The sequence below is a fragment of the Triticum urartu genome, chromosome 1 (assembly GCF_003073215.2).
Source record: "Triticum urartu cultivar G1812 chromosome 1, Tu2.1, whole genome shotgun sequence".
NCBI lineage: Eukaryota > Viridiplantae > Streptophyta > Magnoliopsida > Poales > Poaceae > Triticum > Triticum urartu.
In genome coordinates this window covers 541,771,333-541,842,225 of record NC_053022.1, presented here as the reverse complement: position 1 = coordinate 541,842,225, position 70,893 = coordinate 541,771,333, and the positions used below count along the sequence as shown (strand labels likewise).

The 70,893-nt window shown below is 47.5% G+C and overlaps 4 protein-coding genes and 1 long non-coding RNA gene across 8 annotated transcripts; 3 read left to right on the top strand and 2 right to left on the bottom strand.

The window, feature by feature from the left end:
• The first annotated feature begins 27,544 nt into the window (after window positions 1-27,544).
• Window positions 27,545-29,260, top strand: LOC125528091. The gene is made up of 4 exons (XR_007292320.1): window positions 27,545-27,714; window positions 28,589-28,792; window positions 28,878-29,032; window positions 29,121-29,260. It is a non-coding gene; the product is annotated as an uncharacterized LOC125528091 (long non-coding RNA).
• Window positions 28,431-33,010, bottom strand: LOC125528054 (oligopeptide transporter 7-like). Of its 2 annotated transcripts, none has more exons than XM_048692573.1 (7): window positions 32,857-33,010; window positions 32,288-32,763; window positions 32,109-32,206; window positions 29,997-30,566; window positions 29,652-29,907; window positions 29,358-29,540; window positions 28,431-29,233 (listed from the first exon to the last, which is right to left on the bottom strand). In XM_048692573.1, exons 1-7 carry the CDS (start codon window positions 32,957-32,959, stop codon window positions 28,616-28,618), a joined length of 2,304 nt encoding a protein of 767 aa, XP_048548530.1. In that variant the 5' UTR covers window positions 32,960-33,010; the 3' UTR covers window positions 28,431-28,615. The 2 variants fall into 2 exon arrangements, with proteins under 2 accessions (XP_048548530.1, XP_048548538.1); XM_048692581.1 differs by having other exon boundaries at window positions 32,288-32,758; window positions 32,857-32,976.
• A 4,834-nt stretch (window positions 33,011-37,844) lies between these two features.
• Window positions 37,845-39,213, top strand: LOC125528069 (putative cyclin-dependent kinase F-2). Its single transcript, XM_048692588.1, has one exon. The coding sequence runs from the start codon at window positions 37,904-37,906 to the stop codon at window positions 38,963-38,965; it is 1,062 nt and encodes a 353-aa protein (XP_048548545.1). The 5' UTR covers window positions 37,845-37,903; the 3' UTR covers window positions 38,966-39,213.
• A 15-nt stretch (window positions 39,214-39,228) lies between these two features.
• LOC125528081 (NADPH-dependent aldehyde reductase-like protein, chloroplastic) lies at window positions 39,229-40,244 on the bottom strand. Its single transcript, XM_048692597.1, has one exon. The coding sequence runs from the start codon at window positions 40,167-40,169 to the stop codon at window positions 39,354-39,356; it is 816 nt and encodes a 271-aa protein (XP_048548554.1). The 5' UTR covers window positions 40,170-40,244; the 3' UTR covers window positions 39,229-39,353.
• Window positions 40,245-46,959: 6,715 nt separating this feature from the next.
• On the top strand, window positions 46,960-52,336 carry LOC125528035 (putative F-box/LRR-repeat protein At5g02700). 3 transcript variants are annotated; one of them, XM_048692557.1, is made up of 6 exons: window positions 46,960-47,252; window positions 50,156-50,191; window positions 50,243-50,262; window positions 50,425-51,270; window positions 51,395-51,547; window positions 51,647-52,336. In XM_048692557.1, the coding sequence occupies exons 1-6, from the start codon at window positions 47,132-47,134 to the stop codon at window positions 52,046-52,048; spliced, it is 1,578 nt and encodes a 525-aa protein (XP_048548514.1). In that variant the 5' UTR covers window positions 46,960-47,131; the 3' UTR covers window positions 52,049-52,336. The 3 variants fall into 3 exon arrangements, with proteins under 3 accessions (XP_048548514.1, XP_048548513.1, XP_048548521.1); XM_048692556.1 differs by having other exon boundaries at window positions 46,964-47,252; window positions 50,156-50,262; XM_048692564.1 differs by lacking the exon at window positions 46,960-47,252 and having other exon boundaries at window positions 50,158-50,191; window positions 50,496-51,270.
• Window positions 52,337-70,893: the final 18,557 nt, after the last annotated feature.

The window sequence follows — 70,893 nt, the reverse complement described above, 5'->3', positions numbered from 1 at the left end:
CTCCCGGGGGGTTCCGGTAACCCTCCGGCTCTCCGGTTTTCTCCGAAATCATCCGGAACACTTCCGGTGTCCGAATATAGCCGTCCAATATATCAATCTTTATGTCTCGACCATTTCGAGACTCCTCGTCATGTCCGTGATCACATCCGGGACTCCGAACAACCTTCGGTACATCAAAATGTATAAACTCATAATATAACTATCATCGAAACCTTAAGCGTGCGGACCCTACGGGTTCGAGAACAATGTAGACATGACCGAGACATGTCTCCGGTCAATAACCAATAGCGGGACCTGGATGCCCATATTGGCTCCTACATATTCTACAAAGATCTTTATCGGTCAGACCGCATAACAACATACGTTGTTCCCTTTGTCATCGGTATGTTACTTGCCCGAGATTCGATCGTCGGTATCCAATACCTAGTTCAATCTCGTTACCGGCAAGTCTCTTTACTCATTCCGTAATACATCATCTCGTAACTAACTCTTTAGTTTCATTGCTTGCAAGGCTTAAGTGATGTGCATTACCGAGAGGGCCCAGAGATACCTCTCCAACGATCGGAGTGACAAATCCTAATCTCGAAATATGTCAACCCAACATGTACCTTTGGAGACACCTGTAGAGTACCTTTATAATCACCCAGTTACGTTGTGACGTTTGGTAGCACACAAAGTGTTCCTCCGACACACGGGAGTTACATAATCTCATAGTCATAGGAACATGTATAAGTCATGAAGAAAGCAATAACAACATACTAAACGATCGGGTGCTAAGCTAATGGAATAGGTCATGTCAATCAGATCATTCAACTAATGATGTGATCCCGTTAATCAAATAACAACTCTTTGTCAATGGTTAGGAAACATAACCATCTTTGATTAACGAGCTAGTCAAGTAGAGGCATACTAGTGACACTCTGTTTGTCTATGTATTCACACATGTATTATGTTTCCGATTAATACAATTCTAGCATGAATAATAAACATTTATCATGATATAAGGAAATAAATAATAACTTTATTATTGCCTCTAGGGCATATTTCCTTCAGTCTCCCACTTGCACTAGAGTCAATAATCTAGATTACACAGTAATGATTCTAACACCCATGGAGCTTTGGTGCTGATCATGTTTTGCTCGTGGAAGAGGCTTAGTCAACGGGTCTACTACATTCAGCTCCGTATGTATCTTGCAAATCTCTATGTCTCCCACCTGGACTAGATCCTGGATGGAATTGAAGCGTCTCTTGATGTGCTTGGTTCTCTTGTGAAATCTGGATTCCTTTGCCAAGGCGATTGCACCAGTATTGTCACAAAAGATTTTCATTGGACCCGATGCACTAGGTATGACACCTAGATCGGATATGAACTCCTTCATCCAGACTCCTTCGTTTGCTGCTTCCGAAGCAGCTATGTACTCTGCTTCACATGTAGATCCCGCCACGACGCTTTGTTTTGAACTGCACCAACTGACAGCTCAACCGTTTAATGTAAACACGTATCCGGTTTGCGATTTAGAATCGTCCGGATCAGTGTCAAAGCTTGCATCAACATAACCGTTTACAATGAGCTCTTTGTCACCTCCATATACGAGAAACATATCCTTAGTCCTTTTCAGGTACTTTAGGATGTTCTTGACCGCTGTCCAGTGATCCACTCCTGGATTACTTTGGTACCTCCCTGCTAAACTTATAGCAAGGCACACATCATGTCTGGTACACATCATTGCATACATGATAGAGCCTATGGCTGAAGCATAGGGAACATCTTTCATTTTCTCTCTATCTTCTGCAGTGGTCGGGCATTGAGTCTGACTCAACTTCACACCTTGTAACACAGGCAAGAACCCTTTCTTTGCTTGATCCATTTTGAACTTCTTCAAAATCTTGTCAAGGTATGTGCTTTGTGAAAGTCCAATTAAGCGTCTTGATCTATCTCTATAGATCTTTATGCCTAATATGTAAGCAGCTTCACCGAGGTCTTTCATTGAAAAACTCTTATTCAAGTATCCCTTTATGCTATCCAGAAATTCTATATCATTTCCAATCAGTAATATGTCATCTACATATAATATCAGAAATGCTACAGAGCTCCCACTCACTTTCTTGTAAATACAGGCTTCTCCGAAAGTCTGTATAAAACCAAATGCTTTGATCACACTATCAAAGCGTTTATGCCAACTCCGAGAGGCTTGCACCAGTCCATAAATGGATCGCTGGAGCTTGCACACTTTATTAGCTCCCTTTGGATCGACAAAACCTTCTGGTTGCATCATATACAACTCTTCTTCCAGAAATCCATTCAGGAATGCAGTTTTTACATCCATCTGCCAAATTTCATAATCATAAAATGCGGCAATTGCTAACATGATTCGGACAGACTTGAGCATCGCTACGGGTGAGAAGGTCTCATCGTAGTCAACCCCTTAAACTTGTCGAAAACCTTTTGCGACAAGTCGAGCTTTGTAGACAGTAATATTACCGTCAGCGTCAGTCTTCTTCTTGAAAATCCATTTATTCTCAATTGTTTGCCGATCATCGGGCAAGTGAACCAAAGTCCATACTTTGTTCTCATACATGGATCCCATCTCAGATTTTATGGCTTCAAGCCATTTTGCAGAATTTGGGCTCACCATCGCTTCTTCATAGTTCGTAGGTTCATCATGATCTAGCAGCATGATTTCCAGAACAGGATTACCGTACCACTCTGGCGTGGTTCTCACTCTGGTTGATCTACGAGGTTCAGTAGTATCTTGTTCTGAAGTTTCATGATCATTATCATTAGCTTCGTCACTAATTGGTGTAGGTGTCGCAGAAACAGTTTTCTGTGATGTACTACTTTCCAATAAGGGAGCAGGTACAGTTACCTCATCAAGTTCTACTTTCCTCCCACTCACATCTTTCGAGAGAAACTCCTTCTCCAGAAAGTTTTCGAATTTAGCAACAAAAATCTTGCCTTCGGATCTGTGATAGAAGGTGTATCCAATAGTTTCCTTTGGATATCCTATGAAGACACATTTCTCCGATTTGGGTTCGAGCTTATCAGGTTGAAGCTTTTTCATATAAGCATCGCAGCCCCAAACTTTCAGAAACGACAACTTTGGTTTCTTGCCAAACCATAGTTCATAAGGTGTCGTCTCAACGGATTTCGATGGTGCCCTATTTAATGTGAATGCGGCCGTCTCTAAAGCATAACCCCAAAACGATAGCGGTAAATCAGTAAGAGACATCATAGATCGCACCATATCTAGTAAAGTACGATTACGACGTTCGGACACACCATTACGCTGTGGTGTTCCGGGTGGCGTGAGTTGCGAAACTATTCCGCATTGCTTCAAATGTACACCAAACTCGTAACTCAAATATTCTCCTCCACGATCAGATCGTAGAAACTTTATTTTCTTGTTACGATGATTTTCAACTTCACTCTGAAATTCTTTGAACTTTTCAAATGTTTCAGACTTATGTTTCATTAAGTAGATATACTCATATCTGCTTAAGTCATCTGTGAAGGTGAGAAAATAATGATATCCGCCACGAGCCTCAATATTCATCGGACCACATACATCTGTATGTATGATTTCCAACAAATCTGTTGCTCTCTCCATAGTACCGGAGAACGGTGTTTTAGTCATCTTGCCCATGAGGCACGGTTCGCAAGTACCAAGTGATTCATAATCAAGTGGTTCCAAAAGTCCATCAGTATGGAGTTTCTTCATGCGCTTTACACCGATATGACCTAAACGGCAGTGCCACAAATAAGTTGCACCATCATTATCAACTCTGCATCTTTTGACTTCAATATTATGAATATGTGTATCACTACTATCGAGATTCAATAAGAATAGACCACTCTTCAAGGGTGCATGACCATAAAAGATATTACTCATATAAATAGAACAACCATTATTCTTTGATTTCAATGAATAAGCGTCTCGCATTAAACAAGATCCAGATATAATGTTCATGCTCAACGCTGGCACCAAATAACAATTATTTAGGTCTAATACTAATCCCGAAGGTAGATGTAGAGGTAGCGTGCCGACCGCGATCACATCGACTTTGGAATCGTTTCCCACGCGCATCGTCACCTCGTCCTTAGCCAATCTTCGCTTAATCCGTAGTCCCTGTTTCGAGTTGCAAATATTAGCAACAGAACAGTATCAAATAGTCAGGTGCTACTGCGAGCATTAGTAAGGTACACATCAATAACATGTATATCACATATACCTTTGTTCACCTTGCCATCCTTCTTATCCGCCAAATACTTGGGGCAGTTCCGCTTCCAGTGACCAGTCTGCTTGCAGTAGAAGCACTCAGTTTCAGGCTTAGGTCCAGACTTGGGTTTCTTCTCTTGAGCAGCAACTTGCTTGCCGTTCTTCTTGAAGTTCCCCTTCTTCTTCCCTTTGCCCTTTTTCTTGAAACTAGTGGTCTTGTTGACCATCAACACTTGATGCTCCTTTTTGATTTCTACCTCCGCAGCTTTCAGCATTGTGAAGAGCTCGGGAATAGTCATATTCATCCCTTGCATATTATAGTTCATCACGAAGCTCTTGTAGCTTGGTGGCAGTGATCGGAGAATTCTGTCAATGACGCAATCATCTGGAAGATTAACTCCCATCTGAATCAAGTGATTATTATACCCAGACATTTTGAGTATATGCTCACTGACAGAACTGTTCTCCTCCATCTTGCAGCTATAGAACTTATTGGAGACTTCATATCTCTCAATCCGGGCATTTGCTTGAAATATTAACTTCAACTCCTGGAACATCTCATATGCTCCATGACGTTCAAAACGTCGTTCAAGTCCCGATTCTAAGCCGTAAAGCATGGCACACTGAACTATCGAGTAGTCATCAGCTTTGCTCTGCCAGACATTCATAACATCCGGTGTTGCTCCAGCAGCAGGCCTGGCACCCGGCGGTGCTTCCAGGACGTAATTCTTCTGTGCAGCAATGAGGATAATCCTCAAGTTACGGACCCAGTCCGTGTAATTGCTACCATCATCTTTCAACTTTGCTTTCTCAAGGAACGCATTAAAATTCAACGGAACAACAACACGGGCCATCTATCTACAATCAAACATACATAAGCAAGATACTATCAGGTACTAAGTTCATGATAAATTTAAGTTCAATTAATCAAATTACTTAAGAACTCCCACTTAGATAGACATCCCTCTAATCCTCTAAGTGATCACGTGATCCAAATCAACTAAACCATGTCCGATCATCACGTGAGATGGAGTAGTTTCTTTGGTGAACATCACTAAGTTGATCATATCTACTATATGATTCACGCTCGACCTTTCGGTCTCCGTGTTCCGAGGCCATATCTGTATATGCTTGGCTCGTCAAGTATAACCTGAGTATTCCGCGTGTGCAACTGTTTTGCACCCGTTGTATTTGAACGTAGAGCCTATCACACCCGATCATCACGTGGTGTCTCAGCACGAAGAACTTTCGCAACGGTGCATACTCAGGGAGAACACTTCTTGATAATTTTAGTGAGAGATCATCTTATAATGCTACCGTCAATCAAAGCAAGATAAGATGCATAAAGGATAAACATCACATGCAATTAATATAAGTGATATGATATGGCCATCATCATCTTGTGCCTGTGATCTCCATCTCCGAAGCACCTTCATGATCACCATCGTCACCGGCGCGACACCTTGATCTCCATCGTAGCATCATTGTCGTCTCGCCAATCTTATGCTTCCACGACTATCGCTACCGTTTAGTGATAAAGTAAAGCATTACTGCGCGATTGCATTGCATACAATAAAGCGACAACCATATGGCTCCTGCCAGTTCCCGATAACTCGATTACAAAACATGATAATCTCATACAATAAAATCAGCATCATGTCTTGACCATATCACATCACAACATGCCCTGCAAAAACAAGTTAGACGTCCTCTACTTTGTTGTTGCAAGTTTTACATGGCTGCTACGGGCTTAAGCAAGAACCAATCTTACCTACGCATCAAAACCACAACGATAGTTTGTCAAGTTGGTGTTGTTTTAACCTTCGCAAGGACCGGGCGTAGCCACACTCGGTTCAACTAAAGTTGGAGAAACTGTCACCCGCAAGCCACCTATGTGCAAGGCACGTCGGGAGAACCGGTCTCGCGTAAGCGTACGCGTAATGTCGGTCCGGACCGCTTCGTCCAACAATACCGCCGAACCAAAGTATGACATGCTGGTAAGCAGTATGACTTATATCGCCCACAACTCACTTGTGTTCTACTCGTGCATATAACATCAACACATAAAACCTAGGCTCGGATGCCACTGTTGGGGAACGTAGTAATTTCAAAATTTTCCTACGCACACGCAAGATCATGGTGATGCATAGCAACGAGAGGGGAGAGTGTGATCTACGTACCCTTGTAGATCGACAACGGAAGCGTTAGCACAACGCGATTGATGTAGTCGTACGTCTTCACGGCCCAACCGATCAAGCACCGAAACTACGGCACCTCCGAGTTCTAGCACACATTCAGCTCGATGACGATCCCCGGACTCCGATCCAGCAAAGTGTCGGGGAAGAGTTCCGTCAGCACGACGGCGTGGTGACGATCTTGATGTACTACTGTCGCAGGGCTTCGCCTAAGCACCGCTACAATATTATCGAGGACTATGGTGGCAGGGGGCGCCGCACACGGCTAAGAATATGATCACAAGGATCAACTTGTGTGTCTCTGGGGTGCCCCTGCCTCCGTATATAAAGGTTCAAGAGAGGAGGAGGCCGGCCGGCCCCTATGGCGCGCCAAGGAGGAGTCCTCCTCCTAGTAGGAGTAGGACTCCTACTAGGAGGGGGAAAGAAGTGGGGAAGGAGAAGGAAAGGGGGGCGCCGCCCCCCTCTCCTAGTCCAATTCGGACCAAGGGGAAGAGGCGCGCGGCCCACCTTTGGCTGCCCCTCTCTCTCTCCACTAAGGCCCATATGGCCCATTACTTCTCCCGGGGGGTTCCGGTAACCCTCCGGCTCTCCGGTTTTCTCCGAAATCATCCGGAACACTTCCGGTGTCCGAATATAGCCGTCCAATATATCAATCTTTATGTCTCGACCATTTCGAGACTCCTCGTCATGTCCGTGATCACATCCGGGACTCCGAACAACCTTCGGTACATCAAAAACGTATAAACTCATAATATAACTGTCATCGAAACCTTAAGCGTGCGGACCCTACGGGTTCGAGAACAATGTAGACATGACCGAGACATGTCTCCGGTCAATAACCAATAGCGGGACCTGGATGCCCATATTGGCTCCTACATATTCTACGAAGATCTTTATCTGTCAGACCGCATAACAACATACGTTGTTCCCTTTGTCATCGGTATGTTACTTGCCCGAGATTCGATCGTCGGTATCCAATACCTAGTTCAATCTCGTTACCGGCAAGTCTCTTTACTCGTTCCGTAATACATCATCTCGTAACTAACTCTTTAGTTGCATTGCTTGCAAGGCTTAAGTGATGTGCATTACCGAGAGGGCCCAGAGATACCTCTCCGACGATCGGAGTGACAAATCCTAATCTCGAAATACGTCAACCCAACATGTACCTTTGGTGACACCTGTAGAGTACCTTTATAATCACCCAGTTACGTTGTGACGTTTGGTAGCACACAAAGTGTTCCTCCGGCACACGGGAGTTACATAATCTCATAGTCATAGGAACATGTATAAGTCATGAAGAAAGCAATAGCAACATACTAAACGATCGGGTGCTAAACTAATGGAATGGGTCATGTCAATCAGATCATTCAACTAATGATGTGATCCCGTTAATCAAATAACAACTCTTTGTCAATGGTTAGGAAACATAACCATCTTTGATTAACGAGCTAGTCAAGTAGAGGCATACTAGTGACACTCTGTTTGTCTATGTATTCACACATGTATTATGTTTCCGGTTAATACAATTCTAGCATGAATAATAAACTTTTATCATGATATAAGGAAATAAATAATAACTTTATTATTGCCTCTAGGGCATATTTCCTTCAGCTTGCTGATCTCTATGAACCCAATTCGCGTGAGGAGGTCGTACCAGGCCGAGGCAGGCTTCCGGTCAATGAGGAATATGTGCATCGTGTTATGGGCGTGCCGCGTGGAGGGAAGGATGTCCCTTACAACCTCCCTACTGAAGCTGATATTGAGTTAGGGCTTGAGTTGTTTGGCGAGCTTGGATATGCCCCTAAAATGACTGATCTTGTTGATCTCATAAAGGGTTCTAAAAATTCTGATGATACTTTCAAGCGTATGTGGCTTCTGCTTGCGGGGAATACAGTCATTGCCCCTACCACCTCCAACAAAATTAGCCCCCGATGGTATGCTGTGCTGGTAAGTTTTTTTGTAATCATGTCATTTTGTTTCTTGTGTGCCTGATAACTTTACTATATGTCATTGTGGTAACTTTCATATTTTTTGTGGTGCATTCGGTAAACTTCAGTTTCTTTTTGTTTTTTAACTTGCAGCGGGACATCGATGGTATTAAAAACCTCAATTGGTCCAAATTTATTGCTAATGAACTACACAAGGCGCTGCTGAAACGCAAGCCTACCAGGGGTTGCCTTCTCTTCTACAATGTAAGTGACGATGCTTTCCTCTTACCTTCTCTTTTGTCATTTGTCATTTCTTTGTCATATTGTGTCTTATTTTTGTTTGTGTTTACCATGACGCTTGTATTTTTCTTGTCAGCTACTGTACATTCATGCGATTGATCTTTCTGGACTTGGCATCGAATTACCTGATGGTCCTTTTCCCATCAATGTCTGGACAAAGAAGCTGATAACTCTTGTCCTCAACAAGGATGCTCAGGCTGACCAAGTTTCTTTCGGGAAACTACCGGTAATCTATATCTATGTTTTTCAGTTCACACACTGCTTTGCAACTGCATTTTCTTTTCATTGTTTTTTTTGTTACTTATCTGACATGTCGCTACATTTTTTTCCAGTTGAAGCCTGAGTTTGGCATGAATTTCTGTCTGTTTGGTGGTCTGGAAGGTCTTGACAAGTTTATGCGTGTTCATACTGCCCCGAGCTACAGTCAGGAGGTGAGCATGTAACCTAGTTTCTTGAATTTTTTTCTGTTGTTTTATGTTGTTTCATTGGCTGATAACTTATTTGTTGCACTAAATGTGGTGACCCTCTTTTGATGCCAACTTGACACTCTTTACTAATTTGTTTGTTTCCAATGTGTCATATCCTCTATAAAGGATAATAATTATGATGCAACCATGTGATAATTCTTAGTGTAATGCCTTGATAACTTTGTTGCATTCCTGTGATAACTCTATATCATGATAACTTTGGTTGCATTTCTTGTTATGATTCTTAGATAACTTAATTTCTTTTGCTGATATCTAACTGTACTGTTTTAGCTTTCTCGTATATTGATCTTCATTTTCATGGTGACTCAATTTTTGCTAAATCATGAATACATTCATTTGTTTACTGCAACGACACCACACATTTGTTTTTGATATTGTTCTTTTGTGTGTGCTTTTTTATTAACTCACTATAACTTTTGTTGCATTTTGGTGATAACTTACTAGTTATTTCTATTTTTTTTGTATTTTTATGCTGAACATAAATTTGCCAAATCAACTCAAATAGTTGCTCGGTTCACGTCCGCCATGGCTGGCATCATAGGCAATCTTGTGCAATCATTCACCGCTTTAGATGATGAGGGCCATCCAGATGCATCCCGTTAGCTAGACGCTGGATTGAACGTTCTCTCTTCTGCCGCCCGTACGACGTCAAGGACTACGCGCTCATCGCAAGGCAGGCGGCCAGAAAGCCCTGGAAAGAATGTTGCTGAAGATTCTGACAGTGATGACGAGTATCACGGAGGCAATGATTCTGATTCTGACGCTGACTCCGATGATGATGATATGGACTATCGAGTTGTTCATCATCGCAGTAAAGATCCTTTTGTTGCTTCGGGAAGTGGTACCGTGGATGTAGATACGGGCAGCGGTCCAGATGATGATGACACCACACATCTAGATGGTGCAACTGTCAAAGCTCATGATGGCACAGGAGCAGATGTTGAAGACACGCCTGTCCGCTTTGTCGATGATAACCTCAATGAGTCTCAGATCATACTCACTGGCACATCTCATGCAGCATCCGTCGAATCAGGTGATGGAGGGCTTAGCCAGCAAGGTTTGACAGATACACAAGCTGAGGCGGCCACTGAATCTTCTGTCAAGCGGTGTGGTACTCAGCTTGTGAAAAATTTGGCTTATCAAAGGCGCAAGAAACTGAGGCTGCCATTACCCTCCTGTTCAGCTTCACCAACTGTGCCATCACCCCCCCCCCGTCCAACTTCACCAGTTGTGCCTCCCAACCCATCGCAAAGGCCGTCTTCACCAATTGCACTGTCAGCATCTGAGATTCATTTAGATGTGAAGAAAGTTGTGGTCCAGGAGCTTGGTATACCTGTGGCTGAAAAGGGAACCGGTGTATCCATCCCACTATCCACCGTGCGGAAGGAGGCCCCACGCAGGTGAATGATTATTTCCATGGTCTTTTTTATCAATTATGTGCCTGAAACAACATGGTAAATATAGTTGTTTGAGTAAGGTAGTTTGGGTAATTTCATGCTGGTAATTAACTTACTTTTTTTCCTTTGCAGGGCACCCGGCAAACAATATGTTGTTGCTAAGGATTCAGGGATTGAACCAGTGAAAATGTATTCACATTCTTACTTTCGTTTATGTTCAGTAGTTCTTTTCTGATTTTCTATACTGTTCTCATGTGCATTGAAACTATATTTTTGTTTTACACATACCAGCAAGATGGTTATTTTGTTATTGTTGTCTGATAACTTATTTTGATGAACATTGATAACTCAACTTTGCCCCCCTGATAATTTAGAGTTACTAATCTTTATAGGTGTATGTGCTTGTAACATTTGGTTATTTTTTTCATTCAATGCACCTATGTAACAAGTTGCTGCTGCAAAGGGTTCACCAAGTGTATCAGGAAAAAGGTGTTCACATACCTTTCTAGTTTGCAGTTATTCAAAACTAATTGCTGGTTTTTTTGTTCATATCATTTGATAACTTTATATTTATAGTCCTTGATAACTCTGTAATTTTTTCCCTGGATGCTACTTATACATGAAGTATGTGACATCTTTTTTTGTTTGAAACATGTGGTAACTTAGGTTTGACAACATGTGTAATCTGACTACTACCCTTGTGTACCCATTTTTTCAGTCGTTCAAAAGATAAAACTGTTGTGAAAAAGGTGAAATTCGCCAAGACCAGATCCTCTCCACGACTAAGGGCAACATTGTCGCAGACAACGTCATCGGAGACAACAGAATTTATCCATCTTGATGAATCACCCACGGCGACATCTCCGTCTGAAAAAGCAGCAGGATCTAGCAAGGGCGCATCTGATGTTGTTGCGGCGACATCGGCTGGTGTTTCTGATGATGCTGTTTTTCAGCTTGCTGCAGCGGCAACTGTTATTGTTGTTGTTGAAGATATCGCCAGCGTGGCTGTGGCTGTTGAATGTGAAAATGAAGTCGTCCCAAATATAGTGCATGATGGAGGTGAAGGTATTTCTGTTAGCCATCGCCTTTGTTTTTTTTGTTTCTTGTATTTTATGATGTTTTATGTTGACGATGTGTTGAATCTTTTTCCGCTGTAGCCGTTCGTGACACTGAGAAAGTTGTGGGAGGTACCCCAGTCAATATGCCTATTGATACGGCTACAGCTGGAGGTCAAGAGAATGATGCCCATAATCCTGTTGGCACAGGTTGGTAACTTAACTTTCTTATGTTGATAACTTGTCTGTTTAATCCTTGATAACTCAAGTTAATGTTCTGGCACTAACAAATACAATGTTCTCTACATGTTTTCCTGATGCATTTTTTCCTTATTTGTGTGTTACTTGTGGTGTTTGTAGCAGTAGCTGGCCCTACGTTGGAGTCGAGCACCCCTGGAGCTGGAGAATACGATGGTAATTTTACGCCACCCAGCTGCTCTATTGGGCTTGATGCCATCTTTGGTGCGAGTCCACAAGTGCCACCATCTATTGAAGCAACTCCAACAGCTCAAGCTGCACCAGCATTGGCTCAAGTACCACCTGCAGCACCGCAAGCATCGGCGGCGGTGCCATCTGTTCAAGTACCATCTGCAGCACCAGAAGCACCTGCGGCGGCGCCATCGGCTCAAGTACCATCTGCAGCGTCAGAAGCACCTCCGGCGGCGCCATTGGCTCAAGTACCACCTGCAGCACCAGCTACTGGCCCTGTCGCCGTTCTAGGGCTCGCATCTCCTATTGATGCTGGCTCGAAGGGCAAGGCAGTGGTGAAAGTTACCAAGGCGCAACCGGTTGCTTGGGCTCCGCCACCCAACTCTGGTAAGTGAAGACCTTGTGTCTTCGCTTTTATGCAGCGAGAGTGATGGATTGAGATATGTCAGCGTACATCGTATTGTTTGTGCCTTGGTGTGCTCTTTTTATTTATGTGTTTGGAACTTGCTATCATTCCGTGTGTATGGATGAATGTAATACTACTTTCTATGCTTTTGTGTGATGTAATTGAACACCTGTGCTTTCAGTACCCGGAATATATAATTCTGTTGTGCCCACTACAATTTTTTGTGCGATGCTAGCATAGACGATAACCACATCCTCTTTCCCCCTGGTGACTTTGTCAGTTCCGAAAGCCGATGTTATCCATTACTGACTTTTAGTAGGCGCGTGATACGTACATCTCCTATCATTGCCTATTTATTTTCCTTAATCGATTGTCATGCTTACAAAACAATACTGCACTTTTAGTAGCAGGTGTGTACTCTTATTCTGATAAGTCTATATGACACTATTTTGGTAACTCAAATGTTCAAATCCTGACAATTTACGAACCGTTGACACCATAACTCCAACCACATATGCATTCTTTACCAATTATGGGCTATACAATTCTTTTTGGTCTTCTTTTTACATGTTATGATGATTTGTTGATATCACAGTTGTTCCTCGTTGTGCACCAGTGATATCTAATTTGTTCCTTAAAAGGCCCATACATGTGTGCTGGTAATCCACATTGAAATTACCTGGTACCTTCTATATTGTGTTCCTGATAACTTTGTGTATCTTGTCTCAATTTTCAATACTTGTTTTTTTGCAACAATTTATCTTGTTTATCACTACTGTTCATGTCCTCATCGCTCTTTTTTTATTTAAGTAACACCGGAAGCTGGTCGTGTGCAAGTGTATGATATTGAGAATTACGATGATGAGGTTCTCATGTGGTGGGAAGAATTTGAGCATGACAATCCAGCATTAAAAGGGAAATCTAATGTTCAAATAGGTGATTTCTTTTTCTGCTCCATGAACATTGCAACCCTTGCACAAACCCCTTTATTTGTATTTCAACTATGGACCACCACTTGATAATCAAAACATGTGGCAGTTGATAAGCTTTGACCCATCACTTGATAATTCCTTGCCCCATCTGCTGATAACTCATGCTTTTCATTTGTTTTTTTTTTGACTTTTTGTTTTAGTCATGTGCTTGTTACATTATACAGCTTAGTTATGTTTTTTCTGTTTTTACCAGACAACCCTCAAAGTCCAACATTTGTTACACCAGAGTTACCACCTCACACAGAGCATTTAGTACGCAGTTCAACCCCTAAATCCTTTATTCGGAAAATTAGGGTCACCCACCCGTCCAAGTACCTGCTCCCGCCTTTTGGCACCCTCACACCGATCGAGGAGGAAGAGTATGTTTACAATGAAGTTATCAAGCATACTACTGATTCCAACTCTAAGATTAAAGAGTATGTTTTCATCCTTTTTCTCATTTTTTAAACATAAATCATTACTTGTGTGCCATTTTTTGAAATGTATTTTTTTAAATATTTTTTTGTTTTTTGTAGTGTTAGGGTTATCGACATTGATGGTAGGTGGGTCACCCTCGGTGAGCTTGCCGATTGTGTGAAGGGAGTTGGCAACTATCAACCAGCATTGCCGAGTTACATGTTCGCATTCTCCAGTATAAGGAAACGCTAAACAGGCTCATCTTCCCTTGGCTGCTATCTGTGTATCTGTCGATAGGAGACTTCAAATCCAAGTATGTATTGAAGTATTTTCGATGGGACAAGTCTTACATTCTTAGTCACCAGGATCAGGTATGTTATGTTTGCTGGATCTGGTAACTTTACAGTTAGTGTCTTGGTAACTTTCTGTTAATATCATGTAACTTATTGTTATCTAGGGATATTGTTTTGTTCTTCATGTCATGATAACCTCTTTCATGCACACTGGCAACTTTGACCTTTCTGCCCTAATAATTTCTTTTTCTAGTTGCCTCCCATGTAAATTTCATGACTATTTGTTATCTTGGTAATTTTGTTTCTTTTCCAACTCCTTCTATGCTTGCTGCCTTTTAATTTTTTGCAGCTGCTATTCCCTGCTTTGCAAAAGTTGGGCCTCAGTCCAGATGACGGGCATTGTTATGTGTTGTCACTAAATCTTAGGGCGAAGCGGTTTGAAGTTCTAGATTCATTGCGTGAACAAGATAGTCCTTCTCTTCTCGAGCATGCGACAAGATATATGAACGCTATAAAGAAGGCTTGGTTGATAAATTACAAGGACTCGCATAAGCAGATTCAGGACTATGAACTTGTGTACATTGATGTGTTCAAACAGGATAATGGGTTAGTTGTGGATTATTCACTCTCTTTTTAACACCCCACTATATGTTTCTCATCCCTGTTTATTGACCTGGTCGCAAAACTCCAATTAAACTGATTTTGTGTTGTTTTTTTCATCACAAATGTTTCAGCATAGATTGCGGATTTTTTGCCTGCACGTACCTTGAGGTGTGGGATGGCAAAAATGTTCCAGCCTTAACTCAGGAACAAATTCCAGCTCTCCGGAAAATTATGACATTCAGGTGGTTAGATCATTATTAAAACAAATGCAAACAGTGGCGTTATCATCTGTTCGGCAGCGGGTGATGAGGTGATATTTTTTTTACTACTGTGTGATAACTTCTACCAAAATGTGTTGATAACTTTTTTATATGAATCTGTCATCGACAATGCCATGGAGCAAAGGGTGATGAGGTGATAATTTTTTTACTATTGTGTGATAACTTCTACCAAAATGTGTTGATAACTTTTTTATATGATCTGTCATCGACAATGCCATGGAGCAAAGTGTTGACATGCTGTTTTACTATAGTATACACAGTCCGAAGTCACTGACTATATGATAAATTCACTACTGTGATTATATTTTGTTAATAAGCAATTTTTAGAAGTGCAAGCAGGCCTAATTTTTTGTTCATAAGTAATACAATGCAGTGCTGTTAGCCTTCAAAAAATGTAGATATAAAAATATTGGATTTACAAATCCATGTAAATTTCATCATACATTGCTGGTAACTAGCATAATAGGGTACTGATAGCTTGCTTAAATTATAGATATACACTTTTTGCATTACAAAGCAATTATAAATGCATGATACAATGCTGATAACTGGAATGTTATTGGGGCTTGTAGCTTGCAAATTATGGTCCATGAAAAAATTGTAGCCACCATCTTTCCTTTTAATAGCACCTTCTTCATTTTTATCTTGCTAGGGGAGATTTGCATGTGCGTTTGTCATGTTCCAGACTCCCGCACACACCACATTTCCTTTTTGGCTTGGGTTTTGCAATCTCAAAACCTGACTGCTTTCTTTTTGACTTTGGCCGCCCCTTTGTTGTAGTCTTGGGAGGGTCTAGTATCAACTTTGTGTTTGAGGATGGAGCTGCATCAGGATGTGGGGGCTGGATGACAAAAGCATGATTGTTTTTGCTAGCATGTATCGTCACACGCACACTTTCTTGTTGTGTGGCAGGGTTACCCTCTCGCTGCACATTAGTAGCACTTTCTTGTTGTGTGGCGGTGTTCTCCTGTCGCTGCACATTAGTGGCACTTGTTTGCTGTGTGGCTGGATTCTCTGGATGTCTTGCATGGGGGGCGTTTTGGTGCTGTGTGACGGGGTTGTCTTCATTCATCCGCCCCACAGGTATCGAGCAAGGATCTGGCTGTCCTTGAAACGATCCTTTTGCTTCTTCCTTTTCCTTTCTTGCTTTTTTAAGTTGATTGTTCTTCAGGGTTTCAAGCTCCTCCTTGAAATTATACAGGTGTTTTCTTGCCAATCTGGTCCCATCATCTGTTAGGCAAGCGTCTTTGGCCGATGCCTTAAATTCTTTAAGAATTGACATGTATCGCATGACGCTTTTCCCCTCCTCTGGCATCGACTTCTTAACTGTTGGCTGTTCAAAATCAGGTTGAATAAGATCCTCCTCTGGATCCCAGGTCCACCTCTTTAGGATGTACTTTTCAGGTATCTCGTATACCCCAATTTGGTCCATAACTCGTAGTACGTGCGCGCATAGTAGACCGTCACGATCAAACTTGCAGCAACTACACGACTATGTCTCTTCAACCATGTTTGCTTGCACATGGTAGTCCCTGTCTCCATATTTTGGTATTATCCCCCGCACTGAGCTGACCTTGAAAGTACCATCATCCAATGCGTCGCATCTGTATGCTGATTTCACCTTCATCTCCACCTGGAACTTGCAAAACAAGTTATGTGTGTACATCCCCCGCACCTGCATCTCCAGCGGGTTCATCGAGTACATTTCGGTTTCTTTGTACACTGTTTCCAACTGCTCTTTTGACACGCTAGCCATCACCTTATCCTGTATCGTAGTGTACTGTTGTGCGAATTCGACCAGTGAGTTGTTTGGGTTGACATACTTCTTGAGCACAGAGTTAAAACCCTCGCTTCTTGCCGTGGTCTGCAAAAATGGGAAAAATCGTGCATATAGTATACCGGGACCCAACACTTCCTGTTCTCCCACAACCATTGGAAATGCTCGTTGTCGGTCTGGCCATACGCTTCCATCATCACCCACCACTTGTGCTCAAACTCCTCGACTGCATTCATAACATAAACATGGTAACATCAAGTATTTGAAGGATGGTAACATTGATTCAAACATATTTGGTAACTAGGGAACACCACTGCTGTTGATAATTCTGTCACACACACCTGGTTACTTTAGTTCAAGCATCATGGTAAGTACTTTGCACACAGGATAAGTTTTTTTCCAAAGCAATTACCACTCTGTGTGTAGTAGAAGCATCATTTTTAACTATCAACAAAAAGATACTCATATCAATCAGCACTAGCTGGTGATTGAAAAGTTTTTGTTGTAAGTAGTGGGGTGAACAACTGAAATGTGTACATCAAACATGAACATGATAAGGGTAGTACAGAAAGCAATTAATGTAGGTAATTTTGCTATAATCCTCTGGTAACTTGTCACCTTGTTAGATGGTAACTGTTGTTATCATGCATCTAAACCCATTTTCTATGTGCTCATTTTTCTGTGTTTTAAGTTAGTGAGGGGTGGGAAGTAAAATACCAGCCAGGCGGTTGTCAACACAATCGTTGAATGCATTGTTTAGTGGCTCATTGTCGGCCATTAGCTTCCCAAGCTTCTCTTGTGCTTTTTTCATTATATGCCAGCGGCAATTCCTGTGTACTATCCCGGTGAACACCTCATCAATAGCACTCCTCATTGCAAAACCTTGATCTGTTATTATGTTTTTTGGCGCAATTCCACCCATTGCATGCAAGAATGCATTAAACAACCACACAAAGTTACCAGATAGTTCGTTTCGAACAAATCCACAACCAAATTGGATTGACTGCCCATGGTTATTAATGCCAATGAAGGGCGCACATGGCATTTTGTACATGTTTGTCATGTATGTTGTGTCAAATGAGATGACATCATTGTATCTAGCATATGCCCTGCGCGACGCACCATCTATCCAGAATAAATTTTCCACTCTGTCCTCATCATCAAGCTTTATTCTCCAATAGAAATCTGGATCTTGTGCCTTCATATCTTGGAAGTACGAGATTGTGCTCCCCACATCAGCATTGCGGTACTCCATCCGGAATTTAGCTCGCTGGTTTGCGATGTCCTTTGTTGTGTATGGTACATCTTTAGGATTCCCGTAGAACCATTGCATTAGTTGCATCTGTCTTGCTGTCTCTATGTTGCATTCGTGACTTATCTTCAAGAAGTCCTGCTCATCTTTTGGAATGTTCCTATGTGTTGATAGGAACTTTGTCAAGCACGGCTTTCTTATTAGAGGGTGGTTGTGGTCGTCGTTGAAGTGTTTGACTCTCCACCACGCATCCGTGTGGGTGATGTAAAGGTGGGCCGAACATCCCGACCTCACAACCTTCCCTCTTTTCCTCTTCTTCACGATGCCTTTTGGGTCCTGCACATCCTCTGTCTCCTCCTTGTTTGTTTTTGGCTTGCCGTATTTCCCACAAACCAAGAGGACTCTGCTTACAGTATTGTCTTTAACTGTTTTTCTGTATTCCAGTCTCATTCCAAACCCATGTCTCAGTGCATATTGCCTGTAGTGTTCATAAGCTTCCTCAAAAGTATCAAACTTCATCGTTTCATCAAGAGGTTTCGGTGTGGAGTATGCCTTGGTATTTTTGTCTCCCTGTTCAGCATTCTCTCCTCCTGTTTCTAGACTCGCCGGCTCGCTGACTGAATGATCAAAGAAGCTTTCTCTCCCCCCTATGCTGCTAGTAGTCGGTTCTTTGCTTGTCTCTCGAACCACCGGGTTGCTTCTAGATGTAGCACCTATAATGTGATTGAAAGTTGTTTATTTGTGTTATATTTTCTGCATGCCAAAACTAATGGTATCTTGTACTCCAGTTGCTTGGTAAAGTTTGCATGCATTAAGATGTTTTTTGTAGCTGTAAAGTGAAAGCATGTAATTCCAATTGTAATACAGATTGCATGATAATTCGTATGCAGTAAGTGTGGTAATTGTACCTAAATTCATGGTAACCTGTGCGCATCAAGCTACGTGATTGAAAAACTGTTTCATGGTGAATGTGATAGTTGTAAATAACATAGGGTGGTAGTTGCAATTCAAGTACGATGGTAACAAGTTTGTGTACAAAAATGTGCTGGCATGGTAAATGTTTTACCTTCATCTGTTTTGGCAGAACCGAAGCTTGCCATGTGTGCATATTCACACTGTTGGTTTGTCTCCACACCACTCATAATGATATCCACATTATCCCCGTTGTCATGCGTCATTTTCTTGTGTTGCAGCACCTGCTAGCACATATGATTGCATCCATTAATTTTCCACACTTACAAGCAATTTGATTATTTTTTCACAACAACTATATGTTTTTCCTTTTACTGCACTCATTACTTCTTTTTTATAATAGGTATCGTTTTGGCAGTAACCAGCATATGGGAGTATGACAGCAATAGTTTCTATCAACCTCATTTCATGAACATCATTTCTTATCAAAAAAGTCTGGTGGCAACAATGTAAATCAATACATGGTATTCTTGTAGTGTTTTTAGCACCTTTGGTTCTGAGTTTTCCTGGTAATTTGTAATGAATTAGCATGACAACTTGTTCTGACATGGGTTTGTTCAATATAAAAAGGAAGAAAAGGATCTTTTTTTATGTTGAATAAATCTTAAAAGATGCTGATTACTCAATGCACACATTCTGGTAATCTATATTCATTCGAGATGGTATGTCAGTTATAATGAGAAAATTTATACATGTATTTCTAACATGCTCCAAAAAAGATAGCTTGACAGATTGATGATGATAACCTATATGTGTTTATGTTGGTAACTTAATGATGAGGTAAATCAATGATGTAATCTGTAGGTAGGAACATGGACCAATTTTACCAACTTTTTGGTTGTAAAAGAGGAAAATTTAGTCAATCTTTTTGTTGGTAACCTGACTGAATTTGAGTGGTAACTCAATTTACAACCGAGGAATTTGATTTTATTGGTATGAAATGCAAATGCAGCAGGTGTATAGAGGTTGAATCACTTACCTCCTTTCTTTTTTGCCTGATTATGACAAAATAGAGACGAACTGATGTAACCCTTGTGATGTTGTTGTGGTAACCGGGGCCCTCCCTCAAATCTTTTGTGTTTTGGTGATGTTTTTCGCGGTTTCCTTTTTTTGGTGGATCAGATCTGGGGCGGAGGTCGCCGGCGATGGAGGCGCGTCGGGGAGAGAGGAGAGAACTGATCGGGGCAGGTGGATGTTTCTTGCGATGGAGGTAAGAAACTAGGTTTTGGGGTGGTAAGTCACGTGCAGGAGGGGGGAAGGTGGGCCAAAGGGGCTGTGTTAACAGTCTTGGGTCTCAATGCGTTGCGCGCGGTGGGCCTCGTGAGAGAAGGCTGGGTCGTGGGTGGCGCTGCCGAAGTGGGTCACGCGCGGGGAGGGACGCAGGTTTTTGATCGTGCAGATTTGTCGCTAACCACCAGTTGGTTAGTCGCGTCCTTTAATTAAACACTCATGTGTCTGTTGTCATCTCTGTTAATAAAACTGATTGGGGTTGGAGACTTCGAGCTCATTGACAAAAGAGCCACATTGACTGTGTGGAAACTACGGGCATCGGTTTCAGAGAAGCGTCATTGGGTCCTTGTCATGACATCGAGGGTGACATTTCGGCAATGTACCGGCAAGAAAAAATATTTTTTGTTGACGCGCCGTGTTATATGTGGGCGTTTTCTTGCAATTTTCAGCCTTCTAATCAGTTTGTCATGATGATGAGTTTAGTATGCTACGACGGCGGCATGTCACGTCATGGAATACTTTAAGAGGCCTTTGGTGACTCGTCTACACAAGATTTACAACAGAAAAAACAAGAGATTTCCACATTGTCTTTATTTAATTAACCTAGCAGTGATAGTAAAATTTCTAGTCTACATTTTCTCATAAGTTGACGCAGTAATCTTTTAGTAGTATTTAAAGCTTCTTTCCACTCGACGATGTCAGTCCAAAAAAAAAGAAGTAACAAAGGTGCCAAGTCAATCCAAAAGTCTGTCCAAGTCGAGGCAAAACCATGAGTGACACGTTAGTTAAAATTAGTTGGTAGTTTGTATCAATTACTGGCACCAGTGCACCACACATGTATATGTCCAACAACAACATGCCAATTGCTAGTTAGCAAAAGCTAATGCCACCCTGGCTTTGTTCGATCGAGCAGCTGAAAATTCAGCGAGATAGTAATCAACGAACTTCCTTTGGGAATGTAGATATTTATAGCAGCTCTACGAAACAGCTCTCGCCGGTCTCTTTCTGCAAATGGCAAAACAGATTATCTACCTCGATCTTCAGGCCGGTATGGTACAAATTATCTACACGTTAGTTAAAATCAGACCACACGGATTATGTCGTAAGCAATCTCAAAACAAACAATGTCAACAAAAAATCTACGAAAATCAGTAAGCGATTATAAAAAGAATGTCAAGCCCCCTAGCTTTTACGGCTGTACCACCATCAGTGACGAGTTGCTGACGTCTACACTTTTGCCTGTTTTGGAGCTTACTTCCTTCGTTCCTAAATATAAGTCTTTATAAAAATTTCATTATGAACCACATACAGATATATATATAGATGCATTTTAAGTGTAGATTCATTTATTTTGTTTCATATGTAGTTCATCTAGTGAAATCTTTATAAAGACTTATATTTAGAAACAGAGAGAGTACATACGTCTGCATGATGTGCATGGACTTGATTAGAGATTCAGAGGTTGGTTGCAGCTTGCAGTCAGCTAGTTCAGGCAAATATATATGCTTCGTGAGCGATACGTTCTGCGCCGTGGACTTTTCGATGTGTGCTAGTTTTTGCAAATGTTTGTCTCCGATTTGACAGAGAAAAAGCGATTGATGAAAATGTCGCTGATCTATCATCGCCCACTTAGACAACTTAGTTAATGAAAAAGGATTTCCCCCGCTTTATATTATAAAGTACGAACCACAACAATAAAGCATCCGATACAAATGCACACCACACACCCAAGACAAGATACATGAATGCCGGGCACTGACACATAACCACAACGACTAGAAAGCACCTAAAAGATGAGCAAAACAAAACCGCTAAAAGCCGACGAAGAACACCACCACGAGGAGCGATCGTCCGGGAGGATGTGTAACGGACATGCCGGACCGAGGACTCCAAGACGGTGCCTCCAGGAAGGGTACAGCCATGAACGTCGCCACCGTCCGATCCGAGGATCGAGTTTTCATCCGGAGTAGAGATGGAAGGGGAAGAAGCACCACGACGGAGCCTGCAAGGAGGACACGACGTCCACGGACGCCGTCACCGTCAACCAGACACACTGGGTAGGTGATGAACCCCGGTGCTTCAACACTTCCGCCGCCCCGGTCCGACAACACCAGCAGCCACGCCGCCCAAGCGGCCATGGTTGCCTGCCCGCATCCGAGCCGCACAACCCGCCCACGACCAATGCACGACTCCTGCCGCCAGGGTCGCCGCCCCGCCATGAGACCACCCCGAAGCCACCAAAGGCCACAACTTTGCCCGGATCCACGATCCCAACCACCTCCAGAACCGCCGCCGGCCAAGCTGCCTCGAGGAGGGCTGCAACCACATCGACCGGTGGAAGGGGAAGGCGGAGAAGTGGCCCATGGCCACGATCGACACCCATGTCGGCTTCAACTTCCCCCCGGAATCGAGTTCCGCCCCCGTTTCGAAGGGCCAAAGCATCAGGAGGCATCGGCCGTCGCCAGAAGCCGGAGAAGGAGGATTGCGGAGCCGTCTCCGCCGCCGCCTGAATACGCCACCGGGGGATCCACCCGAGCCGAGCGCCGCCACCCAGCCACGAGGGCCCGACTGGGTGGGGGCAGCGCACCACCACCGCTGTCGCCCCCCTCCCCACACCAGCGCACCACGACGAGAGGGCTGCCCGCGGCGCCAGATGCTACGCCGAAGCGCTGCCGGGGGCACCGCCGCCGATGCCACCACCGGCCCGCACCACCACCATGTCGCCTGCCGTCCGTCGAACGCCACCATCGCCGGCCTGCTTCGGGGCGCCGCCGCGCCCGACATCGAGCGCCACGCCCAGCCGCTAGATCTGGCCCGCGCCAAACCCTACGAGCGGGGGACGAAGGAGCCCCGCCGCCGCCGGCGACGGCCGGGCTTCGCCCCGGCCGCGCCCCTTGGCAGCGGCGAGGGCGGAGAAGGGAGGAGGAGGGGGTGCGGCGGCCGGGATCGGGAACCCTCCCCGACGCCTCGCGGGTGGCGGCGGGGGAGGGAGGGATCGGGCTCAGACAACTTAGTTTAACTGGTTTCAGAACGAAAGTCGCCCACTGGGCTCATGCTAGTGTTACGCAGTGAAGTTTTCAGAAGCTGCACTCGGTTCCTTCGATGTTGCTCCATTAACTCCTCGGTAACAAAGGTGTTGGGATTGGATTGAATGGCCGGCGAGTGGCTCCTTCGTGAGAAGTTTGCGTAAAGTTTCCTTCCAGTTTTCCGTATAGTCACATATACTCCCTCCGTTTTTAAATATAAACCTTTGTAGATATATTTTAAAATGTAGATTCACTCATTTTACTCTGTACTATGTAGTTCATATTAAAATTTCTAAAACAACTTATACTCTCTTCATTCCAAGTGTCAAAAACGCTCTTATATTATATTACGACACGGAGGGGGTATTAGAAACGGAGGGAGTACGTGACCGACTCTCTTGTCATTTGTCAATTGCATAAACTCCCTTTCCTTTCAATGTTCAATAGAGACGAAGAGTATGGCGTGCTTGTGCATACATACAGTGTTCACACTCTGCTTGATGATCTATCTATTTCTCCATCACTAGGTTCCACGTCCTAACGATCGCTCGAACAAAAGGTGGCCGCCTCGATCTCGCAGCACTACCCGATGTTCGTTCTTTAGCTGTCAAGAAAAGGAAATAAACTTTGGAGTCTGGAGCTGAGAATAATCCACGGCTCTTCGCTCTCAGCATTAAAAGGAACTTGATCAGATCCAACATCAGCCACGCTGATAGTATCGTGGTATAATACTTGACAACGGCAATGGATGGTAACCTCTTGTGATCGGATGCTGCATCAACAACAACTAGCACATTGATGGGTCTCTCGCTGTCGTTTCCTCTTGTCTCGGCTCTTTGCCACACCAAGATTCTGCGTACAAAACCGTCTGTCTGTCTGTCTAATGAGTGCAGCCAACGAGGATAACCACCGTAACCATAACCAGTCCTACATAGTTGCAGACAGAATGTCACTCTCAAACAACCCATACGGGGTCAAAGGGATGCCCCACTCCCAGCTACCGCCCAACAAACCTCAAAGTCAAAATCAGAAGGTCCCTCCGCTGCCTAAAGTTTTTGCTACTAGTAGCACTACTCTTCGGGTCACTCGCACTGAAAGACTGAACGTGTAGATGCATGCATGCTACGAGCTCGCTGAGTCGCAGAAGATGGGACGGATCTACCACAGTAGGTGCGCCATTCACACGCCCGAGGGGCTCGCGCATCCCCGCCGCCGGCGTGTAGTCACAAATTTTCCGAGGAAGAATCAATTGAAGGCCGCCGACGAATAATGCCAGATGCTACTAACCCTCGATCCGACCATACAATTTAGAAGCTTCTACTTATTTTGTTTTGTTTATTATATCATACGCTTTTCTCTTTCCCATGTACCACGAAATGTTCAAGTACTAGTATGTAAGTGTTTTTTTTTGAAACAATTCAAATATTGATCCAGTTTTACAAACCTTTTGTGCGGCAAGAGGTAATGAAAAAAATAAGTCGAGAACATAGGGCACTGCCGTCACACGCCGAGCCACCGACTACGCACAAGACTGTGCCTTGGCCTTGCTGGTCGCGCTGGCATAAGCATGGCCCTCGCCGTGGTGGACATGGTTGTGGCCGTTGTCGTCGAGCACGCCTCGACCTGCACCGTTCTAACTCCAGCGGATGTACGCATGTGTACTATTTGATGAAATGTCTGCGATGAAAAAAGCTTGAGAGAGGAGTGTTGATGATGACATGTGGGCCCATCTTGTCATAACGCCCAACATACAGTCAAATAAACGCCGCTGACTTTTATGCCACGTTAGATCTAACGAGTGGACCCAATTTTTCATGATCATGATAAAGATAACCAACACAATAATCAGTGCAACATGGTTGATTATGGTAGGTTTTCTTTTAAAAAAAGGCAGTGTTTTGAAACCCTAATCCCAATTGTGATGGTTTTATACTCCCTCCGTCCCAAAATATAAGATGTTCTTTGACACTAAATAGTGTCAAAAAACATCTAATATAATAGTGTCAAAAAACATCTTATATTTTGGAACGGAGGGAGTACTATTTAGTCTACGCCTGCCGCTTGTTCCCGTGTGCCCTCCTCCATAGAACATGCAATGCCATGCATTTAGACCTTGAAATCCCTTCTCCTTGATATTTGAATGCTTTAAATATTTATTTTACGTTTGATGCTATGAAACAGTGAAATTTCTCATCCCTACAACCTTCATTCATCTTTTAATACTCTTTACGCTGTGTTTGGATGTCTGTAAGGATGCGCACCGAAACGTCGAATGGACATGGGCCCAAATACTATGTGCTAGCACAAAAGCAATGATGCAAGGCAATTAAACCCATTAAGCTACGCCGGAAAGGCGGCCAACCAGCTATACCACGTGGTGCAAGCTGGTTGGCCACGGCGAGAACTCTTTTGTAATTTTTTTAGATGAGTGTGTAGATTTTTATACGTATTTTATTCTTTTTAGATGGAGGTGAGAAGCTATGGTATTTTATAAATGAAGGGTCATACAAAATGGCACTCGCTGGTAAGCTACGGTGGTAATTTTTTTCTTCTTTAGTTTTTTTAGATGAAGGTGGGGATTTTTTTTCTGAGATATTTTTTTAGATGGAGGCGAGGACTCTATGTATTTAAGAAAAAATAAAAATGTGCGCACAACTTTCTCTTAAGCGGCGCCACAGGTGGATTTTCAAAATGAACAGCGTTCTATCACATGAGCACCTGGTGCGTATGGTGATCACGTTTTGGGCGATATGGGAAACGAGAAGAAAAGCAGTATACAAGGATATATTTCACAGTCCAATGTCAACTCACTCGTTTATCCAGTCCTATTGAAATGATCTCGTTTTGAAGAAACCAAACATCTAGCATACACATACCAGGCCGGCTAGAACGACCCAGTGGATCCAACCATCGGAGCACATGATGAAGTTGAACGTTGACGCTATTGTGGCGGGGCGTCGAGGTGTCGGATTAGTGGATGCGATCTGCAGAAACAGGGACAGTCTATATCTTGGTGCTTCAGCTATTGTATTCAAAGGTATAACCGATCCTACAACGTTGGAGGCTCTTGTCATGAGAGAGTCTATGGCACTAGTAGAGGACCTGAATTTACAATCCATCCATGTGGCTTCAGATTGTTTGGTGGTGATAGAAGACATAAGAGGAAGAGCGGGGGTGGATACGGTGCCATCATACATGAAATCTTAGAGTACTTTAGTAGCTTTACTTTATGTAATTTTGTCCATGAATTTAGGAGGTCGAATGTCGAAGCTCACAATCTAGCGAAGCACTCACTTAAACTGGGGCTTGGTCGCCATGTCCGGTTGGGCCACCCCGGGAACTTCATTTTGTTCCTGTAAACTGTGTGACGGATCAATAAAGCTTTGCTGATTGTCTCCAATTTTTTTTGGCTAACTACGCGTTAGAAGACAATGAAACGTGCAGGGTGGGGGAGTCTTGGGCTAGCCCAACTCCTGCTCATTCACTGCATTTTTTCCTGCTCGCGATAGTTTCTTTCTCTCTGGTTCGTACATTTCTATCACCTATGTTTCATTCTTTCCTCCAATATTGTTTCGTCGAAACAAACAAAGGATAAATGTTTATGATTTTGAAAAAAATTTTCAAGAAATCAAAAAATGTTAGTATTTTTTAAAAATGTTCGCAAATTCAAAAAATATTCACGACTTTGAAAAGCTGCTTGTGATTCTAAAAATGTGTTTATATATATATATTAAAAAAATAATTTTCATATAATGTTCACTAAAAAAATTCACTAAGATAAAAAATGTTCATGAATTACAAAAAAAATCATTGATTCAAAAAATGTCCGTTGACTTAAAAAACATGTTTGTCTAACAAAAAAAGTTCATGTTTTTCAAAAAAATTTACCAGATTTCAGAAATGTTGATTCAAAAAATGTTTGCCAATTCAAACAAATGTTGAATAATTTCAAACAATATTCCACAATTTCATGAAATGTTCGCGAATTCAAAAAATGTTCACGATTTCAAAAGCATATTCATGAATTTGGAATGATGTTTGCAATCATGAATTTGGAAAGATGTTTGAAAAATGAAAAAATAAAAATGAAAAAGAAAGAAAAATAAAAATGAAAATGAAAAAAGAACGAAAAATCAGAAAAAACTGAAAGACAAAACACAGAACGGATGAACAAAATTAGGATTGTGCCGTTACGGAGCTTTGCCCGGTCTGATTTCGATGGAATTGACTTCCATCTCCTCCTCTGGCCCTCCGAAAAAAAAAATATCTCCTCCTCTGGCCGCCGCGGCCCTCCCCGCCCCTGCACGCCCCGCCGCCGGATCCCATCTCCTCTGGCCGCCCCGACCCTCCCCGGCCCTGCACGCCCCGCCGCCGGATCCCATCTCCTCCGGCTGTGCAATGCCGCCGGATCCCCATCTGCCCAGCATTGGTTCAGGAGCAAAAGTTCAGAGCGGATGCATTGATGGATTTCTGCAGAGTAAGTAGCCATGCCACAGGTTATAGTGCCGTTGCTTCAGTTAATATTTTTACTTGTGACCGTGGGAACTACAGTACAATTTTCTGAAGTTCTGCACCCTTGGTGTTGAGTTCTGATTTTCCTTAAATACTCTCTCTGTACATATATTTGGTCACTCATACCTTACACTTTCTTTTGGCAGTCAGACATGAAGTTGAAGAAATTTTTGCATATATTGTGAACTCTCCAGTTTACCCAGTTATATATGATGGCAACAGGTAAACCAATTTCATGGTATTATGGTTTTGTTATAAAAGGCGAGACTCATACAGCAAGCTTGCAGAACTGTATCATCGTTACCTCCTATCATCAGTGGTGCACATTCTGCTATCACCCTGAACACAAGGAATGTGTTTACCAAATGCACTGCTACATAGTACCTCATATCTAGATAATAATTGAAAGAAGTGATAGATTTTAATATTTGCCGTAGAACAGTTGATTTTTCTGATGCAAATTGCAACCTTCTACTTGTATCCAATTTTGTTTTATTTGTTTAAATAATTGTGCAAGTCAATGTTGTCTGCTCGAATTATTCGAATTTGGGTGCCTGGCTTTTAGCAAGTGAAATTTGCAAGGCATTACCTTCATACTGATGTTACTACGCAATTAAAGATTTTGCCATCCAAACAAGATTTGACATTAAAGCCTTACTTGCTAAAAGCCAGGTACCCAAATTTAAACTGTCATGGGGGATTTCTTCTTTATTCTTTCTAAATGCAGACCTTTAGTGAATATTCTGAATCTTTATTTATATACAAAGAAGAATATCATGCAAACCCTCTCATCCCTGCAGCCCTCATTCATCTTTTTTTGCTCTCAGTTTTATTCCCAGGCCTGCCGTGGATGCATGAGAATATTCTCAATTATGCACCGGACAACCATCTACAATTATACCCTTTGCAGTGGGGCAAGAAGCCAGAGGACATCCATCTGAAACATTGCCCCACCAGTTCAAAGTGGTGTTATCTAGTTCCAGGCATAAATATATCAAGACAGCCATGAATGCCAAACCAGCATCAAGGGCACCTGAAAGAAGGTAATTGTGTCTCTTCCACCAGTTATGTCTGTACTTATAGACCACATGACCTGACAAAAATGCAACACATATCCACGCAGTGTAGTTGACTGCAGTGGCAGGAGGCATATGACTGATTCCACCAAGAAGCACAGGCATATTGACAAGTAAGATCCATTTTTGGCCTGGGAATGCCTTGTGTGCAAGCCAGGCAAGGAGGGGAGCAATGGCACCGCCCAAAAAGAACCAGTTCACAGCAGAGTAAGTTCCCAAATCACCGAATATTCTGCGTGGGCTAATAAGGCCCCATATGACTGATGCATCGTAGAATAAATGGTCGTAAGGACAGGTCCAAGGGCTGCCTGCTGGGAGGAGCTCGGTGTTGCATATATTGGGGATTGTGTCCATCATCCACCATGCTGTTCCAAGGTACACAAATGCTGATATCAAAGTGCCTACAACCTGTTATTTTCAATAACTTCACTTTTAGTTAGGGACACGTACAATTGATACAATGGGAAAAATTAAATGTGACTATCTTGGACAAGTAATGATCATTGTTCATGTGACTAGTGTAGTAGCTGACCTGAGCCATAAACATGGTCCTTGGGGGAATCTTCATGTAGTGGCCCAACTTAAAATCTTGCAGAAATGCTAGAGCTTGACGAGGGGCAACGTGGCCATATACCTTGAAACACATGTTTGCAACAGGTCGTCCAGGATACAAGTAACCCATGATGTACTCCGTGATGATATTCAAACCTGGAGTCTGTCAATATGATATAATAAATAGCTAAACTGCTAGCTGCTCCTAGCTGGAGCTGTAAGACATGCATATAGTATCCATCTGCGTTAATTCATGTTTGGAGTTCATATATACCTGGTTGGTTGTTGCTGTAATGATTCCAATTGGAAGGGTGTAGAAAATGGAGAGGGCACATGCAAGCAGTATCCCCCACCAGGGTAACTGAAGTTGCTCAATGTAGTACTCACAAGTGAACACGGCGATTGCAGCACTGGTGACAAGGATGCAAATGAACCACCATTCAGGAACCTGCCTGTATCTCCTCATAAGCTTTGTGTGTACATCCATCTTTCTATCCTGGAAAGCTGATTTGCTTAACTGCCAAATTTCACTGGACACAAGTATTATATTGCAAGTTTAGTCGCATATCTCGCTACTTTTGCTCAAAGGACAAAGGAAGCACATAGTGAAATTACATACCTTCCATGGAAAAGGAGAACATGGACAATCGTTGCGGTCAGGCAAGCAAAACCAAGGCCATAGCTGACAGCAAAGAAGGTGCTTATGTACAGTGGACCATTCTTCTCATAGGCATTTGCATCGAAGTGGAACTCGGAATCCACAATACTAGAGATGTTGTATTTCTGACCAGTCGCCGTAAAGAGACCATCTGAAAAGATAGGGAAGCTCCGCGCCTCGTAGACGTTAAACCAGTATGTGATGGGCGTGACAACATAAATGTAGATGAAGAAGCCCGCAGCGATATTGGCAGTGGCAAACAAGGGGCTAGCGAGAGGGCTTCCGAGGTACGAGGAGATGGATGACCAGTCAAGCCCAATTGCACCTATGCCAAGGCCGTGGAGGCCCGAGCCGAGCTGTTGAGCGACTACGGAGGTGGGAAAGATCCAACAGATCCAGGAAATGGAAGTGAGCATCTCGAACAGGTAGCCTGGGAAGATGTAGTAGGCAAAACTGCACGCGAATGCCACCATGAAGAATTGAGTGCGCGTCGTGCCACCTTTGCGCCTTCGTTCCTTCTCATGAAGTGCCCTGATCAGCATATGTATCATGATTCATGAATCTGTAAGTTACTTGTTCATAAACACATCAGTAGTACTCATTAGTTGGTAGAAGTTTCATTTCAACAAACTGTTAAAAAATTCCTGACAAAGTGCTGAATTTTTCCGAGGCGTTATTTATGAATATCTTGACAAACATGTAAGGTTTCTGTTTTGATGAGCGTACTTGCTAATTTCTGAAGTCACAATTTTTTATCCAATGCATTTAAAAATTGTGGGCCTCGGTTCAGGAGGAACTGGTAAAAGCACTGAGACTGCATTTTGGTCATAAAAATACAGTAGGTGATTGAATCTTTGGATTTACTGCAATCTAGTCCTGATGTTGCGTCCTGTTTTTGCCCCTTGTAAAATTATTGTCATGAGCTTCACAGAATCTTGGAAGTGGTAATAAATTATTCTGTTTTCTTGAGCTTTCTTTCTTTTACATGGAGGCTGATCGGCGCTCTTCTTATTTATTCAGGCTAACCGGGCACCCTTCTGGTTCTGTCTTGTGTAATTTGCACCTGCGCTGATTGATGTTAGAGTTGCCAGAATCCTCCAGCGCCGCAATGGTTTTATTCTTGACTCCATAATTGATTCCTGTCCATTTTTGGTAGCTCGATGCAGAAGTTTTGTAAGGCAATATGTATGGATGTTGACATCTACTTTTTGTGACAGCGTTGATTTCATGTCAGTGTCTAAGTGACTGCACAGGAAAGTGATAGGATCGAATGTTCACACAGTAATACCCCCTTCGTTCTAAAATAGATGACTCAGTTTTGTACTAACTTTAGTACAAATTTAGTACTCCCTCCATTCCACAATGTAGTGCTTCCTCTATCCACGTGCTTCAACTTTGACCGTAAATTTAACTATCAAGACTGATTGCGGCGGGGGCAAAAGTTATATCAGGGAATTCGTATTCGAAAAAAGTTTTTAATTATGTAACTTTTTCTTCCGCCGTAGTCGGTCTCGTTCGTTAAATTTATGGTTAAAGTTTGACATTAGGAAGCGCAGGCGCACTATATTTTGAAATGAAAAGAGTATAAAATTGGGTCATCTATTTTGGAACGGAGGAAGTATTATTCAGCGCAGCTTCCATGGCGACGTGCAACTTGGCCGCTTGCTACCTAACATTCAAGGCTGCGACGACTCCATCATGACCCGCTATCACACAATGATTAGCTAGCTAGAACAATTCGTCAGCCATGATGCTGCGACACTGTACAGTGGCTGATCTAGATATGTACTCCCTCCGTTTCAAAATAGATGACCCAATTTTGTATTAACTTTAGTATAAAGTTAGTATAAAGTTGTGTCATCTATTTTTGGAACGGAGGGAGTACCTACGTATAAGAAATTATATGCTTGCAAACTGCAATAATATGCTTCGACACTTTATTGAATAAGGATGCAACAGTATATGATGCTGCTCTGATAAGTGATAACATTGAAAACTGTGACACTCTGTTTGATGTTGCAGGAGTATTTGTTACTGGGTACTGTTAACTTATCGCAGATTCAGAGATAATACCTGAAGAGGGAGACCTGCACAAGGTTGGACGGCCACCACATCGCCGCCGGCTCCACAAGATACCGCCGGAATATGCCCGCCCATCCGAACCCCAGCACCTACATGCATGGCGGAGCAGAGTACCAGTTCATTCATGCTCCACTCCACCACTGAAGGCTATGAGCCTAGGAAGTACGAACCTGGCTGGTGAGGACGACGAGAAGGGAGACGAAGAAGGAGATGGGCTTGCCGTAGAAGACGCGGACGGCCGTGACGAGGTTGATGGCGAAGACGCTGCCGGCGCCGGCGTTGGCGAAGATGGTGATGAGCACGTGCTCCTTCACGTTGAAGGGCCCCGGGTTGAGCGTGAACTCCCACCGCCGGCCTCGGAAGAAGGCGCGCTCGGGCAGCGCCACGGCCATGAGGCGGCCGAGCGGCACGACGGCGACCTGCGCCGAGATGGCCGTGATCTCCAGCGGCTCCTTGCGGTACCCGAAGAAGGTGTTGAGGAAGGAGAGCGCCACGCAGGAGGTGGCGCCCAGCACCCACATCCGGAGCGTCAGCACCGGCGTCGACGGGTCGTCTCCCACCGGCACCGTCAGCGCCACCTGCTCCACCGGCGAGTCCTCTGCCTCCCCCCATTCCTCCCCTTCCTCCGGCGAACTTGATGGCTGCACTGCACGGGAAGTTAAGCAACGTCAGCCATCGTCTTCCAGTCCACGCCCAGAAAACGACTGAGCCGACGATTTTTGTGGCTCCGCCGGCATACGAAGTGGAGCGGTGATTTGGTCGCCATGCTGGTCGTGGTCTTCCCCTTCTTCGTCTTCCTGGCCTTGTTCATGGAGTTCTTCTTGGTGGGAGGAGGAGGCCATGGTTAGGAGAGTTGGGATTTGTAGTTAGGCTCTCTGTAAGCTTGTCACTTTTGTTCTTTTGGCTGGGAATCTTTGCAAAAAGAAAAGAGAGAAAATTATAAGATATTGTTATCTGAAAGCTCCTCAAGTCCCCATAGCTGATGGCGACACTTCTCACTATTACCAACAAGGATCATGTGGCACGCTTATCAAGGATCACATGGGCCACATAAGTGTAGTTGTTGGGAGAGGTAAAAAGTTTAAGAGCAACAAAGGTGATGTTAATTGTCTAAGAGCAACTCCATTTACATCACAAATATACATCATTTATTAGAGTTGCTCTTTTACATTTTTAATATACATTATCTGTTGGAGTTGCCTTCTTTTTAGATGTAAATTTTTACACCTCCTGTTTTACATCTTTAAATTTGCATCTTTTATTATTAGATGCTCTAAGCGGACATTATGTTTGAAGGCCCACAAAACCAGGGTCAAAGGTCTCGAGCAGTGAAAGGTGGCCACCCACGTGTGTGCAACCACTTAGTTTTGCGGGCTCTCTAACGATTTTTTTTAGCACACCTGTCTCAACTGACATTACTGAAGATCAAGACAGTGAGCGCGAAGGCGAAGATTCAGCTCGTGGGCCAAGCCTTAGGGCATCTCCAACCGCGTCCTCAACAAGCTCTTCTCAGACAATTTTGCCGTGTCGGCACTAAAAAAACGGCCCAGTCGCGTCTCTAGAAGCCCGTTTTTCGCTGACTCGGGTCAAAACTGCTGCCGGCGGACCCAGGCCAAACCCGGCGCCCTGGGAGGCGCTTGGGGAGCCGGCACAAGCGAAAAAGGCGCGTGAGCCCGCCCTGACGGCGACCCGAGGGCCTTTTTCCGCCGCTTCTTGGCGCTTTTCCCTCGCATCTCTCCTGCTCGCTCGTCTTCCTCCCGTCATTCCCTCCCTTTCTCCCGCCAAACCCCCTCCAGTTCGCTTTCCAGTCGCCGCCATGCTGCCGAAGAAGTACGCCATGCCGCGCGTGGCGGCAACCACGACTGGCACCGTGGCCCAGCCGAAGCAGAGAAAGCCCAGGGCGCCGCCATCGAAGCCACCGGGCATGTCGAGCGCTGAGTGGAGGGTGGAAGTTCAGCGACGCGACGCAGTCACCACCGACCGACGGAACAGGGCCATTGCCAAGAAGGCCCGCGACAACGCGGCGCGTGCGGCAGCGTCTTCCTCATCGGTCGATCACGCGGGGATGATGAATCCACCCGTCGTCAGCCACGCCCAGTACGCGCCCTGGGGACAGCAAGGCGTCGGATCTTCATGGGGATCGTCGTCGCCCGACTACGCCGACGGCGACGCGCACGGGGGGTTCAACCCAAACGTGACCTTCCCCATGGCCACCCCGCGACGCGCACACCCTCGCCCGCCTTCGTCGGCGTGCAGTACCCTCCATACAACTACTCGCCGCCCGCCGTCTACGCGTCCACACCGACGCCCCATCTCCGCCGTGGACCGCTGCCCTTCTCGCACCTCGACGACACAGGAGCCGACATGGACGACATCATCGCGACAGGATCGACCGCGGCCGCCGCGTCTCCCGGGTTCGCCACCCAGGACGAGCTAGTGGATCTCAGCGGCGACATGGAGGCCGAGCTCAGCTACGTCTATGGCGAGGACGCGCACGAAGCGCAGGAACCCGAGGAGGAGGAGCCGGCTCCTGTTCCGACGAAGGGGCGCCCGAAGAAGAAGAAGCGGGCGGCTAGGTCAGGCGAACCGCGCATCAAGTGGACGTCCAAAGAGGAGGAATGCCTCGCCGAAGCATGGAAAGTCGTCTGCCTCGACCCGACCACCGGCGCAAACCAGAGCTTGGAGACGTACTGGGACCGCATCAAGGCCGAGTTCGACGAGCGGAAGCTCGTCGACCCGTACTTCAAAGGCGTCTACATGCAGCGCGGCTCCAAGGCGATGGCGAACCATTGGGGGCGTATCCAGTTGGCGTGCAACAAATGGCATGGAATCGTCGAGGAGGTCGCGGCTCGCCCGGAGAGCGGCGCCAGCGTTGAGGATCGGGTACGCACGCCGTTCGTCCGCATCTCTTCGTCGTCTACGCCCGCCGCCCGCCAACTGTTTGTTCCTCCGCGCAGCTGCTGCGTATGTTCACCATGTATCGGCGCGACAACCAAGACGCCGACTTCAAGCACCTTCACGTCTACAAGCGCATTGACAAGTGCGAGAAGTGGGCGGAAGTCCGACGTGTTTTCGACAAGGCCAAGGAGACAGACAAGCCGGACGCGACGACTCCGGACGCGTCAGAGGGGCGGCCGGACGGCCACAAATTGGCAAAGAAGGGGAAAAACGCCGACGCGGCAACCGCGCGAGTGCAGGAGTCCATCGAGCATTGCCTCGCCGACGCCCAGGCCCGGGCCGTCCTACGTGAAGAGAAGACCGAGGCGCGGTGGTCGTCGCTGATGAAGAACAGCGCCATCAAGCTCGACCTGCTCCGGACGAACGTCGCCGCGAAAAAGAGGAACACCGACATGGCTTTTCTGATGGGCGGGGCGGACATGCTCCAGAGCAACGACGAGCAGCTCAGGGCGTGGTACATGGCGGAGCACGGCCTCATCCTGAACTAGATGCAGACGGCAACGCCGACGACACAAGCTCCCGCGCCCACGACCACACGGACGCCAAGCCCGAACGACGCCTCTACATCGCCGCCCAGCAGTGCCGAAACCGCGCCGACACAGCCCAGCACCGAAGCAGCTCCGACACCGCCGAGCCCGCGCACACCTACTCCGCCAACGCCTGGAGCCGACCCCGCCGAGTGAATCATTGCGCACGCGAACTTGCGGCGTGCGGCACTCTATTTTTTGTAACGCCAGACTACGTCTGATCGCCGGATTTGTGACATCTTTTAAGAGCGGGAACGACCAAGTTTAAATTTTCCGCATTCTGGAACCGGCGCTTGGGGGCGTGACTGGGAGCTAGGTCGCCCCAGGGGCTGAACTGGCGCTGGTACGCCCCCAGGCCGCTCTATTTAGGCGCCCTGGGAGACTGAACGGCTGGAGATGCCCTTAGGCCCACTCGTCGTCACAATCTTCCCCAATGGCTTGCAGGCCCAGACCGGCTCCGTTAATCGGGATGTAACAGTCTCATTCAAATACATGTGTATGTCGTGAGCTGTGACTTGGAACAGAAGTAGGTGGCCTCGGCCAAGACACTGTAGCTACCGAGATATGTGGGAGGATAGATCCAACACGATGAACTCGTTTGAATGATTAATAGAGAAAGTAGTTCACATTTGGCATCATAGCCATTTCGATCATGGAGATTCCACGTCGCCGGCACGCTTCAAGCAAGGTCCATTTTCGACGGTGGAAATGTCCTGCTCTGCTGCTTCGTCCTTGATTTCTATGAACCTAGTGTGGAGTGCTTGGCCTCTAGCAAGTACTTCCTCCGTTTCAAAATAGATGATTTAATTTTGTATTAAAGTTAGTGCAAAATTGAGTCATCTATTTTGAAATGAAGGGAGTAGTAATCTTTATTTTCATTTCATTAGCTGCAATATGGAGGATGTAGTTTTTATTTTCATTTCATTAGCTGCAATATGGAGGATGTAGTTCGGGTTTGCTCTTTAGTGTTCCTCGTTGTACCGGTTTGACCGTTGTAATTTGGGTGCTTGTTGTAACTCCTGATCGGTTGATGGCTTTTTTAATTCAAAGCCAGGCTCTTCGTGAGCCTTTATTCTAGACAAAGTAAGGGTGACGGCGGAGCTACGAGACGCTCGACGCGGAGAAGGAAGAAGAGGGAAGAGAGCAAATGGATCCGTTAAATCAAGGGGGTGAATTTGGTGCAATATATGGTAAGGTAGACCTATCAGGTGCGACGTTACGGACGCGTCCGAGCATCCCATCCTTATATCCATCCTACATTTAAATTGAATATAAGGGGTATTGATCAGCTCGGACGTTTGAAACATCCGTCTGGGTCGGATTTTACCGGGCGTCTGAGACGGGTTTGGGCAACCCGCTGGATGCTGTAAGGTAACTGAATCTGGTTAAGTGCTCCTTTTTTTTGCTAATGACGGAGTGCACCGGTCCATGCATGCATATGCCGCACGAGACGCGCACACACATTATGGCATGCATTGGCCGGCCGCTTTGAGTGTTTTTTTTTAAGTATCTTCAACAGACGCGCTATATAAAGCGCGTGCTGAAAAAGATTCTTATATAGTGCGTGGGTGATCAAAAATAACGCTCTAACAGAAGTTATAAAATAAAGCACGGACAAAAACGAAGTTGCAAATTTAGTGCACGCGGGCAGCGGAGCTGCAAATTTGAGGCGCCGGTTTGAGCGCGTGGGCAGCTGCACGTGGGTCTACTAGGTTAGACGCTGTGGTTTTGTGCGTCTGGTAAACCTCCCGCTTGTAAAAGCGCTATTTCGGCGCTGTATACTTTTTTTAGCGCATCGCGCTAGCCCGCGTCTGTTGGAGATGCTCTTAGTCGAGCTTGCGGTGTTGAAAAGGAGCAGTCTAGTTGAGGCCGTGCGTACGTCAAATTGTCATGGAGTAAACGTGATATGCGTCCGCTTAACAACTTGTGCGCATCCCTGTCTGTCCGAGTTTGAATAGAATTCGCACGTATAGAGTATAATGTGCACGCGCGCGCTACGTACGAGTAATGGCCGGCTGGCTGGGTGCATGACTGCATGAACCCAGCATGCACATGCATGAGCCTTCCAGTCCAGCCGTTCCCTTCTGTCCGAGTTTGAATAGAATTCCATCACCGAGTCGTACATGGAAATGCAGGCTAGCGTACATGCTCTCCGTCTACATATACATTGGCAATGGCATACGCATACGGCCTTGTGAGATCAGAAACCAAAACCAATCCCTCCCTCCCTCCCTCCGTCTAGCTAGCTTCTAGTTGCCGATCGATCAGGCCATCCATCTCCACGAGTTTCCTCGCCGCAACATGGGATGGTCCACCTCAACGCCGCCGGCCGTGGGCGTGGCTGCCCCAGACGACGCCGTCACGGCCACACCGGCGGCAGCGCGCAAGAGTCAAAAAGCAGCGGCCACCAGCAACGACTCCAACTCCCCAACAGCCAGCCGCTACCACCGGCTCGAGGTGCTCGGCGCGGGAACCTTCGGCGTCGTCTACCGCGCGAGGGACCGCCGCACGGGAGAGATCGTGGCGATGAAGTGCCTCCGGACCAACGGCGCTCACGGCCGCGACGTCGGCCGCTACCTCTCCGACTTCGCTAGCGAGGTCAGCGCCCTCGAGGCGTGCAGCGGCCACCCATCCATCGTGCAGCCGCGCGCCTCCGGCCACCTCGGCGGCGAGGCCTTCCTCGCCATGGAGTTTGTGGGGCCGACTCTCAGGCACGTCATGAAGCATGTCCGCTTCGGGAGGAGGCACACCGAGCTGGAGGTTCGCCTGCTCATGAGGCAGCTTCTCGCCGGCGAGAGGAGGATGAATCGTCTCGGGTTCATGCACCGCGACCTCAAGCCGGAGAACGTGCTTGTCGACGGCCGTGGGAACCTCAAGATCTGCGATCTGGGATTGTCGTGTAGTATGGCCGATGAGCCGCCCTACTCCAACCCGGTCGGGACGAAGGGATACCGCGCTCCGGAGCTCCTCCTTGGGTGCACGGATTATGACGAGCGTATCGACTCATGGGCTCTCGGCGTCATGATGGCTGAGCTCCTCGCCGGCAAGCACCCGTTCCATGGAAGGTCAGACACGGAGCACCTCAGTGAAATATTGGACCTTATTGGCATGGCTGACATCAAAGAGTGGTCGGGATACGATGGGCGTCGTCTGCCCGGCGGATGCCAGCCAGGAAGCTTTCTGCGCAACAAATTCCCCTGTCCCACTGAGACTAGGATCAAAGGCCCGCCGACATTATCAGAGGCTGGTTTCGAGGTCTTGAGCGGCCTCTTGCGATGCAACCCGGAGAAGAGGCTCACGGCGGAGCAAGCGCTCAAGCATCGGTGGTTCAAGGAAGCCAACCCGAGAGCTACAAGGAGCTGACTGGTGAAACAGCACAATCTACAACGGCATCTGATTCATGTGTATTAGAAATGCAAACATTGTATATGAATTGTATGAATGAATGAGGTTTGAGATAAGCAAGTAGTAGTAGTTTTCGTGTGTATCACTACCATACGAATTGTAAGGCCGATGGTCCATTTGTAGTGTGGTTTCTTGCTCTTTGTTGTTGAAGGTACTTTGATGATTCCAGGTATTGATGCTTGTCGTGTATGATAGATCAATAAACGGAATGTAAATCATGCTAAGCACAAATTCCCACAAGATTTATTTGTTCAGTTTTCCGCAACATCCATTCCAGACGCATTATTTGGCTCCCACCGTGATGGCTAATGGCTAATGGCATGGCACAGGGCCAGCCAACAGATCATCAGACGTACCCGCCGTTGACCCGGATGACCTGCCCGTTGACCCACTCGGCGGCGTCGGTGCAGAGGAACCCGACCACCGGTGCGATGTCGCCGGCCTCCCCGAGCCGCTCCATCGGGTTCGTCTCCGCGGTCCGCCTCACCGTCTCGTCGCTTTTCCCGGCGAAGAACATGTCCGTGGCCGTGGCCCCGGGAGCCACGCAGTTGGCCGTCACGCGCGTGCCCTTGAGCTCCTTGGCCATCGTCCGCACCATCGCCTCCACGGCCGCCTTGGACGCCGTGTAGGCGGAGTACCCCGTCGGGTTCGACCCGACAACGGACGACGTCACGGCCACGATCCGGCCGCCGCCGCCGCGGGGCAGCCGGTTGGCAGCCTCGCGGAGGCAGAGGAACGCGCCGCGCGTGTTGATGGCGAACGCGCGGTCGAAGTCGGCCGTGGTGGTGTCGGCGAGGGACGGGTACTTGTCGTCGAGCACGCCGGCGTTGGCGACCATGATGTGCGGCGCCGCGCAGCCGAAGGCCGACTCGGCGGCGTCGAAGAGGGCGCGCGCGCCGGCCTCCTCGGACACGTCGGCCCTCACGGCCACGGCGCGCGGGAGCTCCGCGGCGAGCGCGTCGGCCTCGGCCGCGCTGGCCGCGTAGCCCAGGACGACGCTCGCGCCGAGGGACGAGAGGTGGGCCGCGATGGCTCGCCCGATGCCGCGCGACGCGCCGGTCACGATGCCCACGCGCCCGCTGAGCGGCAACGCCGCGGGATCCGACGAGCCGGCCACGGCGGCGACGGCCGCGGCCGCAGCTGTGTCAGCGGCACCAGACATTGCGATCTTGGTGTGTTGCGATCAGCGCGTGCGTTATCTACTGGACTACTGGTGGTGCGCGCGTGGGCTTCTCGTGTGCGGCGGCCGCGCGCTCCACGTTTCTCGTCGTCAGCTGCACGACGTCTGCATCTATCCATGTATCTTGTGGCTGCACGACGTCTGCATCTATCCAGGGTTCAGAATATTTACTGAATTTTGACAGTTAATGGAGTAGCAAATTTAACTGAATTTTGACTGAACTCAGTTAGCTCCTGGATGTTTCACTTTTGATCTCTTTTGGTGAGGTAGAACATAGCCGTAATATTCCAAATTATTCAAATTATTTAAAATTCAGAGCTTATTTTAGCCAATTCCAATATTGAACAGAACACTATGATCGCCACTATTGTCTAAAATTAAGAACTTAGGAACAAAACACTATCTGTAGGTGACACAATATTCCAGCACTTCCCAGATTGCTGTGGTTGTTTTTTACTCAACTTATTTTAGGTCAGATTGAACCCTCTCAAGAACTTAGTTTAATGTTTATCAGATTGCTGAAAAGGTGTACAGTAATTCCTGATGCTTCTTCTTTTAGCTTTGCTTCTGAAATCTCAACAGCAAGTTCCTAAATCTTATTATATTCACATGCTGACATTCAGAGTCCCTTAGTTAACATATCAGTGTCATATGCTGACCTTCACATGCTGAGTACAGCACTAGCAGTTTCACTCAAGAGAAGACTTGTGTCAATTCACACAGAAAATTTAGTTAATGCTTTAGAATTTTCATGTGAATTTTCAATTGAATTCACAGTACATGCAAATTTTCATACTGTCAATTTACATTATGTTCTCTAGCAGAAGGACCACTACCAGTACTACTTATCGTATGATGTGTAGGTACTTAAGAGATATTACTTGGGATCTTAGCTGACAAGATCTGCTCTGGCATTGAGCAAACTAGGAGTACTACTGTGTGACCTTTTGAGTAAGAAAAACAGGGCTTTTCCTTTGCAGGAGATAAAAGATTAATTAACACTGGAGTATATTTACAGATTCTTTTTGGAATCTGGTTGTCAGTGACAAATTGATTGATAGACGGAAAATAACGCTCTGCCCCCATGTCGCTCTTCCTGGGCGATGGGCGACATGGGCGGCGTCGCCGTTCCCTCCCTAAGGCCAACTTCACCGCGTGACGTTCGGCCTCGTCTGTTTGATGTAAAATAAAGAAACGAGACGGCCCAACGCGTGACGGCTCAGACTCATCTGATCCGTTTTATCTCCGAGCCGACCCATTTCGAGCGCAAACTTGTGTCGGGTATGGGTCGCGGCGGACACCAAACAGACGCGCGCCTCGTCCGTGTCGGGGCCGCGTGGCAGGCGGCCACTTATCTCCCACCCGCCCACATCAATGCGCACGAGCGGGCGGGCCCACCTGTCATACGCATATCGAAAGGTCGCCGTCCTTCTTTAATTGGGAACCGTGGACCGGTCGTTGTCCACACTGCCCCACGCCACCCCCACGGCCTCCTCGAAACCTGACAGCCCCAGTCCCAAACCCTAGCCAAAAACTCACCGGCCGGCCGCCCGCAGCCATGGGGCTATGGAACTATGGCCGCAAAGGCAAGCACGACCGCGAGGCTGGTTCCTCGTCGGGACGCCGCCGCGGCCCGGTGAAGAAGGAGGAGCCCGCGTCGCCATTGCCACCACGTCGGGCCCCAGCGCCGCCCGCGTTCTCCATCGCGCCCACGGCCGCCGGCGAGCGCGACCGGCACTACATCGAGGCGGCCGTCTGCCGCCATTATTGGGAGACGAGGACGCCGCTGCCCTGGAGCGACGTCCACCTATCGAATGACTGGCACCTGTCGGCCAACCGCGTGCCGATCCCGCCCGTCCCGCTGAGTGGCCGTGCCCGCCGCCAGGAGATCCGGCGCCGCCGCCGCCTCCTCCCGGACGACCTCTACTACGACGAGAGGTACGCCCCCGACTCGCCATTGTGGGACACTTGGTTCCGCGATGAGCACGACATGCGGCGGGCGTCGTTCTTCACCGGCACGTCGACGGGGCCGCGGCGGCCACGTGAGCCCCGAGCGGCTCCCCAGGCGCGCGGGGCGTACGCGGGTGCGCGACCTGACGCCCACGCCGTCGCCGTCGCCATCTCCATCGCCACCCCCACCTCCTCGCATGACGGTGGAGGAGGAGGCCTGGCTCATGGCGCGTGTGCTGGAGGACTCCATGCACACGCACGACGAGCGCCAATGGGAGGGCCTCGAGGAGATGACGGCCCTCTCCGTGGCCGGCGACGTCGCCATCCCCGAGCTGGAGATGGTGCCGAAGGAGGAGGTGGTGCAGGAGCCGCCGGTGGCCGCGTTCCACCCTGACCTGGTGGGCCAGGGGTGGAGCTGGTCGTGCTCCGCTGTGCAGATGGCGGACGCCCTGGGGGCCGTGAACTGGTGCCCCACGCCACCGCGGTCGCCGGAGCGGGAGGCCTCGCCTCGGGAGGAGGTGGTGCAGGCACCAACCACCTTCCAGCCCGCCGCCCCCGTGCACCACGGACCGCCGGCCCACCTGTGGACGCCGCCAGACTACGTCGACCTCGTCAGCGACGACGACGACACCGGCGGCCAATGAAGACAGCGATGGCCACGGCATCAACGGGCGCGGCAAGAGCGCGCGGGAGGCTTTTTTTTAAAAAAAATTAAGTTAATTATGAAACTGGGCCGTTTAAGTGGACTAACGAACTGAGCCGTTTTCTGGCCATAACCCATATATATGTTTTATATTTTTTAACTGCGTTTATTTACTTTTTTAGTCATTTCATTTAAGTTTTTATATTTTTTTATTCATGTCCACCCAGACAGGTTTTGGGGTGTGGCCGCCCGTTGGGCGCATCCACGATCCATCGAACAAACGCGGATATAGGCAAACCCATTGCCGCCCTAAAGAGACAAAATATGGCCAAATCGGACGTCCGTTTAGAGTCGTGCGATGGAGTTGGCCTAAGCCGCTCTCCCCCTGTCTTTCCCTCCCATCGTCGTCGGAGGACGCCGGCGAAGCTAGTGCGGCTGAATATATCTACATTCAAGGCCATGAGTTGTTTCTTGATGCATGGTCCTGCCTTCCTAGGCATACTGACATTTACTATTTTGTTTCATTCATATACATCATAAGTAAAGGAAGCCTCTAGAGAGACAGACAGTCTATGTTATTAAAAGAATTCTACATAGGCAGATTTATATGTCGACACACTCTTTTTAGAGCTAGTGACTTATTTAGAGGTATTTTCAGAGCAACAACATGTAAAGCCACATACTCTACAGACCCCCCCCCCCCCCCCCCCCCCCCCCCCCCCCTTCGGGTCTCATCTCTCGAATTTTTTTTGACAAATGGTGGATTTTATTTGCTCAAAATGGAACATCAAAAGGATACATAACACAATAAGCACACACCCGGCCTCTGCATAACTAATATGCACATAGCCAACCCAACACACATAAAAACACATCAACGACTAGCAAAGTCATAAGATCAAAAGCTATGCGTAGGCGAGTAAAGAAAAAAATATAACGATCAGATCAGTGATCGGCAAACTAAAACCAAGACCATATCCGCACCACTCATTGACTCATTGACGCCACATTGATGACGAGGATCTAAAAAAAACAGCAACGCCTTCAGAAAGGGAGCGACACTCAAGCGCCGCCGTCACCGGATCCGACCAGAAAGGCCAGAATCTAAGTTTTCACCTTGAAGTATTAGTCCACGCATATCCGAGCAATGCCTCCAACAAAGGTAACGACATAAAAGAAACATCGCCATTGCCAGTCATAACCACTCGGGTCTGACCTAGGCTTTCGCCCCGGTGCTCGAGACCGGGTGCACGCAACACCACTATCCAAGTCACATAAGTGTTGTCGCCACCGCTTTTCCACAGTCTCGGCAGCTACAATTGGACCGCCGCCACCTCACAGCCATCCCTTTTCGTGCCGAGCGCAAGGACCACCTCATGGCGCCCACCATCATCCAGGCGACAGGTCCAAGTGGATGACCGGCCTCCAGCACCGCATGGCACCACCACCAGCATGGGCTAGATCTGGCCGAGGTCAGCATCTGGAACCCGACTAGGCCTTCAGGCACTCTAAGACCACCACCGATCCAGCCCTTCGCCCCTGACAAAGATGGGATCAGGGGAGGGGTAGGGGAAGGGTGAGTAGGGCCGCGACGAAGACGACGACCGAGGATGCCGCCATTCGCCGGACGGGCGCAGCCACCCGGGGAAGGCCCCCATAGCAGATCTCGTGGAGGGGAGGGGAGGGGCGCTCATCACCAGGACGGAAACGAGTCCGCCCCGCCGCCACCATCTTGGGGCCAGGCATGGCTTCGCCGGCCAGCCCGGCGATGCGGGAGCGGGTGGAAGAGGGACTCCCGGCGGCGGGTTCCCCCGTGCCGCCCAGGAGGACGACGCGGGGTTTGTTGCGGGGTTCATCTCTTAAAAAATGGGACCTCAGAATCAATCTTCCAATGAATTGATCTTTATAATACCTTTTTTTTCGACAAAGTGTGGATTTTATTGGTCTTTATTTATAATAGTTTCTGCATCATATACTTCATATTTGTTTTTTTGGATAATCAGGATGAAGAGAAAGTGAAAGTGCGTTATATCGACTAGAGGGGGGGTGAATAGGCGATTTTTACGAAAGTCTTCAAAACGTGGAAGTTATGAAGACAAACAGTAGAGATAAGCCTATCACTATGCAGCGGAAGTTAGATTACACTAGGCAAGCCATGGTCAAGTATTCAATAGAGTGAAAGCACAATGACAAGTAGCTGCAGTGTAATAAGGATCAGGTAGGAAGAAGTTATGAAGCCAAACAAATCATACAGTTACGTTGTGAAGACAAAAGGTATAGCAAGCATGCACTGGCTTCACAATGAGTAACAGTAAGTAAAAGGAAGTGAAGATGAAACCAGTGACTCGTTGAAGACAATGATGTGTTGGACCAGTTCCAGTTGCTGTGACAACTGTACGTCTGGTTGGAGCGGCTAGGTATTTAAACCTTAGGACACACAGTCCCGGACACCCAGTCCTGAACACGCAGCTCAGGACACCAAGTCCTCACCGTATTCTCCTTGAGCTAAGGTCACTTAGTCCTCGCCCAATCACTCTGGTAAGTCTTCAAGGTAGACTCCCAAACCTTCACAGACTTCGTTCACTGGCAATCCACAATGTCTCTTGGATGCTCTGAACGCGACGCCTAACCGTCTGGGGATGCACAGTCCTCAAGTGTAATAAGTCTTCAGATCACACAGACAAGAAGACTTAAGTGATGCCCAATGTTCTCTGGCTCTAGGTGGTTAGGGCTTTTCTCCTCGCTAGGAATTTTCTCTCAAAGGCTTCGAGGTGGGTTGCTCTCAAACGACAAAAGCCGTGCACTAAAATCTGAGCAGCCAACCATTTATGGTTGTAGGGGGTGGGCTATTTATAGCCACTTGGCAACCCGACCTGATTTGTCCGAAATGACCCCGGGTCACTAAGGAACTGACACGTGTCTCAACAGTTAGATTTCAAACTCTCTTGGCAACTTTACTTGGGCTACAAGCAAAGCTGACTTGTCCGGCTCTGGACAAGATTCGCTCTCATTGTCTTCACTCGAAGACATAGGTTTTTGGTTTAGGCATCACTTCAGTCATTCTGACTGGTTCTCCTGGACCCCACTTAACAGTACGGTGGTTCCTATGACTCAACACAAAAAGAAAAAGAACTACGAAAGATCTAAGTCTTCGAGCTCCATAGGCTTCATATCGTGTCTTCTTTTGTCATAGTCTTCAATGTGAATATCTTCATATACCATCTTTGACTTCAATGTCTTCATATCTTTTTAGGGGTCATCTCTCGTAGTAAAACCGAATCAATGAGGGACTTCTACCTGTGTTATCCTGCAATTCTCACAAACACATTAGTCCCTCAACTAGGTTTGTCGTCAATACTCCAAAACCAACTAAGGGTGGCACTAGATGCACTTACAGAAAGTTTCAGTTGTTTTACATTGACAAGCCTTCTTAACTAGTTTCAATTATGTGACAGTGACAAGCCTGATCTAAATAGACTAAACCTTGATTTTATTAGTACCAGTTGGCTGAAGTTGATAACAACATGTATACGGACCTGTCATGCATTACAGGTGAGGACGGCACTTTGAGGAAAATTAATCAATTTGGGAAGGTGTCCTCCAATTGATTGATGGAAAGTAGTAATGTTTTCCTTTTGAAGGGAAAAAAAGTTTCCTACTCCAAAAAGAGAATAAAAAACGGTAGGTTTTGCTACCGGAAAAATTAGAAAGAGAATAAAAAACGGTGGGGCGTGCGTGCATGTGGGAGGGGAGGCCAATCGATCGAGAGGTGAGGTGGGGGCCTTAAGAGCATCTTAATAGCTTGTCTATATGAATGTTTATACTCGTTTTCCACGACGTGAGTTCAAAACAGGCGTCCAACAGCTTGCCTATATGATCGTCCAAATATACACATTCTCTAAATTGGCCTCGACAATGTCCATGCCTGGACAATGTGAAGGCGTTGTCTAAACTCAGCTGCAGTCATGATTTCTTCCTCTCCCTAGCGATGGTCCACCTGTCATGGTCTCCGTATATAGACATTCTGATGCAAACCTGGATGTGTATATGAAAAAATCTTTTTAGACCATTGTCTACATGAATATATAGACATCTAAATATACACATGCTATTGGAGATGCTCTAACGGAACGGAAACGGACTCCCCCTTCAGTTAGGAAGCAGAGAGAGAAGAGAAGACAGAGCAAGCCACTGGCCACTGGCCACCACCCGATCAGGAATTGTACAAAAATCGTACTATAACCAAGCGTCGTACGTGCAGGTGCAGGAATTTCGCTCAGGAGCAGAGAGAGAGAGACGAGAAGAGAAGAGAAGAGAGAGATTTACAGGTGCGCCCAAGGTTTGGTTCACCATGTCGCCCCGCCGTGCGCGGCTGCGCCCGGGCTCCTGTGGATCCCGATTCGCGGCGATCCACGACGCACTGGTGCGCAGGACACGGCGGCGCCATCGGCATCGGCATCGGCTGCCCGCAGGTATGTATGTTTACTCTCGAACGCATCTCGGATCTCGCTTCTTCTTCTTACGTCTTAGGCGAAAATTTATCTAATTGCACCCCAATTGTTTTGTTTTAGATAGATTATTAGATTAGATTAGATAGAAAGTACTACTTGTTCAGGTATCGTTCGTTTGGTTTGAAGGGGTTTGCGGATTTCACGTCTCAGATATCACACCAATTCCCTCCTCTAATCCCTCCCCCTGTCATCATCGCTCAAATCCCTGCTACCATAGATGGCCTGGTTTCCGTATATGCTTACCTGATGTTCTAAAGAAAGGGGAAAAAAGGGTAACAGATCGCAATCTTCTCGGCTTCTACTCCGCTTCCTCCAATCGGCAACGGATCAGCCCCCGCCCATGTCTTCCAATCCTGATTTTCTACTGCTGCGCGTGATTACTGGAACAAGGTAATACGATTTTTCAGATTCCAATCGATCTGCTCTCCGATGCAAATTCCTCTTTTCATAGGTCCTTCATTCGTTTCATGAAGACCATCCCCGTACATATCTCTTTCTCACTCCGATTTTTTTTTTGTCTTCTTTGGGATTAGAAATGAGGAGCTCTGATTTTTTTTTGTTCGGGACTAGTAAGCAGCAGCAATATATTGCGATTTCTAATTTTCTAGCCATCCAGATCTTTCTTCCAAGCCTTTCTTAGCAATTTTTATTTAACTAACACTGTTTTTAATTTCTTGTATCATATTTTTGTGTCCTAATTTGCAACATCTTATCTAGAAAGTATCCATTTGTAATGATTAAAGAACATAAACTTGCATATGAGTTGATTGAGATTCAGAAAGGAGATGTTGACATTTTTCTAGAACAGGTACAAGTAGTTCTACTAGGAACTCCGAGGAATGCCTTTAGTTACCGTTGAACAAAACCCAATGACAGAATATAATTAGTGTAGCCACGAACCTAATAGAAACATATAAAGTGCCGGTTGAAAAGGGGGACCAATTTTTCTGTCAATGTTTTTGACCTAGGTTTGTTGGATAGTCGACATGACAATGCAACATATATTATAGTGCATCGAGTATTTAGATGCAATTAAGATAGAGAAAGATGTGGCTTTAGGGCTCCTTTGTGTTGTCTTGCCCCCCCCCCCCCCCCCCCCCCAAATCTCAGGTACGGCCCTGTACATTCGGTTAGCCCCAGGGGATTCCTACCATCTTAGATTATCCTTACTAGTACTAGCTAGTCTGGATCAAAAACTGCATTGTACTTATTGATTTGACAAGATTTCATTACGGACAGCATGTGCAGCCAAGATTTTATCACACAACCTTACTTCAATCAAATAGCTAAACCATGCCAACAGCCATTGTTGAGGAAATCGTTAACTGGTAACTGCTCGGTTGGCTGGCGAGTAGGGGATTAATAGGCTAATCAGCAAGTTAATCGGCCATTTAATCAATTAATTGGACGATTTATCAGTTTATCGGCTACTCGGTGACCCTATGAGTAGGGATTAATCGGCAAGTTAACTGGTTAATCGGATGAATTCTTGAACAGGGCCAACAGCAATTCAGCAAAGGCAATCCGAGACACGACTTAATTACATCACTTTTTTCATTTATCATCCGGAGAACACACATGACACACTTTGCATATAACACACTTTCTTAGGTTTGTTCATCAGCCTATAATAATGTAATTAATTTCCTGAACCCATGTCGAACTTTGTAGCAGAACTTAACATGTGGTACTTTTCATTACACCCTGCATGACATCAGCAAGCAAACGAATTATTAACTGCAGGTTCGTTCATTAACATAGCTTATATTTTCCCTACACAGCGATGCAATTTGATTTGATACTCCAGTTATAGTCTGAGTTCATTTGACAAGCTCATACTCTACATTTGACAAGTTCATTAAAAATAGGAGCAATTGCTTATACAGGGAACATAAAAACAACTGGTTTTCTTCCGGCTTACCAACACATCGATGAGTTTGTGTGGAAGGGTTATGTCACTGGACTCTACAAGCTGGAGATGCATTCACAATTTGACATCCCTAAGCAAGAATCAACTAGACTAGCACAGTTCTACTAAACTCTGCTAACCCTAACCCTACAAATTAAGATCTCGGGGAGGAGGTGAGGGCTGAGAGAAAGGAAGAGGAGACGAAGGGTATCTTATCAGAGAGAACGCCACCTCGCAGGGAGGGACGCCACTCGGGGTCGCTGCCATGAGAGAGGGGGAAGGGAGTATGCCGGGCGCGTGAGAGAGGTAAGTAGCCCGTTGCCTCCAGACCGTTGCGCCGGCCACTCGCTTCTGGTTCCAATTTGCGCTTGTGGGGACTCAGGTCGGGGCACAGCGTAACTAAGAGAGCCATTCCATTTAGGGCGAGATAGAATGGGCGGGCACAAGTGGTCTGGTGTCCGAGCCGATTGGTCAGACGACAACTACTGCACATATTATATTAGCCGCCTATCCCGGAATGTACTGGGATGAAATAGAAAGAACGCGAAGCAGCAAGCAAGGGATGAGCGCTTTGTTGCGGCGGCCCCTTCTCAGCAATCGCAGGAGAGAGAGGCCGGGGGCAGAGGGGTGCTTTTTTCCTCGAAAAGTCATAACGGTTCGGGATTAATTCCACGCATAGGGAGGAGATATTTTTTCCCTGGCCAAAACCACGGGGTAGGGAGGGTACTGGATGGGGTTTAGATCCCCGGGGGGTGTAACTGAATGCGCCGGGCCGATCCCTGCCAATCCGTGGGTTTTGGATCCCAATCCAGGCAGGGGTGGGATTAAACAAATGAGGCCTAACTGGACTGACTATTCCGGATTCTTTCTTTTGTACCACGTTTTTATATTTCCTTGTTCAGGCATCACTGGTCCGTGAGAGTTCATACTTCTCTCTTGCTCCACTGTGTTGCAGGTAGTGGGTCGAAGGCTTCATCAACTGAAACAAATGGTGCAACCTGCAAACAAGGTGAAAGCACGCAAAATATGAGACAAGAACTTGGTCTGGAGGAACTCCCAGAGGTATGTGTTGCTGGCAATGAAGTATCCTAGTTACAATGATTTTTTTTATCACAACTGCTAGCACAGGAACACATACATAGGACTTTGGTAATGAATCCACCACTGCTGGTGTTATTTATTGGAGTCAGCTAACAGTTCCACCTGTCAACGTTGGTTCTGCAGGACATCATACATCATATACATTCTCTCTTGCCAGTACATGATGCTGCTCATGCTGCCTGTGTGTCCCGTAGGTTTCGGCGTTCCTGGAGAAGCTATTCCAGCCTCATACTCAGTGAGCGTACACTTGGTTTCGACAGAAAAAATGAGGAATGGAAAACCCTTCTCATTGACAAAGTTGACAAAATTCTTACAAACCATTATCACAATGGGGTGAAGGTGAAGACACTTAAACTTGATATTGGCCCTTGCAGAGATATCAAAGCCTCCTACCTCGACAGGTGGCTCCGAATCATTAAACCTGGGATCCAAGAATTTAGCTTGCTGTTGCCTTTAGTCGTCAAGAAAATCTACAGCTTCCCGTGTTCAGTTTTATCTAATGAGGCAGCAGCAAGTTCAATTCAGTCTCTTAGCCTCTTTGGTTGTGCTTTTCATCACACATCAGTACTTGGGCAGTTGAGAAAATTGAAAAGTTTGAGTCTGTGTTATGTCCAAGTTACTGAGGATGGATTAGGGCACTTGCTGTCTAAATCTTCCATCCTGGAGTGGCTAGAGATTGAAGCATGTAGTGGGATAGTTTGCTTGAAAATACCTTGTACGCTGCAGCAGCTCAAGTTCCTCAGTGTTAAAAAATGCGAGATGGTGCGGGTGGTAGAGATAGATGCTCCGCGTCTTTGCTCTTTTCACTATTGGGGGACACCGGTCATCCATGTCCAAAATTCTTCGCAACTTAGGAACGTAGATATTTCACCTGTCAACCAGTCTGGTATTCTCTCTTATGCTCGATTTAGCCTTCCGTCCATCGCGCACAATGTTGAGAGCCTCACCCTGCACAGCGGTCGTAGTGAGGTATGTGTTGGTTTTAATGTCTCAATGATCATATTATAAGGACCATTCAAGTATGTGTATGTGTATGTACGTAAGACATGTATGTTGAAATAAAGCATGATTAATCTTGGGATTTATTTTTCAGAATGCCAACACTCCGATGCTGCCGTCCAAGCTCCCCCACCTCAAGAACTTGAAAATTTCACTCCTTGAACCCTGGTTATCCCCGAACTATGATGTCTTCTCTCTGGTTTCTTTTCTTGATGCTTCTCCTGCCTTGGAATCTTTCATCCTACGCGTAAGTCACTATATACATCTCTCAGAGTATCCCTGCTATTAATGCATTACACTCTTGTTATCAGAAGAATGGTATTTGATCCTCAATATGTATCTGCAGGTAGAGGAGAATGCTATGGTGCATGATCCTGTTGTTGGAGACGACACTGAATACCGGAGGAAGAATCTGGATTTTCGGAATGACAGTCTCAGGAAGGTGATGATCACGGGCTTCTGTTCTGCCAAGAGCCTGGTTGAGCTCACAATTCACATCCTCGAGACAACACATTCACTTGAGCGCTTAACGCTGGACACAACCTATGGCTACGATAGGATGACTTGTAACATTGGCAAATTGCCAACCGCAAGAATGATTGGCAAATGTTCATCATTGAGCAAGAGAGCTCTCGAGGAAGCTCATAGAGCCGTGGAGACAGCGGATAGATACATCAAGGGAAGAGTTCCCTCGGCTGTTCAATTCGAGGTTCTGGGGCCCTGTCCTCGATGCCATATTGGAAAGTAGGTAGATCATGGCTGTGTGCATCGCTTGATGCACAGGCCCGAGGTAGTCCTCCTTTTCGAGAAAAAGGTACCAGTGGATCAATGACGTGGTATGTTGGTATCTTGGTAGCAATAGATACTGATTGGTGTGTCTATTAATTTTGTTGCTGTGAACAATAAGAGATTTATTGGCCAGGCTTTTGTTCAACTCCGGAAGTGGGACTCTGTGTTATATTGAGTTATATGTTCATATAGAGATATTATAAGTTGTGTTAATACAATATTAAGAGATTATTTGCAGCTATTTTAATTAGAGATGCTAGTGCAGTGATGTTTTGTTGTAGAGTTTTGAAGGGCAGATGTTTCATCCAATCATTCGGTGTTCAATGGTTGATGAGGGTTGGCAATCAAGAAATATAAAGCCTGAACCATTTGATGTGTGCTGCTGCTCTGGATGTAGCCGTGGGATGTTCAGATTTTTTTTGTATAAGCATGTTTATTGGATGTAGATTTAGCTTAGATGTTCTAGGTCACTCTGGACCGTTGAAGCTTCAGCTGTGCATGTAACGGTAAAGTTCTTGCAACAAAGCAGAAATAAAGAGGAACCTAGCCTTTGCAACGAACGGATTGTGAACCGTCAGTGCAGTGCAGAACCAGTGCACCAAAGAGATATGAGATATCGTCGATAAACAAATGGACGGTTAAGAGTCAGACTGAGCATTCTTCTCAATATACACAGTAAACTATTCGCAATAAAAAAAAAAGAGGCCGAAGTACTCCTACGTAGACGTTGGGCATGCACAAAAGCAATAAGTAACACAAGTGAACCGAAACCATCATCACTGTCACTTGTATGCATTTGGTGCAAGCTGGTCGCATCATGCCTGGATGAAACTGACGTCCTCGGTGCAAAGGATGTCTAACTGCTCCAACGCAGGGAAAAGCATGTTGTGTAGCTGGTTCCGCACGAGGTCGTCCACGACGAGGAGGAGGGCGTGTGCCCCTGAGGAGACGACGGAGAGGTCGCCGTCGAAGAGGTACCGAAGCTTTGCCGCACGAGCGCGGCACTCCTGGAAGTCTTGGTCGGCGGCTGCATTGTAGACGTCGGCCGTGTGCACCTTCTCCAGGGCCGCCTTGAGCTTCAAAATGGCGTCATAGAGCAGCGCCGCCTGCTCGAGCTGAGGCAGACCCCTCGCCACCCGCCACCCGCACTCGTCCACGCCAGCCAAGAGATGCAGGCGCAACTCGTTGGCCTCGGAGAACGTCCTCAGGCCATCGAGGACAATGGTGATGCGATGGGAGGGCTCATTGGCGCTGTTGAGGAGCAGCCTGGAGTTGGTGCGCACCTCGGGGACGTCACGAAGGGAGCGGACGACCACATCGCCAGTGAACCGGTCGTAGAGGAGGTGCACGGGCGCGTCGAGGGAATCCCGGAGCTGCCGGAGATGGACGACAATGCGCGGTAGCACGTCGTCGAACGTGGAGGCGCTGAGGGAGGGCGCCGCCAGAGCAGAGGCCCACTCAGCAGCGATGGCCGGCATGGCGGGCGACTGACGGGTCACCCCATGCCCATGGGTGGCCTCTCCCACCGGAGCCGCCTGCTCCTGCAGAGAGGCCACGACCGGGAGGATGCGGGGCAGCCGCCTTTCGACCTTGCGCTGGGCGTCGCGGAACGGCACGAGCAGGGCCAGCAGCTCGGCGTAGAGCGGAGGGGCGCCGACGCGGCGGTACTCGAGGCTGCTCTTGCGGTGGCGGAACGCCTTGGGCACCACCATGGGTGCAGGCATCGCGTCCCGCACGATGGCGACTAGAGAATCCGCCTCGTCCCCGAGGTAGCCGCTGCCGAACCCGTAGGTCCAACCGATGACGGCCATGAAGTTTGCGGCCGCGCAGAGGCCGTCAAAACTCGTGTCGTCGGGCAGGGTGAGATCCCCGTACCTCCGCCTGATCCTGGGGAGCGCCTCCACGAGAGCGTCGCGTGCTCTCAACAGCTGGCGCAGCGCGCGGCGAATCTTCCGAAGCGAGCGCGCGGCGTCGGAGAGCGCTCCGCCCAGCGCCGCCGCCTCCCGGATCTGCAGGACGTTGAGCACCCTCCAGTCTTGGTCCGCGACGAGGCGGGTCACGTCTGTCAGCGCCCTCGGAGCGTCCCCGAGACGGTCGACCCGCATCAGGACGGCGTCCCGGCCATGGCCGCCGTCCTCCGCCTCCTGCGCGACCTCCGCGCTGGTGGAGAGAAGGGACAGCATCGCCTCCCCTCTTTCCCTCGATCTCGATCGATCGATCCCTCCTCTCTTTCTCTGGATCGATCGATTGATTATTCCTCTTTTCTCTCGATCGATTTATTGGTTCTTCCCCCGGATCGATCTAAGCGGATCAATTGAAATGGGCCGCCGCCGCGCACCGCCGGTGTGGTATATATATGCACTAGTACTACTAGAGCGGGCAGTAACCGACTTCGATTCGAATCCCAACAGGAGATCCGCCGGAACGGAAATGGAACCCCCCCTCCTTTTCCCATCGGAATCCCTAGTTTTTTTTTTTTTGCGGGGATCTGAATCCCGAGATTATTCACCGTGTATGAAACAGCTCGACTGCAACTACTATTTACACCGCTGCACCGCGCATGATGAGTATCAAACCGGCCAGAAAGCCTCTGCTCGCCTTCTTTCGTCTCTCTCAAACAATGTAGAGGAAAGGGGAAAGTTCCCGACTGCCTCTCACCTACTGCAAAAAAAAAAAAATTGAAGACAAAAGGAGGCACGGAGTCGCCCTTAAATTTCAACATGGGGCTTTGTGGGGTGCACCAGAAAGGGGGGGGGGGGGGGGGGTAAGTAGGACGAGAACTTGGTGCTCTCGGGTACCCGCGCACCCTATATGCGCAAAAAAATAGTAATTTTAAAAAGTTCAAAAAATTCCAAATCTTTTTTAAAATCAAACATGATTAGGTATTGTACTCGTATAAAAGGTTTGGACAAAAAATGATTCATATTGACTTCAGGGCAAAAAAGACAAGCTTATGACGACAATATAGTGTGTATAGTACTTGTATATAGCGTTTTTTTGCCAAATCTTTGACCCAGGATGCAAACAAAGTCATTTTCTGACGAATCTTTTTATACGGCTACAATACTTGATCATGTTTGATACTAAAAAAGATTTGAACTTTTTTTTGAATTACTAAACATTTTTTGCATATAGGGTGCGCCGGTACCCAGGTTCTCCTTCGTATTTTCCAGGGTAAGTAGAGTTAACATCAGGAGAAAAAAAACTATTCAGCTAGTAAATTGCCCCAAAACATGAGATCCTCTTTGTCCTGCTGCTTTGTGGCTCCGCAGCACCATAGGCGTAGTAGATCCGCAGCATAGAACCTTATGTAGGAGTCTGTCCATAAACGTGAATTGAAGATCCGATCATTTCGTGCATGCCAGAGAGTGATGGCACATGCGGCAAAAGCGACATTCCATTTGCGGTTGATCTCCAAATGAGAGGCAGCTTGTTGAACAAAGGATATGATGTCGGTCGATCCGCATGCGAAAGGGGCCAGAAGCAACCGATGCCAGAGGGCAGATGCCGGTCGGCAACGCAGCACTATGTGATGAATTGATTCCACCGTGGGACAAAGATCACAGCCCGCACTTGGAGCGATGGCCACCCAATGTTTCTTGACCGTATTATTTTTGGTGTTGAGACGATCCCAAAAGACTAGCCAGAGAAAGGTTTTGGGCTTCAGAGGTATCAACGCGTCCCAGACCCAAAAGTGAAAAGCACAGCTGACTCCCCTGAACGTCAGCAGCCGGTAAAAATATCCTGCACTGATTTGCTTGGTGAACACAGAGGGAGTACGCACATCCTGGCGTGCGTCATCAGGAGTTGTAGGTGCAATTAGTTGGTGCAGCAAGAGGAGCTCCTGCTCGACAGAGTGGGAGAGGTTTGGGTGTAGCTGTACTGACCATGATCCATCTGAAAATTGCGACTGAACCGAACAACAACGGTCCCTGACAAAGGAATATAGGATTGGCAACAACAAACAGAGTCTACCATTTTCAAGCCATTGGGCATGCCAAAAGGATATGATGTTACCGGAGCCCAAAGTACACCGCGAGGAGTTGATGACCAAAGGGATATGATTCTTGAAACCTCTCCACAAAGATGTATCTCTGCTATTGGCACCAAGCGGAATGGTCTTCTTGAGATATTGTGAAGCAAACCACTGATAGCACGGAATGTTAGAAGATTGCAGAATCTTGGAAAGAAACTTGCACAACATTGCTTGATTATGGGCTTGGAGGTTCCTCACACCCAAGCCGCCACTTTCCCGATGAAGAGTGACCTTGTCCCAAGCCACAAGGCACTGGCCACCTTTAATCTTGTTTTTGCCTTGCCATAGGAAAGCACACAGAAGACTGTCAAGCAGATTGATGGACTCTTTAGGCCATGGGAAGCATGACATGAAATAACTGGGTATGTCGGCTAACACAGAGTTGACAAGAGTGAGCCTTCCTCCCAGCGTTAAGAAAGTAGCCAACCAGCTCGAGAGCCTGCGGTCTACTCTGTGTATAACAGGTAGTAGCATCCCGTGCGTGATCTTGTTTAGAGACAAGGGCAACCCGAGATATGTACATGGAACAGAGGACAGAGAGCAACCAAACAGCTGAGCAATCTCAGCAGCCACAGCTGCGTCCATAGAAATTGGCACTAACGTACTTTTATGAAAATTGATAGTCAGACCCGAGAAAGCCGAGTGAAAGGATCGATATAGTTGACTAGAGGGGGAGTGAATAGGCAACTAACAATTTTTAGCTTTTCTTTACCAATTTAAACTTTGCATCAAAGTAGGTTGTCTAGAAATGCAACTAGGTGAGCAACCTATATGATGCAACAAGAACAAGCACACAAGCAAGCAAGGGAAACAACACAAATAAGCTTGCACAAGTAAAGGCACGAGATAACCAAGAGTGGAGCCGGTGAAGACGAGGATGTGTTACCGAAGTTCCTTCATTTTGAGGGGAAGTACGTCTCCGTGGAGCGGTGTGGAGGCACAATGCTCCCCAAGAAGCCACTAGGGCCACCGTATTCTACTCATGCCCTCACACAATGCGAGATGTTGTGGTTCCACTATTGATGCCCTTGGAGGCGGCGACCGAACCTTTACAAACAAGGTTGGGGCAATCTCCACAACTTAATTGGAGGCTCCCAATGACACCATGAAGCTTCACCACAATGAAATATGGCTCCGCGGTGACCTCAATCGTCTAGGGTGCTCAAACACCCAAGAGTAACAAGATCCGCAAGGTATTAGAGGGGGAATCAAATTTCTCTTGGTGGAAGTGTAGATCGAGGCCTTCTCAACCAATCCCTAAAGAATAAACAAGTTTGATTGGCTAGGGAGAGAGATTGGGCGAAAATGGAGCTTGGAGCAACAATGGAGCTTAGGGGTGGAAGAGGTAGTCAACCCGGAGAAGAAGACACCCCTTATATAGTGGAAGAACAAATCCAACCATTATCCACCAACTCAGCCTGCGTAGCACGGTACTACCGCGCCGGGAACGCGGTACTACCGCAAGGGCACACGGTACTACCGCCCGAGCAGCAGAAACCAGAACAGCCTAGATGCAATGAAGCAGGGGGCGGTAGAACCGTTGGCGCGGTACTACCGCTCCCCCTTGCGGTACTACCGCAAGGCAGGGATAGTCCAGATTTTGGGAAGGCACGGACATATAAAATACATTCATGGCAACTTCCGCTGAGTTGGGATCTATGCAAAATCCGGCACGGTAGTACCGTAATCCAGGAGCGGTACTACCGCGCGGGGCGCGGATGTAAAAAATTACATCCGCCCCTACTGCCGCGCAAGCTGCTGAGCCTGGCCAGAGCGCACGGTACTACCGCGCCCCTGGCGCGGTACTACCGCGTAGGGCGCGGATGTAAAAAATTACATCCGCCCCTACTACCGCAATAGCAGCAGCGCCTGGCCCGAGGCCACAGTACTACCGCTCCAAGGAAGCGGTACTACCATGGGCACTAGCGGTACTACCGCGCCAGAGGCTGGTACTACCGCAAGGGCCTGCGGTACTACCGCTCCTAGGAGCAGTACTACCGCATGCCCCAGTGCAGCAAACACGACATTTTGCATGGACAAGAAAAGACGGAGGATGCTCCAAAGTGCCAAAGGAAAGGCGATGCAAATGGAGTAGACGTGTACGTGATGATTCCACCCAAACCTTTCCAAAGCGGACCCCCTCTTAATAGTACGGCTTTCCTACGAAGAAAAGTAGAGAAACGTCGTCTTCAATAGTCTTCGAGGGCACCAAATCGTCTTGTGCCTATGAAAATGTCTGAAATACTCAATGCACACGATTATTCCGCAAAAGCATTGTCATCAATCACCAAAACAACTAAGGGATAAATATGCCCTTACAATCTCCCCCTTTTTGGTGGATTGATGACAATACGGGATTTGCACAAAGGGAGATAACATAGAACATGGGCAAACCCCATATCTCTAAAATATAGACGGGCTCCCCCTAGATGTTTGTTATCTGGATAAGTGCTTTGGACTGCACGGCACACATACTAGGATCAACACTTCCCCTATATTTTATAGACAAGGCATATCTTGCAACAATAAGGCTAACACTAAGCAAGATAATAACTAAGAGCATAAAGTAAAGATTACGAGATAGCATAGGCTCAATAAGGTATGCTAGAGTGCATATGTCTTACACCATATGATAGAAAGGTCTCACAAGCACAAACCAAACCAAAGCAAACGAGGTTCAATGGAACGAAAGCAAAGCGACAATACGAAACACGACACACAACTCGCAAATCCTACACTCTCTCCCCCTTTCGCATCGAGACACCAAAAAGGCAGAGAGGACACCTACGACACAAGTGGTGGCTCAAGCTGAAGCGATCACTCGTCACGTTCCTCGTCAGGCTCGGTAGTGGGGACAGTTTCCTCCTTGTACTCCTCAGAATCAGTCCACTTGTAGCCCTACTTCGCCATCTAGGCTGCCTCTGGCGTGATGACCTTCTCAGACCCGCTGGATATCTCCTCGCCAAACGTCCTCAAGATCCGCTTGTTGCGGCGGTGACTCTCCTTCTGAGCAACATGAGACCGGTACTGCCCCTTGACCTGCATGCAGAACAGAGCATTCATCTTGTTCTTCAGCTTCTTAGCCCAAGAGGGCTCAGAAGATGAAGGCGAGTAGCCAGCAGAGTTGTCCTCATCGGCGTCCTCCTCCTCAATCTCATCCTCATCCACATCCATCTGAGCTGCCACTGCCTCAGCATGGGTAGTAGTGTTGGCCCACTGGGTCTTGACACGGAGCTTGATGGGCTCATGACGAGTCCAGTCAGGGGCAAGAAACTCATCATCGGGATAGAGCTTCTCCCAAGTCTTCGAGATCAACAGAAGGTAAGGACCATAGATGGGTACCTTACGGTTGAACACTGCAAACCGAAGCTCGCACCACATGATATGTGAGACGTCAAGTGGTTGCAACTGAGAATGCCGCGCCTCCTCACAAATAAGCATCATATCCACAAGATAGGCATGCACCTTGTCCTTGTCACTAATGCGTGGAAATAGGGAGTTGCGGAAGATGCGATACATGATGTCAAGGAAGGAGTTCAGCACCCACGCCTTCTTGCCACTGGGAAGCAACTTCTCAACATAGTAGGGCTGAAGCTTGTTCTTATTGGCTGACTCGGAAATGGCATGAGGGCGAACACCAATGGGCGTGTTGAGCCCCTCATCAGGAACCCGAAGCAAATCCATGAAGTCCTTCCATGTAGCAGTCATCCGCTGTCCGTTGGTCATCCAGGTCATGGTCCGTTCCTCATCAGTATGGAAGTGGACCGAGGCAAAGAACTGGGACACAATCTCAGGGTCATAATCCAGATGGAAAGATATCACATCCTCAATGCCAAACTGCTCCACCAGATCCAAAGCCTCACCAAAATAGGCACGATGCTTATCCTGCCTCATATGAGTCATGTCAATCCAGTGCACGTCCACATAGATGTTCTGCTTGGCCTTGATCACATCTAGATAGATAAGATTCTACTGCTTGGTCCAGAACAAGTCATTCCCTCTGAAATTTGCACGGGGATTCACATAGGGGTTGATCTTCCCGCGAGAGGCAAACTCAGCAAGTGGTATCTCATCCATGCCCATTGCTGGCTCCTTCTGCTTGGTTACGGTTGACTTGGTTCTGCGTTGGTGGGCATTGGAGCCCTCAGGTGCTTCATCTTGGTTGCGCAGACGCTTCGAGCCCGTGTCGCGAACGGGGTTCGAATGACGGACATTGGAACCGGAGCCACCACCTATGACACACAACACAAGAACACACAAGAGAAACGAGAAGGGTCAATGCAAATACCACAACAAAACAGGTGAAACAAGTAGAACTCACACTTGGTAACTGCCACATGGGAGATTTGACAACAACGATAGTACTGCATGGGTGCGTGGTACTAAAATTTTAGTGCTGCTCCTAGCCACGGTAGTACCGCGCCAGGATGGCACGATAGTACCGTGTCTCGGAGTGGCAGTAAACTTTTAGTGCCGCGCCTCGCGCGGTAGTACCGCTCCTGAGGAGCGGTAGTACCGCATGGTGTCAGGTCCGAACTTCAAAGAGATCTGAGCACAGCCGTGACAACGAAGCGGTACCACAGTTGATCAAATCTACCACGGGACAACATATCAAGTACCATCTCTACGCTCTACTACTCTCCTACATCCTACTCTTGCAAAGATTTAGCCTAAAATATTAAGAACGACATGCATCTCCCCAAAATCCTAGAAACAAAAGAACGAACCAAAGAGAGAGGGATTTGGGGAGAAACCTTGTTCCATGGCAAGAGGAAGTGGTGGGGAATGATCCCACCGGACGGAATGCGAGGAGAGCGGCCAGAGACAGAGATCCGGCGAGGGTCTCCAGCGCCCTTCTTGGGCAGGAGAGAGAGAGAGACGTCATGGGAAAAAAGAGTTGAATGGGTATGGGGGAGTTGGAACTCCCCCTGCCCGCTCTTAACCCCCGCGCGACTGCGCGATAGTACCACCTGGGCGGAAGTACCGCACCGTGGGCGGTAGTAACGCTTCCCCAGGCGGTAGTAAAAAATTACTGCCATGCTGGGCGCGGTAGTACCGTGCGCAGCTCCTGCGGTAGTACCGTGGTGAACCACGGTAGTACCATGAACCCAAGAAAAAGCACGTTTCAAAAACCGAGAGAAAAGAGGCCTTTGCAAAGCAACCTTCGAGCGAACGAACACACAAAGAGCCGACCCACGAGACCACACACTCAAGCTCGACATGAAGAACGAAAGGCAAGAGACAACAAGGACTAAACACGCAACACAACCTCTCCAAAGACAGGGCGGTGGCCGGAGCTACCTATGTTTGAGTCAATTGGTATGGCACCGCGAAGAATTATCCTTGGGCCCATGACCAAAACTCATCTTTGAAGCACAAGTACCATCAACAATGGCTAATGTGAAAGAGTTGATCAATTTATGCATAATGGGGGGAGGGAGAGTTCATTGAGAGAACAACACTCCCCCTATGTCCATGCCTACACCTAAACAAGATAACAAGTTGAGTATGGTGGGGTGTGCAAGGGTTCAAGCAACATTGCTCGAATCAATGATATTTAGCTCATGCCTTAACTCGCGAAATCTTGCTTCATCCAAAGGCTTCGTGAAGATATCTGCAAGGTTATCATGAGTGTTGACATAGTTGAGCTCGATCTCTCCTCGCCTAATATGATCCCGCATGAAGTGATACCGGATCTCAATATGCTTCGTCTTGAAGTGTTGCACCGGGTTGAGAGAAATCTTGATTGCACTTTCATTGTCACACCAAAGAGGCACTTTGTCACAAATGACACTGTAATCCTTTAAAGTTTGCCTCATCCAAAGAAGTTGTGCACAACAACTATCGGTAGTCACATATTCCGCTTCCGTGGACGAGAGAGACACACAACTTTGCTTCTTGGAAGACCAACTCACCAAAGAGCAACCAAGAAATTGGCACCCTCCGAAAGTGGACTTCCTATCCACTTTGTCTCCCGCCCAATCGGAGTCCGAAAAGCCCACAAGGTTGAAGTTAGATCCTCTTGGATTCCATAAGCCAAAGTTTGGGGTATGAGCCAAATATCGAAAGATTCGCTTGACCGCCACATAGTGACTTTCCTTAGGTGCGGCTTGAAACCATGCACAAATTCCCACACTCAACATGATATCCGGTCTAGATGCACAAAGGTAAAGCAAGGAGCCAATCATGGAGCGATATACCTTTTGATCCACCACTTTACCATTGGGATCTATGTCAAGTTGGCATTTGATGGTCATTGGAGTGGAAGCCGGCTTGACATCATTTAGCTTGAATCTCTTGAGCATGTCTTGAGTGTATTTGGCTTGGTTGATGAAGGTTCCTTCTCTTCGTTGCTTGACTTCGAACCCGAGAAAGAACTTCAACTCTCCCATCATGGACATCTTGAACTTGGAGGTCATGAGTGCGGCAAATTCCTCATTGAAAGCTTTGTTAGGGGAACCAAAGATAATATCATCAACATATAGTTGGCACACAAACAACTCCCCATTAACATTCTTAGAAAAAGAGTGGGGTCGATTTTCCCAATTTCAAAACCGCGATCTTGCAACAACTTGGTAAGGTGGTCATACCACGCACGTGGGGCTTGTTTAAGGCCATAGAGTGCCTTATCGAGTTGGTACACATGATCGGGAAAATAGGGATCCTCGAACCCGGGGGGTTGCTTGACATACACCAACTCATTAATAGGACCATTAAGAAAAGCACTCTCCGCATCCATTTGTTGCAACTTAAAGTTATGATGAGAAGCATAAGCAATCAATAAACGAATGGATTCAAGGCGAGCAATGGGAGCAAAGGTTTCACCGTAGTTGATACCCTCGACTTGGGAGTAGCCTTGTGCTACCAAACGAGCCTTGTTGCGAACGATAATTCCATGAGAAGCTTGCTTGTTCTTGAATATCCACTTGGTTCCAATGACATTATGGTTCCCCGTTGGCCTTGGCACCAATCTCCACACCTTGTTGTGCTCGAAATTTTTTGAGTTCTTCATGCATGGCATTAAGCCAATCCGGATCTTTGAGCGCCTCATATACCTTTTGGGGTTCAACACAAGAGACAAATGTGTGATGTTCACAATAGTTTGCCAATTGTCTACGAGTGCTTACCCCCTTTCGAATGCTTCCAAGCACATTTGTCATGAGATGACCCTTGGTTGTGAGCTTGGATGCGATCTTGGCGGCATGATGCTCTAATTCCTCCCCCGGAGTGAGTTGAGGAGCGGTCACTTGATCATCTTGAGTGTCGTCTTGAGCTTGTTCTTGATCTTGAGCTTGCTCGGATGAGAGAACTTGACCTTAGGCATCAGTGGTGATTCAACACCATCTTGAGGTAGATCTTGCCCTTTGAAGTTATCTTATCGGAGTGAGTCTTTAAGGATTTGAGAACACTTGGTGTATGTCTTGCGTGGGATAACCGTGGTGACAATGGGTTATTCTATTGATTCACTTGATGTATGTTTTGGTGATCAACTTGCGGGTTCCGCCCATGAACCTAAGCATAGGGGTTGGCACACGTTTTCGTCTTGACTCTCCGGTAGAAACTTTGGGGCACTCTTTGAAGTTCTTTGTGTTGGTTGAATAGATGAATCCGAGATTGTGTGATGCATATCGTATAATCATACCCACGGATACTTGAGGTGACATTGGAGTATCTAGGTGACATTAGGGTTTTGGTTGATTTGTGTCTTAAGGTGTTATTCTAGTACGAACTCTAGGGCTGTTTGTGACACTTATAGGAATAGCCCAACGGATTGATTGGAAAGGATAACTTTGAGGTGGTTTCGTACCCTACCATAATCTCTTCGTTTGTTCTCCGCTATTAGTGACTTTCAAGTGACTCTTTGTTGCATGTTGAGGGATAGTCATGTGATCCAAATATGTTATTATTGTTGAGAGAACTTGCACCAGTGAAAGTATGAACCCTAGGCCTTGTTTCAACGCATTGCAATACCGTTTGTGCTCACTTTTATCATTAGTTACCTTGCTGTTTTTGTAATTTCAGATTACAAATACCTATATCTACTATCCATATTGCACCTTGTATCACCATCTCTTCGCCTAACTAGTGCACCTATACAATTTCACTTGTATCACCATCTCTTCATCCTATGCCTCCTATGGATTGATAAACCTTAGGTCATCCACTTGAGGGAAATTTGCTATTGTCCTACACACCTCTGCACTTGGTGGCCCAACAACGTCTACAAGAAGAAGGTTGTTGTCGGTGTCAAAACCGGCGGATCTCGGGTAGGGGGTCCCGAACTGTGCGTCTAGGCCGGATGGTAACAGGAGAACAAGGGACACGATGTTTTTTACCCAGGTTCGGGCCCTCTCGATGGAGGTAATACCCTACTCCTGCTTGATTAATATTGATGATATGGGTAGTACAAGAGTAGATCTACCACGAGATCAAGGAGGCTAAACCCTAGAAGCTAGCCTATGGTATGATTGTTGTGTATGGAGTTGATTGCCTACGGACTACAACCCTCCGGTTTATATAGACACCGGATAGGGTTAGGGTTACATAAAGTCGGTTACAATGGTAGGAGATCTTGAATATCCGCATCGCCAAGCTTGCCTTCCACGCCAAGGAAAGTCCCATCCGGACACGGGACGAAGTCTTCAATCTTGTATCTTCATAGTCCAGGAGTCCGGCTGAAGGTATAGTCCGGCTACCCGAACACCCCCTAATCCAGGACTCCCTCAGTAGCCCCTGAACCAGGCTTCAATGACGACGAGTCCGGCACGCAAATTGTCTTCGGCATTGCAAGGCGGGTTCCTCCTCCAAGTCCTTCATAGAAGATTGTAAACACCAATAGTAGTGTCTGGCTCTGCAAAATAAGCTTCCACATATTGCCATAGAGAGAATAATATTAACACAAATCAAATCTGCTGACGTATTCCGCAGTGCGTCATCACACTACAGCCAAGTCCTTCACTCGAATCGTTTTTACTTTTCCACCTCAGCATGTTTTGCGAGGCGGTTTCCTTGGCACGTCTTGTCAAAGCAGAGATCGTGTACCTCCTTTACGGGATTCTCATCAATACGGATGTGGGTAATCCAACCGCGCCACTTATCACGGTGCTTGGGAGGCAAGGAGTTTTACTAGGCAGGTGGGGACGCACAACCGCATCCACCCATATAAGGGGATAAGGATCCACCTTTTTACCTACGCCTTCTTCCTCCTTTGCCTATCCATCTCCTGCGCACTCGAGCTCCAGCGCCCAAGCCCGCACTTCCCACCTCGACCTTCTCCAGCGATGTCCGGAGTGGGAGGCAAGTGGAAGGTCTCCTCCGTCACGGAGGGCGACGTCAAAAAGCTTAGGAAGGCCGGATACTTGTCCAAAGACATCGCCCACCGGCTTCCCGAGAAGGGGCAGCTCCTCCCCACCCCGAGGCCCCACGAGAGGGTAGTATTCCTTCCCCACTTCCTCCGCGGACTGGGTTTTCCACTTCACCCATTCGTCCGGGGGCTCATGTTCTACTACGGCCTGGATTTCCACGATCTGGCCCCGAACTTCATCCTCAACATCTCGGCGTTTATCGTCGTGTGTGAGGATTTCCTCCGCGTCCGCCCCCATTTCGGCCTCTGGCTCAAGACCTTCAACGTCAAGCCCAAGGTGGTGCGCGGCAGCCAGGCGGAGTGCGGAGGCGCCATGGCGGGCAAGATTGCCAACGTCCTGTGGTTCGAGGGCTCCTTCGTAGAGACCCTAAAGGGGTGGCAAGCCGGGTGGTTTTACATCACCGAGCCACGCAATCCGAAATGGATCGCATCCCCCAAGTTCCGATCCGGACCCCCCACGCGGCTCATGTCCTGGAAAGAGACGGGCCTATCGTGGGGTAACGAGGAAGAGGTGACCGGACTGAAGACATGCATCCAGTCCCTGGTATACAAGCCAATCAGGCTTGTAAATGTAGTCCAGGTCATGCTCGTTCGCCGAATCCTCCCGTGTCAACAACGGGACTTTACTCTGTGGGAGTTCAACCCGGCACAGCACCGAACCCTTAACAGGCTCTTCGGCACGACGTATGAAGACGTCTGGAAGGCGCTAATCAAAGGTGCCGAGGCTCCCGCATCCGCTTCCGAGGACCGCGGATACAGCTCGCAGCGTCATGCTAGCGAGGTAAGCTATTTTCACCTTTTACAGGGTGTTCAGCTTTTTTCATAGTTTAACTCTATGCAGGATCTAAACTCCCTTACCTTTGACAGGCTTGGCGGGCGATATCCGGACCGATTAACTGTCCGGCTCCGCTGCCCGAAGACCCAGCCCCAGCTCTACTAGTGAAGCTGCTGGCTCCGGCGCCTTATGTGGTGCCGGAAAAGAAGGCCAAGAAGAAGAAGACCACGGGGACTCGAAAGAGTGCCCGTAACGTGGTGGTGTCGGACTCGTCGTCCGACGAGTCCGAGACACCCTCTTCCCATGAAAACAAGGAGGAGGAAGAAGAAAACTCTCCCCCCCCCAGCGGAGGGAGGAGAGAAGAGGAAGGCTGCCCCAACGGGGGAGGCCGAGGGGTCTAGGAAAAGGAAGACCCCTCTGCCGGACTACGCCCCCAACGCCGAAGAGGGCAAAGAGGAGTGGCCAAACAGGGCCAAGCGTCCGGCGAAATCGTAAGTTCGGATATCAGAATAACTCATGATGTTCCTATGTTGCATAGCTTTCCCTAATGTCGAATGTAATTATGCAGTCCGCCCCGGGCCGAACTCAACGAGTCGTCGAGCGGCTCCCTGGATTCATCGGACGTGAACTCAGTTCCGCCCGCTGTCTCCCCCCGCACCGCGGACGACGCCGAAGTGGCGTCGCAACGATCTCCGGGGCAGGAGGAGGTGGTCCTGGAGGAGCCACAAGGCAACCTCCCGGACCCCAGGAGTAAAGGGGACAATACCCCCCAGGGCTCCAAGTCCGGCTTTGTGCCGGACACCGCGCCGGAATCTTCAACAGTTTCGGACCGCGGTAGGCGAACTCCTTCCAAGAGGAGCAAGCCTTCTGAGCCGGCGGCCTTCGTCCAACTGGAGGTGCCGGACAATCTGCTTGAGGTGCTTGACGGCGCCTCCATCAACGAGGAGCACCGTACTATTATGAGTACGGTGATCCAGAAGGTTCAGTCCGCCAAGAGCGGACTGACTGAAGCTTGCGCTAGCCTTTTAACAGGCTTCGAGGTAAGTAAAAATATATAAAAATAGTACCGCATAGACAGTAGCCCCTGATGCTCTATTTGGCGTTCGGAAAGAAAAGCCGAATAGAGGATCTAGTAAATTTCGCAGGAGTCTAACAATAAAGAGTCAATATGCGTGTGCAGGCTTCGCTGCTATCCACCGCCGCACTGACTGCGGAGGTGGGTGTCCTAAAATAGGACCTCAAGCGGACCGAGCAAGAGCTCGGCCTTACCAATCTGCAGCTCGAGGAAAAATAAGGTAGGAAATACCTTACAGAAAAAGTGCCTATAGAGAGGCGTGATTGCAAAAAATAACAGGATTGCACTGCTTATTATAGGGGCCACGACTGAGGTGGCGACCCTCAAGCAGGCGCTGTCCGAGGCCGAAAAGAAAACGGCCGCGGAGCGCACCGAGCAAGAGAAACTTGGGGCTCAGGTCGGCGAGGTGCAGCAAGAGCTTCAGGCTCTCATGAAAAAACATGAGAGTTTGGAGCTTGAGTCAAAGACCCAAGCGTCCGAGCTCGCGGCGGCCCTTGAGACTGCCAAGTCTGCCAAGGCTGAAGCCCAAAAGGCCCTCCAAGAGTTGGAGGAGATGAAGAAGATGGCAGCGGGTAAGGCATTCTTTATGCAAAGTAGAAATATAAAAGTAAACTACTTGTTACTTACCCGAATCCGGAGTTCTCCAGGGGCATTCGCAGATCTTCCCCGCAGCGTATCCGACGCCGCCGCATTCTACCGAGCTGAAAAGGGCAGCTCGACGGAGAAGGTGTTCTGGTCTCAGTATGCTGAGGCCGGACACCCTGTGCCCTTGAGCGACCAGCTGAAACAGCTGGTCGAGCTCCACAAGGCGGCCGAACAGGCCATGAAGGGCTTCATAGTTCGGCTGTGGCCCGGAGAGGCCCTGCCTGGGAGCTACTTCGGGCTGGTGCGGCGGCTGGTGGAGGCCTGTCCAAGGCTCGAGGTCATCAAGCGCTCCGTCTGCATCGAAGGTGCCCGCCGGGCCCTTGCCCGTGCAAAGGTGCACTGGGGTAAGCTGGACGGTGAGAAGCTTGTGAAGGACGGGCCGCCGCCGGGGAAGGAGCATCGCAAGCCCGAGAACTATTACAAGGATGTTCTTGCGGGTGCCCGCCTTGTGGCGGATGAATGTACCAAGGATGTAATTTTTGAATAAACTCGCTCGTTTTTATCATGTGCGCTGAAAACTTGTTCATAGGCGCTTAAGCAATGCTTGTTGAATTTAAAATATTATTTTCTGTGCGGCCGTTTATCAAAAAATTGAGAGATGGCCAGTCGTCGGCTTCTGCCCCCATGCCACTAGTGCTGGGGTGTTCGGGATAAACCTGAGCGCTCTTTTTCCCATAGTTGGGTCCTTCGAGGGAGGCGCTCAGCACAACGAACCAGGCAATCGGACTATAATGCTTGAACACTCTCACTTAGCCATAGAACTTTATAATTTTAAATTTCGGCAAAGCCCCTAGTTCGGAAGACCGAGTTCGGGGCGCTATCCACGCCTTGGCCGGACAAATCCGGCTCCTCGCTCGAAGCGGCATAAGTCTTTAGGGACTCGAAAAACCTCTCGAACAGCGACCGGTCTCTCGCCTCATCATGACAGTCAGTTTTAGTTTTCTCCACTGAGGTGCTTAACCCAGCTCAACCGGGGCACAATCGCAGTGGTTCTCCTAGTGCTACCTTAGCCAATATAGCGGAACGTAAGGCACCAAAACATAGGAGCCGGGCAAACCCAACTATTGACCCAAATCATGATTCGGAGCCGATGCATATAGTGTTATAAGTTCGGGGTGCCGCACTTGTGAAAGTGTACGAACTTCTCACACCATATTAAAGGGTATTGAAGCCCCTGGCGTACTTGCCGTACCACAGTGTACGGGTGCAACATGTCATTAATGAACATATATAAAAGAGAGTAATGCAAAAAATAGACAAAAAGCTAAGCATTGTTTATATAGAGGCTATTTATCAAAGCCGAACGATACAAATAGTGCGGTAAGCAAAATATATTGGACTATTCAGTATGTCCTGACCAAGGGCAGGCCGCGGAATTGTATTTAAAACAGGTATACCGCTCGTAACAGAGACCACCTGGGAGTTCCATAGTGCGGCATGGCTTGTCTGCCTCCCTGGATCTTGCATCGTTTGTGCGGCAGTCGAATTGCCGAACAGGTCGTCCGAAGTATGGAGTCCTGAAAGTAAGAAAAAATTAAAAAAAGAATCCGGCAGCCCCTAGTACGTTTTAAGCCGTATTCTGGGCGTGCCGTTATTGTGCCCCTTCCCCTGTGCCCATGGTATTTCAAGGGCGTAGTTATGTATGCGAGGTACTAGTTTCGCTATGTTGCGAAAGCTGGGGTTGGGGCCGCATTGCTACGCTTGCTCAGAGTGTGCCAGGCGGTCCTGTTGTGGGTTACTCCGGGCGCGCTTGGCAGTGTCTGGCTTTTTAATGGCCGGACTGGAGAATTGCCTGAGAAGGCTACTTTGTACCTCCGCTGCGAGAGCCGCCGTATGCTCCTCCATACGGAGGGAGCGTTCGGTGTTTCCGTTGACCGTAATTACTCCCCGAGGTCCTGGCATCTTGAGCTTGAGATATGTGTAGTGCGGCACCGCATTGAATTTTGCGAATGCGGTTCATCCGAGCAGGGCGTGATAGCCACTGCGAAACGGGACTATATCGAAGATTAACTCTTCGCTTCGGAAATTATCCGGGGATCCGAAGACCACGTCAAGTTTCACTGAGCCTGTATAGTTGGCTTCTACACCTGGTATAACGCCTTTAAAGGTCGTTCTTGTGGGCTTAATCCTTGAGGGATCTATGCCCATTTTCCGCACTGTATCCTGATAAAGCAGGTTCAGGCTACTGCCGCCGTCCATGAGGACTCTTGTGAGATGAAATCCGTCGATGATTGGGTCGAGAACCAATGCGGCGAAGCCGCCATGACGGATGTTAGTGGGATGGTCCCTTCGATTAAAAGTGATCGGGCAGGAGGACCATGGGTTGAACTTTGGGGCGACTGGCTCTATTGCGTATACGTCCCGTAGTGCACGCTTCCGCTCCCGCTTGGGAATGTGGGTTGCGTATATCATGTTCACCGTCCGCACTTGTGGGGGAAAGCCCTTCTGTCCATTGTTGTTCGGCGGCTTGGGCTCCTCGTCATCGCTGTGCAGCCCCTTGTCTCTGTTTTCGGCCCTTAACTTGCCTGCCTGCCTGAACACCCAACAATCCCTGTTAGTGTGATTGGCTGGCCTTTCGGGGGTGCCATGTATCTGGCACAAGCGATCGAGTATTCGGTCCAAACTGGACGGGCCCTGAGTATTCTTTTTGAATGGCTTTTTCCGCTGACCGGATTTATAGCCTTTGAATCCGGCATTGACTGCCGTGTATTCATTGCTGTCGCTGTTAACGCGGCGTTTTTGCTTATTCCGACGTGTCCTGCCACTTTTGTCCTTGGTATCCGAATTACCAGGGTTCTTTGATAAGTTGTTACTGCGAGCTAGCCAGCTGTCTTCTCCCGCGCAAAAGCGGGTCATGAGTGTCGTGAGGGCTGCCATGGATTTCGGCTTTTCCTGTCCCAGGTGCCGGG

What these genes read in the sequence shown, in the direction of transcription:
- LOC125528054 (XM_048692573.1), bottom strand. Translation starts at nt 32,959, where the DNA reads ATGGCCTCCTCCTCCCACCAAGAAGAACTCCATGAACAAGGCCAGGAA. An exon ending in CCAAATCACCGCTCCACTTC is followed by an intron (nt 32,764 to 32,856) that starts GTATGCCGGCGG and finishes CTTCCCGTGCAG; the next exon opens with TGCAGCCATCAAGTTCGCCG. An exon ending in GGACCATGTTTATGGCTCAG is followed by an intron (nt 29,234 to 29,357) that starts GTCAGCTACTAC and finishes TGAAAATAACAG; the next exon opens with GTTGTAGGCACTTTGATATC.
- LOC125528069 (XM_048692588.1), top strand. Translation starts at nt 37,904, where the DNA reads ATGGGATGGTCCACCTCAACGCCGCCGGCCGTGGGCGTGGCTGCCCCA.
- LOC125528081 (XM_048692597.1), bottom strand. Translation starts at nt 40,169, where the DNA reads ATGTCTGGTGCCGCTGACACAGCTGCGGCCGCGGCCGTCGCCGCCGTG.
- LOC125528035 (XM_048692556.1), top strand. Translation starts at nt 47,132, where the DNA reads ATGTCGCCCCGCCGTGCGCGGCTGCGCCCGGGCTCCTGTGGATCCCGA. An exon ending in TCGGCATCGGCTGCCCGCAG is followed by an intron (nt 47,253 to 50,155) that starts GTATGTATGTTT and finishes ACTGTGTTGCAG; the next exon opens with GTAGTGGGTCGAAGGCTTCA. An exon ending in TGCACAGCGGTCGTAGTGAG is followed by an intron (nt 51,271 to 51,394) that starts GTATGTGTTGGT and finishes TTTATTTTTCAG; the next exon opens with AATGCCAACACTCCGATGCT.